This window comes from Cupressus sempervirens, chromosome 4, assembly GCF_028749045.1.
Source record: "Cupressus sempervirens isolate cs-2001-9-10 chromosome 4, ASM2874904v1, whole genome shotgun sequence".
Lineage (NCBI taxonomy): Eukaryota > Viridiplantae > Streptophyta > Pinopsida > Cupressales > Cupressaceae > Cupressus > Cupressus sempervirens.
In genome coordinates this window covers 786,650,738-786,722,826 of record NC_143121.1, presented here as the reverse complement: position 1 = coordinate 786,722,826, position 72,089 = coordinate 786,650,738, and positions in this window count along the sequence as shown.

Below are 72,089 nucleotides of genomic sequence, written 5' to 3'. Positions count from 1 at the left end.
TGACTGAGGTAATAATTATTGGTAAGTGTAAGTTGTAATCAGGTCAACTTGATCATTTGTAAGATATATATGAAAAGTCAAGTTGAGATTCTAAAGTATGAGGGAGAATGCAAGTATATTGATTGTTTGAAGAGGAAAGTGTGAGAAAATTTGAAGGATGGTCAGATATCCTTGAGGAGTAGCAAAGTTATACTTGATCAAGAAGGATCTATTCTAAAGCAGAATAGAGATCTGTAATTAGCAAATTCAGTTGCATCTCATTCAGTTCATTTCATTGTTATTTTCTTATCATTGTAGCAGTGATTCCAAAATCTCTTAATAGAGTTGGTTTAATAGCCAGTTGTAAATCCTCTAACAAGGTGACAATTTCATTGAATTGTTCTAAAGACCTCTTGCAAGGCCACTCCTAATAGTTTGATTAAATCCTCTAACAAGGTCACACCTAATAGTGTGTTTTGTAACCTTTAACCAGGTTGGCTCCTAACAAGGCTCACTTTAGAAGAGTGAAAATTAGTAGCTAGTTACTTGTTGTTTTTTCCCGTATTGGGTTTCTATGTTAAATCTAGTGTGTCATGTGTTCATGTTACTTCTTTTATGCTTGCATGTTAATCACAATGAATTTTTAAGATCTGTTAAAGTTAATATACATTGCATTTATCGAGTTACACTATTTTAAGTATGTTTATAGAGTGAAAATAGTAAATAGTTTTATCAGACATCTAAGGGATCTATGGATTTTATTTTGTAATAATTGATTCACCCCCTCTCTTAGTTACTCCATTTATATTTCCAACAATATTCATGACCTTTCTTCACAATTTTATAACCCAAATCAATTGCTACATACATCACACTACTAATTCTATTCAATTGAATAATTTTTTATGCCACCACATAAACTCCAAATTTTGTTTTCAAATCTTTTATTGGCACAATATTCAAACTATACCCATCCTACTGAGCTTTAGTGTTAGTTTTAATTTCATTATTTGAAGTTGTATGAATAGATTTCACCTTCTATGTAATTAGATAATATGTGACCATGTGAATTACATCTTTTGTTAGTTTAATAGTGTTGTCACTTAGATTGCACCTTTATGTTGAAGATTAAATTTCAGCAATATAGTGAAACATGGGATGATCCTTGGCCATGTTAATGATCAACCTTCGGTACAAAGGGCCAACTTCCCTTGAATCACCTCTCAAAACTTGAACTAAAATTGATTGGAAAAGAGATAGAGAGAATGCATTTAACATAACTTGAAATTAAACTAAGGTGATTCACCAATGTTATGAATGTAATGCAACTTTGAAGGGAAATGTCACAACTAAAATTAATATAACAACTAGACCACAAAAAGACCATACTAAAATTAAGTGCATGAAATGTAAAATGTGTAGAATTTAAAAGAAGGAAACTTGTTAACAAATTTTTAACCAAGATTACACACAAATTACACTTATTTTTTGAAAATTATCTCTCACATCCCTCATAAATACTAAACTTTTAAGCCAAGGATTTGTAAAAAATCACACTAACTTAAATCTAACAAGACTTAGAAGACAAAATGAAAAATTATATATAAGACCAAAGAGGATTATTGCTGCATATTTATTTAGAAGGAGCCAAAATTCTCAAAATTACATTACAAAAGGACTTGAGCTACCAAACACTATATCTCCCAGGAGGTAGAATGAATGATCTCACAAGGAGGTAGAATGTAAGAGCTCCCTGAAACAATGCTCAAGAATGGGGGATAAATAGATTTGAATCCCACAAATTCATCATCTCCTCAAAATGGAAAAATGTCCATGATTTCCCTCAAATCAGCTGGTAGGTGTAATTTGTCATCTCCATGGATCATGCTGAAATCTGAAGTTTGAAATCTCTCTCAAATTAGCTAGTAGGTGAATACAACAAAGAAAACTAACCACCAAGCTTCCATGACTTGTGCATAACAAAATAAAATTACTCCCTCAATATTTTCATTTCAAAAATATATTTAAATGGAATTATTTATAATAATATCATCCATTTAAATATTTACATTAAATGTAAATGCAAAAATAAAATGCCCAACCTCTACACGTGCATGTTTTATCTTGCCAACTTCCCTAATTTGCATTTGAAGATAACATTTAAATAAAATGATTTATAAAAAATCATTTTATTTAATTTTTTAAAATAATATTAAATCCATTAAAACTTCTTGAGATTTTGGCTTTTACAATTCAATTACCTAGGCATTTAAAAAAACATGCTTCAACATTCTTTTTAATAGGACAGATTTTAGAAAATGGATTATATGACCCCCTAAACATCAATACATTTTTTTCTAGAAAAAACAAAATTTATTCCTAACATCATTATCTAACTCTAGAGAAATTTATAGGGTCATATGAGTCCCATATGTGGCCATACGAAATTTTTAATTCTTGACTACAGGCTGAGAAAAAATTTCTAGGCAAAGGTATTGCCACTAAAAAGAGCATACCTCTTTCATTTCATCATGAAAATGCCTCAAAATTGATTTAAATGAAAGAAAAATTAGATACATTTCAATTGAACATGATTTTTCATTATCAAATATTCACATATAGCTATACCATTTGTGCAAAGTGCTACAACAATCAAAATCAACAACCAATAAAACTTGTACACTTCTTGTAGCAACTGATAAATTCATATTTCTTCATTCTTCAAGTTGCAGATTTCTCACAACATATATTTTTATTGATTATCCATTTTAATTTATATGATTCATTTATGTTTCACATTGAATATAACCTCCTATAGCATTCATCCTAATTGAGCTTGCAAGGTGAAAAATAGATAACATTTTGGCAACCTCTTATGGATGTCTACTTGCTAGACATGTGACTAGTTGCCTTAGATATCCATTGGGCATAGAGTCTCCTTCAAGTAATAGCAATAGAAACAAACCAAAACTAAAACTAAAATTGTGCTCTCAACACTTATGGAAAATGAAAATTGAAATACTCTACCCAATCCTAAGCTAATCAATCACAAAAATTCCTCAAATACATCCATTTACTGATTGATTGAAATAGCTCCATTTTCTCACAAACATAGGGTAGATTTCATGCCTCAATGTAATTGAAATGATATACCAAATGACTAAGAAAGTTAATTGCACTTGAAATATGACATAAAAATAATAGATTAGCTTACATATAGAGGTAGAATTTGTGCTTCAATGTTTGAAACTTCCTCCTTGATATCCATCCTCATCAAATGTCTGATTGGGAAGCCTCTTGTATGGAAGAATTTTGGCTTTTGAACTCTATCAATTGTCTTGTCAACCATCAAATTAAGCTGATGTGGAATATTAATTTCAAGAGAATTACTAGGTGTAGAGATTATTTCATGTCCCTTGGTTCACCTCACAATAGGTGTATCATAGTCATACTCTGATCCATGCTTAAGAATAATATATTCAATCTAAGGACTATTTTTCCCACTATGAAGTGCATTTAATCTTGTCAACCCAGAGATGTATATTTGAAATGGTTGGCACAATATGTGCACTAGGTCTCTTAATGAGTCACTATGCTTATGTTGTAGGAAAGTAAAATGCAATGAAAAGAACTTACACTATTGCTATAGGAAACTAACACAATTAACTCTATGAATACTAGAAATACAATGAAAGGATAACAAATATTCCAACTTAGTTCATCCACTATAACTATTCTCACAGATGCTATAGGAACATTCATGAAGTGTGATGCTATAGGAAGGAACTTACAACTTCTACTTATACTACAAAAAATGCTTAGAAATAAATTTATACTATCCTAATCTAATCCACCTTTCAAGTGGGTCCCCTTGGTTAGCTTCAACTAAACTACTAACATAGGATAGAAGCTGAAAACTATTTCATCACATTTCATAAATTCCTTACATGGAAACAACACATAGAACTATAAAAAACACAACTCATTGTAAAAAATTAATAGTTTGTCCTCATAAACCTTTTTCTTCTTCTAACTAAACTAACACACTTGGTCTAATCCCTATATATAAGAGATCGATGCTTATTCTGAAATAGAAAAGTAAACAACCTAGCTATCAATTTGTAGGAGAGAAAGAAAGAAAATAAAAACTCAAGGTGGGAAGAAGAGATAATGGCTCAAGGCGAGAATAATAAAGTCTAAAAAATCACTTGCCATAATAATAAATGCAGAGAATGCAATAAGTCTTCATAGCTCCTCCATACTCACTATCATGTCCTTTGGGACTGTTATGACTTTTCTCCACCATGGCTAAACTTCAACATTCTTTTCTCCTTGAATTCTATTGGCTATCTTCAATCATTCATCTTTGAATTCTTCCAATCATCTTTATATTCATTGCTAACATGTTAGTTATAATGCAGAGATAATTGAAAATAGGCATTTTTAGATTAAATTCAAATATAAGAACACACATTTTGATAATTATATGAAATGCTACATCATATATATGATATTACCAAAAGATGACATACTGTCTACTGATAGGTTAATCATTGGTTTAGGTAAACATAGGTTCAAAAATGTCTTGATGAAAATAAAATAGAGTATTAACGAAGTGTTTAAAAACTATCATGAAATAGAGGTGATATTTAGCCTCATCATCTACCCCTTGGTAAACTAATGCTTTTCCTCAAGCATGGCATTTTCTAGTTAGTGACCTAAATTCCCCCACTTCTACCCTTCCCTTCTTGCTACTCTTGAAGGTGTAATAGAATCCTTGTGTTCTTTCCCAAACCTCCCTTCTATTGTCCTCTCGTAGCTTGTCAAGTCTATCAACATTAATGTCATATAAAGGCCACATGAGCATTGGAGGTTGCATAGTGAGTAGGCACCATAATTTGGGTCTAGCCTATTTTCCTAGCTCTAAATACTTTGGAGTTTGGTGAAGGGAAGCTTCCAGGTTGATGTGACTTTGACCTTTTAAGTGACTCAATTAATTTGACCCATCTACTTCTAGCACCAATCATAACTCTCTAGAAAGCAAAGTAGGGCAAGTTCTAATAATTAGCATACACCTTGGCTCTAACAGTGAAGATTCTATCCCTTACTCCCTTTTTCTTATCCCCATAAGTCAACTTAAACCAATCCCTAAGAACTTCTTCTAGTTTACTACTTTCAAATCTTAATGGTAAGGGTTCTCTCCTTTCCTTGTCTTTGTAATTATTTAGTTGCTTGTCATATTTTTCTTCATTAGAGATCCAGAACATCAAAGCTCTTAAATGCATATCCCCTATATAGATTAAAGGGTTCCATTGGGTTTCTGAAGGGATAACAAAATTATGCACATATAATTCATAGAGAAAATTCTGCTATCAAGATAGCAGAGTATGATATAAACCATAAAATTCTTGGGCTGATTGAAATTCTGCATTTATATTCTTAAGGGTTAGCATGATTTGGAATAAGAGAAATTGTTCTTTTAAACATAGAGCATAAACTCATGGCAATAGTCTATAGGCATGTGCTTGATCAACCAATTTAAGGGCATGATCCATCCATTGTTTTTGATTCACCAATTGCTCTTTCAAAATATGTAATTTCTGCACTCAAAGACATTATATCTTTCTTCATTCTTTTCTTCTCCTCTTCCCATAAGGCCTTAGCAAACATATGTTGTCCAAACAACTAGAAAGGAGTTTTTGCAGGGTAATGGAACTCCTATCTTCCTCATGGTTTCTTTTCCTCTTTCTCTATTCCCTCCATAATTGTTCTACAATATCAATAAACCATGTTGATTTATAGGGAACTAAGGTAGTGTTTAGATAGACTTGTTTAGGAACTGTTTCATCCCTACAACTTGAAGTACCTAGTTGGCCTATTGGGGTATCATTTGGATTTTCATTAACCTCAACCCTACATTACTTGGTAGGTTTTTCATGAATGTTCTCAATTTTAGGGTGAGGAGGAGAGTGATCAAGAACAATCTATATAGGGGATTCTTTAGTAGATAGCTTGGATGAGGGGGATTCTTTGGAAATTTGTCCTCTCATTCTAGGACTTTTTCTTACAAGGGTTTCTTCTAGTATCATATCATTTTGCCTACCTCTTCCTTTTGGTGTCTCTACTATAGGAGCAACTGCTATAGGACCCTTCTTAGTTCTCTTTTGCCTCACAATTGTAGGATTTGGTTCTTTTTTTATTAGAACAAAAATTTCTTCTTGCAATTTGTTTTCTCTTTGTTCAGCTAGAGGTAGATTTCTGGATTTGTTGAATAGGTGAAGCCATGGTCTCTTGCACATTTTTGGCTTCAACCTCTTGAGTCCTTTATTCAATAGGTTCATTAGTGGGAACTATATTCTCCTCACTAGGTTTTTCATGAAGGGCAGCTTGGTGTTGTAAGGTTTTAGCTTGGACAAATTTCACCCATGATAGGGAAGAAACATCCCTAAGTGACCTTTCTATGAGTAATTTAATTAGGGCATGATGGGTGATGGAATTATCTTTTCCTTTTGCAGTTTCTTCCACACTAATATGAGCATATTATACAAGAAATTGGGAACATTAACTGGATGATTATGCCTTATATAACTGAGCAATTTAAAATGATGTGCGTGTAAATATGAAAATCTCCTTCACATGTTAGGTACTTGATAATGTGCAATCCATTGTATGGTGGCAGAAGAGACATTCTTTTACAACCTTTCTTGGTAATATCCATCTGAGGGTCGGTTGGTATGATAAACTAAGCTCTGGCTAATCTTGCATCATGAGTGTTGGGATAATGTTCTCCTATCACTAGTAACCCAGTAACTTCTGCTATATGTTCCTTTGTAGCAACCACTATCAAGCCCCATACATAAGCTTCCCCTTCATCAAACATCCTTGTGAATTCTATGGCTACTTCTTCATCATATGTAGTCAAACTTTAAAAGTACCCTAACAAGCCACATGCATTAAATCTCCTCACAACTTCTAGATATGAGAGAAAAGCTATATGCTCCACTAGTTCTCACCTCTATAATTATCCACCCATTCTGCTTAAACACTTTCACTATCTACACTTCTTGAACTATTTCCCTCTTACAAATTTAGGCTTCTTTTGTTGTTTTACAGATTGTTTTCACATTTCATTTAATAGGTAATTAAGGTCATAATGATTTTTTATGAGCAATAATATAGCTTTAATAGGGGTAAATCATGGAAGTGTGTGAAAATCATTCAAAAATGGGGTTCAGATCACTTAAAATTTAAACACAAGTCATATCATAGCTTAACAATAAAATCATTAAAAAATAAGGGGTACGACACATAGCCACTTGTGTACTTAAGGAAATATGAAGATTTGGAAAAAAATTTATGAATAGATGTAGTCATTGGGTTTTAGTGACCTTCCCTACCCCCCATAAAGTAAGGACAAGTTTCCAAACTTGTCAGACTTAGTATGGGGTGTGGAAACTGACATAATGCTGCCATAATATAAAGAATGCAATATTAAATATAATTAACAAAATTTTTAGAGTATAAATGAATTATAATTTGAAAACCTTATACCTATTAATTGATCGTCACACATACCAAAAGGTAGTAAAAGTTACATCAGTAGTGACATCATCTATCAACATCTTGCAGGGTTTATTGAAAACATTAGAAAATGATGACATGGAAAGTGGGTTGATGGAAGGTAAAGAAATGAGATGGAATGAGAAAGTGAATGGAGAAATTTGGAACTTTATGTGGTCATAAAGTTTTTATTATGAGCATGCATAAAGAAATTAATGTTGAAGAGTAGTAGGTAGAAGGTTGACACCTTTGGTTATAAGAAGAGTTACCTATTTTGTATTTGAATTTGGCCACTAGAACTCCTGTAGGAAGTCCTCTTTGGTTTGGGGTCATTTATATAACTTGATTCTGTGACCATTGAGTAATAATTTAAATGACACGAGATCAATGGTAGTTAATTGAAAACTTCCATTATCGAAGACATGACTACTTTCATATGAACCCAGCCATCTTGTTTTAGCTTGCTTGGCATCTATTTAAATTTGGAATCATATAGTAGTGCCTAGTCGCCAACTTGAAATTGTTTGCTGATAATATGAGAGTCATGCCATTGTTTTTTTTTTTTGGTATAATTTTAGTATGTTCTAAAATAGCTTTGTGCATTTCACCCAAAGAGTTAAGATGCTAAAGACATTCTCTTTGTGCTATAGGAAGTTCAATGTCTAACTCCTATGTAGTTCTCAAAGTTTTACGTTCAAATTTAATGGGGAACATTGCTACCTTCCCATATAGGAGCTCAAATGGTGTGAATCTTGTAGTAGTCTTCTAGGTTGTTCTATAGGCCTAAACAACTTCTTGTAATCTACTAGTCCAATCCCTATGGTGGAGATGAACCATTTTTGTTAGGATGTTCTCCAGCTCATGATTTGTGACCTCTTCTTACCCATTAGCTTGAGGGTCATAAGGACTAGATTTTTGGTGCCTTATGTTATACTATTTCATCAATTCTGAGATCAGATTATAGGTAAATTATGCACCTTGGTTAGTGACTGGCTCTTTGGGAACACCATAGCGAGTAAAAATTTCTTCATACAAAAATTCTACAACTTTTTCATCACAAGCATGCTTTATAGCTTTAACTTCAACCCATTTTGTCAAGTAATCAGTGCACACAAGAATATAAGATTTCATATTAGATGGAGGATCAATTGGACCAATGAGGTCCATGCGCCATTTTTCAAATGGTGTTAATTTCATTTTTGGGTTAAGAGACATTACATCTATTCTTGTAGGTTGTGCCATTACTAGAGGTGTTGGATTATGAGGTTGCTACTAAAAAGGGACATTGGGTACTAGATGATTAACAACTGGTGGATTCAAAGTAGCATTATCAAGAAAAAGGTCCAAAACTTTATTAAAAGGTTGAAGACCATTTGTATCTATTGGTTCTACTCTTGAAGATGATGTTGTAGGAAAAACAGGGCTTGCATCTTCAAAAGGAAACTCAACTTCTTCTTCAATTTCTTCATTCAAATTAAGAAACTCCCGTGGAAGAAATTTTCCATATTCATCTCATTGTCTCCCTCTTCAATGCATGAAATTGAAATCTTCACATTGGTGAAGGAAGCTTTCAAAACTAGAAATTTCTAAAAAAACTTTATCTAAGAACTATGACTCAAAAATGCTCCTAGCTTGACACCATCCCCAGAAATGGCACCAAAAATGGTCCTCCTCACAATAGGTGTATCATAGTCATGCTCTAAGCCATGCTTAGGAATAATGTATTCAATCTAAGGACTATTTTTCCCACTATAAGGTGCATTTAATCTTGTCAACCCAGGGACATATACTTGAAATGGTCAGCATAGTATGTGCATTAGGTCTCTTAATGAGTCACTGTTTTTGTGCTACAGGAAAATAAAATGAAAGTAAAAGAACTTACATTGTTGCTGTAGGAAACTAACACACTTAACTCTATGAATATTGGAAATACAATGAAAGGTTAATAGATATTCCAACTCAGTTCATCTACTATAACTATTTTCACAGATGCTATAGGAACATTCATGAAGTGTGATGCTACAAGAAGGAACTTACAACTTCTACTTGCAATGGAAATAAATATATACTATCCTAATCTAAGCCACTTCCCAAGTGGGCCCCCTTGGTTGACATCAACTAAACTACTAAGATAGGATAGAAGCCAAATACTATTTCATTACATGGAAACAACACATAGAATTGTAAAAACCACAACTCACTATAAAAGTTAACTATCTATTTTCATAAACTTTTTCCTTCTTCTACCTAAACTAACACACTTCATCTAATCCCTATATATAGGAGATTGATGCTTATTCTAAAACATAAAAGTAAACAACCTAGCTATAAATCTACAGGAAAGAAAGAAGGAAAATAACAACTCAAGGTAGGAAGAAAAGATAATGGCTCAAGGTGGGAATAATAAAGTCTAAACAATTGCTTGCCATAACAATAATGCAAAGAATGCAATAAGTCTTCATAGCTCCTCAATACTCACTGCTACATCCTTTGGGACCATTATGACTTTTCTCCATCATGGCTAAACTTCAACATTCTTTTCTCCTTTAATGCTATTGGTTGTCTTCAATCATTCATCTTTGAATTCTTCCAATCATCTTCAACTTCATTGCTAATAGGTTAGTTATAATGTAGACATAATTGCAAATAAGCATTTTTAGATTAAATTCAAATATAAGAACACACATTTTGATAATTATATGAAATATTGCATCATATATATGATATTGGCAAAAGATGACATACTATCTACCGATAGGTTAATCATTGGTTTAGGTAAACATAGGTTCACAAATATCTTGATGAAAATGAAATAGAGTATTAATAAAGTGTTTAAAAAGTATCATGAAATAGAGACAATATTTAGCCTCATCATCCCTTAGGTTTTTGATCAAAGCTTGAAAAATCTATTAGTCTACTCATACCCTCATCATTGTAAATAAAATAATTTTCAAGCATTAAATTCTCTTGAACTTGAAATTTCATAATACTCTCCTCATCAATAACTTCTTGAATTTGATTTATCCCTTTTTCTAATCTATGAGGGGTGCCTAATTCCATAATGAATGTTCCCAAATCATTGAAAAAAATATCTTCATCATTATCATTTTCAATCTTGATAGACATAGGAGTCTTACATACCTCTTGATAATTATCTTGAATAAGCAAAGCAACCAAATCAAGTCCTCAATTCAACATAAGAAAACCTTGGTGTTCCTCTTTTTAATCATGAACATTGTCTTCTTCCTCACTCACAAAACTAGGAACTTCATTAAAAAAAAATGATCTTTCAAAAATGTCACATTTTCCACTATGAGAGTCTTCTTGTAGAGATTAGACTCCTTAAATTCAGCTTGTTACTTAGCAAGGAAATCTTTGAAACATGGAAAATCATAATTACAAACCTCCTCATGCTACATTGGAATATCTAGAGATGACTGAACTTCTGGAATGAGCTTTGCATATGGAAGTATTTGCTGGAGTATAGGATCATTTTCTTCATGGATGAACATATGTCACTAGATTAGATTCTCATTTGGGATTGTACATTTCCCTTCTTCCTTTGTAGGATTATAACTCAGGAAACTAGGAATCATAGGTTTAGAAACCTCTTGCATTATAGGGTGATTTGGAATATCATTATCTACTTAACTTTCTTTTAGATTTTCATATGCAATAGCTAGTCTTCTAATAATCACTTTTTGATCTTCTAGCTCTTTGTCATAAAATTCTTCACAAGCCCTTGACTCCCTTCAAAAATCTTCTTCATACTTTCACTTTTTCATCTCATAATGTTGCTCTCTTTTAGCAAGAAGTACCTCTTTGTTACATTTTAGAAAGAAGCCCCTCATATTGTTCCCTTTGTGTTGCTAACTATTGCAAATAAATGTCATCTTGATAGGGAAGCTCATCCTACCACATATTATACTCATGCTCCCTATCTAGATCCCTCATTTGTTCTTGAAAATTTGTAAGGATTTTAGCTACACTTGGGACATGTTGGGAATTTTTTTTTACTTTTCTTAGGGCTATTGATAAGAATGGGAAGGATGATTTTGGAAATCATTATGATAACTAGGGATGAACTGGATGTCACAGGGTCATTGAAATTTTTTCCTTTTAATAACATCTAGTTGATTGACTAATGCTTGGAGACCTTTTTGAATGTATTGGTTTTCTTCCTTAATTTCCTTCAACTCTTGGCACTAATCTAAAAATGGGTCAGTTATGCTAAAGTTTAACTTTCAACAATCTAGTGAAACATGGGATGATCCTTGGCCTGTGGGTATGCCATATTAAGGATCAACCTTTGGTACAAACGGTCGGCTTAGCTTGAATCATCTCTTCAAATTGATTTCAACTTTGTATCAAAAAGGGTAGAGAGAGTGAACATAAAATAAACTTTAATTGAAAATGAAGATGATTCACCAAAATTGTAGAGTGATGCAACTTTGAATAAAACCCACAACTAGAAATGAATGTAATAGGTTGATCAAAGATAGATCCTAATAAGATTAAGTGCATGAAAATGTAATAAGTTGTAGCTATTTAGAAGAAGGAAACCATGTTCATAACTTCAAAATTTGATTACACACAGTTTACTCTAACTTCTCTCATAAAAAATACTTCTCATATGCCTCAAAAAAACTTAACATAAGCCAAGGATTAGTAAAATCACACTAACTTGAAGTTAAGAAAAAATTTCAAGAGCCAATGATAGCCTCACAATAGGGCCAAAGAGGATCACTGCTATATTATTTTTAGAAGGAGCAAGGGCTCAAAAATTGCCTCACAGTATGAGACATGAGCTACAAACAAGACTATCTTTGCAAGCAAAAATCAAGTCCTCTTGCAATGAGGTAGAATACCAGAACTAATTGGAATAATGCCCAAGAATGGGGTATAAATAGGTTCACAAACCACAACCTACATTATCCTCAAAATTGGAAATCAATAAATAATTTCCATCAAATTAACTAAAAACTGCAAACTATCATCACCATGAATCATGGTGCAAACTAAAATTGGAAAACTGTCATCCCCAAATAAATCTTCTAGTAGGTGTATGCAACTTTCCCTCTTATGAAAATCATCCTATCCTTAATTCAATTAAATCACTTCCTCCATTTTTTATTTTTTATTTTTTATTTTTTCATTTTAAAGTTATATTTAAATGGGATAATTTATAACATTACCCATTTAAATATTTACATTTAAATCAAATGCAAAAATAAAACCCTCGTTGGACACTTAATATTTTCAATACAATTTCCTATATAGCTATGGGGGTAAAAAAAAAGTCTCATCCTTAGGCATTTTGGAAATAAATATATTTCTATTATACAATAATATTTTCAAAGTAAAAAAACCCTTTTTCCCCTTAGGCATTTAAAATATTTCTCTTTCAATAAGAATAAACAAATGCCTTTAAATCAACTTAAAAAAATTTCATTTAAAATCCTTAAAAATGAAATGCCTAAACTCATGAAGTAAATCAAATCCAAAGAAATAAAGCATTTGAATAGATGCCTTGGCTTGAACTTGTGCATTGACTAGAAGAGAAGGGAAAGTTTCCATGGATGAACTAAGATGGATCTACTTTCTGTAGCATTCCTTTTGGAAACAAAAGGAGCTTGATTTCATAAGGGAGGAATTTGATTTTTATTAATACATTTGACTAATTTTCCATAAAACATATGCAAGGTTTTACTGTTTATTTCCTTGTATATGATTTCTGGGAAAGATTGTGTAATATTTTTTCCATCAACATTTTGGATCATACTACATGATCCATCATCAGGATGTTAGAGAGTCAAGGAGAACAAAAATCACGTAGTATGATTCGAAACGTTGATGGAAAAAATCTTACACAATCTTTTCCAGAAATCATATACAATATTTATGGATTGTGTAAATTAGATAGCTTTGTTTATTTCCTTTTTAGGCTTCACTGCATATATGTCTCTTTATTTCTTTCTTTTCCATTATCTCTTTTAGCTACCTCTATGGATTCTTAAATCTAAAAATATGTAGGGCTATAACTACATTTATAATGGTTTTTATTGTTCTTGTCATGTATGATTTTGCATTTGATTGGGGTTGTAACCTACAACTCAGCTCCACGTTTTCTTCATTGCTTTATGAGAATAACCTTGAAAACATTGCAATTGAATATTTATTTGATGTTGTAGCATGCTACATGAAATCTTAATTTTTTTATTTCTTGTTACCTCCCTACTAAAATAATGAATGAGCATTTGAATGCTAGAGCTCATGGCTGCATAATATGGGTAGGGCATCATCTTCAATATGGTGCTGCTATCTTCATTAATCCATGTTGTGTGTCTTGCTTTCATGGCTGCAACTTTATTTACTTTGGATTTGGTGTATACTGGATGAAGAAAGGCATGATTATTATTTTTATTACTATCATTTTCTCACATACATGATGAGGGTTTGAATGCAACCCATGGCTGCATGTATAGATTAGGGCATCATTTTCAATATGGTGTTGCTAATCTAATGTTGACTTTAGGCTATCCCTTGCATATCCCTTTCAAGGATATGAATAATGACATTATGTGCATGGATAAAAGTTTAGATTTTAATACATGTGTATTTCCTTTTCCTTTCAATATGCATCACCTTTTGTATGTATGTACCTGCTTCATTGCTGGAAATCCATATACAATTCTCTTCTCCTTTTTGTCTATTCATTTTTGTTGTTTTACTTACAAAGATGCATCCATATCTTATAGAACATATCCATGTAACCTTATTCTAGAAATGTAGCTCCTATTACCATGAAATTTCATGTAGCTCTTTCATATTCTACATTTTGCTTTCCTTACTATAGGAACAATCTTTTATGAAGCTTTTTAGAAAATGTATAAAACAACCCCTTAGATCTCCATAATTTTTTTTCTAGAAAGAATAAAATTTATTCATAACATAAATATCTTACTCCTTAATAGTTTTTGGGGTCATATGAGTTCACATATGGCCATACAATTTTTTTCAAGTGGCTAAAATAGTGAAACTACATACTTCTTGTATCATAATTATCTCTTGTAGATCTTTTACAATACTTATAAAATGTATGATGAATCATTTTGGCTTCTATAAAAATGATCCCCTAGGCCTACTTCTCCTCTTCTAGCAGAAAGGTCCCTTGGCTGTAATAGTTAAACCTCTGTAAGTGTTCTTTCCCAGAAAGTCATCAATCCCAAAAGGTGCCCAAATGACTCCTCTCTAGGAGTTTTTGATTTTTTGGGTGAGGGAAACTACTACATTTAAAAATCAATGATTAGTTTCTTCTACCTACACATGGAACAAGCATTGTTAGATAAAAAACATGGTATTTTTTCTCTTTTACATTGTTTCCTTGTTGATTCTACACTTTGACTTGGGCATGACCAGATGGATATTATAGGTTGTAGAGATACATATGTGTATACATGATTGTAGAATTAGATGTATGCTATTAGGCATTGCATAGATCTTTTCAAGATCTAACCCCCCCTTTTCTTCTCCAAAACCCATGCAGGTTATGTGACATTTGGATAATGGTGAGATTCTCCATGTTCTACATAGTCAGTGATAGGAAGAGAAGGGAAAGTTTCCATGGATTAAATGAAATGGATCTACTTTCTATAACATTCTTTTTGGAAAAAAAATGAGCTTGAGTGCATAAGGGAGGCATTTGATTTTCATTAATCCATTTGATTGATTTGTTTTTATTGATTTGTTTTAAAATATATGCAAGCTTTTACTATTTATTTCCTTTATAGGTTGCATTGCATATATGTCTCTTTATTTCTTTCTTTTCCATTATTGATTTCAGCTGCCTCTGTCACTTCTTAAATCTAAAAATATGGGAGCTATAGCTGCAATTTATAATGGTTTTTATTGTTCTTGTCATGTATGATTTTGCATTTGATTGGGGTTGCAACCTGTAACTTGGCTCCATGTTTTCTTCATTGCTTTATGAGAATAACCTTGAAAACATTGCAGCTATATATTTATTTGATTTTGTAGCATGCTGCAAGAAATCTAAATTAGTTTATTTCTTGTCACCTCCCTACTAAAATAATGAATGAGCATTTGAATGCTAGAGATCATGCCAACTTAATATGGGTAGGACATCATCTTCAATATGGTCCTTCTATCTTCATTAATGCATATTGTCCTTCTTCCCTTCATGGCTACAACTTTATTTACTTCAAATTTGGTGTATGTTGTAGGAAGTAAGGCATGATTATTATTTTTATTACCATCACTTTCCTCACATGCATGATGAGGGTTTGAATACAACCAAAGGCTACATGTACAGATTAGGGCATCATTTTCAATATGGTTTCTCTAATATAATCTTGACTATAGGCTACAAATTGCATATCCCTTTCAAGGAAAAAAAGAATGACATTATGTGCATGGATAAAAGTTCAAATTTTATTACATGTGTATTTCCTTTTCCTTTCAATATGCATCACCTTTTGTATGTATGTACCTTCTTCATTGCTGGAAATGCATATACAATTATCTTCACCTTTTTGTCTATTTATTTTCATTTTTGTTCATACAAAGATGCATTCATATCTTATAGAACATATCCATGTAACATTCATCTAGAAATGTAGCTCCTATTACCATGAAAGTTCATGTAGCTCTTTCATATTCTGCATTTTGCTTTCCTTGCTATAAGAACAATCTTTTATGCAACTTTTTAGAAAATTTTTGCTAGAAAGAGAATTTTTTTTTCATCACATAAATATCTAAGTCCTCACCAGGTTTTGGGGTCATATGATTTCATATATGGCCATACCATTTTCTCAAGTGGCTGAAATAGTGAAACTGCATACTTCATGTAGCATAATTGTCTATTGTAGCTCATTTGTAGTACTTATAAAATGTATGATGAATCATTTTGGCTTCTAAAATAGTGATCCCCTAGGCCTACTTCTCCTCTTCCAGAAAAAATTTCCCTTGTCTTCTATAGTGAAACCTCTATAAGTGTTGTTTCCCAAAAAGCAATAAATCCCAAAAGGTGCCCAAAGGACTCCTCTCTGGGATTTTTTGCTTTTTTGGGTGAGGGAATCTATTGCATTTAAAAATAAATAATCAACATCTTCTACCTAAACATGGAAAAAAAATTGTTAGATAAAAAACATTGTACCTTTTCTCCTTTGCATGGTTTCCTTGTTGATTTTACACTTTGACTTGGGCATAACTAGATGTATATTAGAGGTTGTACTGATACATATGTGTATGCATGTCTGTAGGATTAAATGTATGCTATTAGGCATTGCATAGATATTTTCAAGATCTAACCCCCTCTTTTCTCCTCTAAAACACATGTAGGTTATGTGACATTTGGATAGTGGTGAGATGAAGGGAGCAAAAACAAAGGGTAAACTTCTCCAAGATCTACACAGGTAATGTCTGGTACCCTATACTTCTCCCTTTTTTATGTATGCATGTATTTGTACCTACAATATACAATATGTGTTTGGCTAAGCTCATAGCTTGTGTGGTCTCATGCATTTTTTTTATGGGCTCTTCATGCAAATTACATTATGTAAAACTTGATACATCTAGAAATATATGCATAATGTTTAGTTGGACTTCTCAGTTTCCATTTCCCTTCAATAGATCTTGCTAATTTCAGATGTTCTTTTCAATTTATGCAAAAATGAACAACAGATATTAAACAAGAACATTTAATAATCACAAACTAGGGTATCATAGAGAAAAAATACACCTAGTAATTAGGCCTCTAATCATGCTAGAATGAATGAACACAAAAAATGGTAATATTTATGGTTACCTAATGAATGCTTGCCTACTAAGCATCATGACCAGTTGCCTTTTATTATCCATTGGATCATAGAGTCTTGATAGCTTAGAACTGAAAAAATAAATGGAAACCAATATTTCCCAATGTGCCCTACTGGTCTTCCTCTATAAAATATATGTTCACTAATGCAGAAATGGCTCACTAGACTAATAGAGAAGAGAAGGCCTCCAAACTGGCACTAACAAAAAAAAAAGTGAAGCCAAACCAAATGAAATTGCACTATGCTCTAACACTTAGGAAAAAGTAAACTGAATTAAATTGAAAGCTGAAAATTATGCTCCACACTTATTGAACACAACAACTAACTACTATGATACAAAAGTAGAAAAAACCTCAATAGCAAGGTTTGAGGTGGATCCCATTAAGTAGGATGGAGAGCTCTTCTCCCTCTAGATTAGAGAGTTGGAAACCATTTTGTTCTTTACATGCAGAAATAACAAATGGGCCACTCCATAATGCATCAAACTTAGTATTTTTTCCAGGCTTACTTCTCAACTCAACTATTTAAGTACTAAGTCTCCCATATTATAGGTCCTAGGAACTACTCTCTTATCAAATGTCCTTTTCATCTGTGCTTGGTGACTTTCCAAATTTTGTAATGCTTTATTCCTCATCTCTTAGATAACTCGACCAACTCTGCAAGTCTAACCTCCATAGGCACTTCTTCCATTAGTTCTAATTCCTTAATCAAACTTAAAGTAGGTAACTAAATTAAAATTGGTAGTCTTGATTCTCTACCATACACAAGAGTACAAGGTGAGTTACTTGTTGACCTTTTTGGTGCTATCTTGTTAGCCCAGAAAGCCAACTTTAGCTTGATATGCCAAACCCTCTGATTATCCTCAATTATTCTCCTTATAATCTGAATTAGATTTTTGTTTATGGATTCAACTTTACTATTACCTTATGGGTAATAGTTAGATAAGGTATTCAAATAGATGTTATTATTCAAAGCTCATTCTAAAAATTTTATACCTAGGCATTATCTAAAATGATGGAATCTAGGACACCAAACCTAGCCACAATATCCTGATAGAAATTTAGGACTAAAGTTTCATTAGAATCCTTAAGGGGTACAACTTTTGTCCACTTAGTAAAGTAATCAATGGCTATTAGGATCCATTTATGGTGAGAACTAGAAGGAGGGTTAATAGGACCAATAACATCTAATCCCCCCTTAAGAAATGGTTGTTCAACTTGAATAGGATGTATGGGAAGGGATGCTATCTTTTTCTTACCAGTAAATAAGGAACATTTCTTTGATTTCCTTACCCATTTGAGTGCATCCTTGCAGAGATAAAACCAATAATATCTAGCTCTCATGATCTTAAGAGCTGTGGTCCTAGGAGAACAGTGTCCACCAACAACTCCATCATGAAATTCCTCTGAAATCTTATCAATCTATTCTTCTTCTACACATCTTAATAACACTCCATGATAATCCTTCCTATATAAAATATTATCAATTACTAAAAATGGAATAGCTTGTAATTGATAATACCTCCTCTTTGCATTGTTTAGACCCTAAGGACATAGGCTTGTTAGCAGATAATGCTTCACTTTTGTTATCGAACTAGGGGTATTTGCTACTTCTTGATTCTATCCTACATCACTATTCATTAGGACAATATCTTCATCTTCTAATTCACCATCAATAAGTTGTCTAGCTAGTTGTTCACATAAGCCATTTCCTCTAACTAGCTTAGTAATCTTAATCTAGATATCATACTGCATGACCTTGGTAATCTAGCCAACCCTTTTATGGTTTAGATCCTTGTTTAGTAGAAAATATTTAATACTAGGATGTGCAACCATAAGATGAATAACATTATGTGAAACCAAATGTCTGAACATTTTTAGACTTCTAATGATAGCCAAAACATGCTTTGCTACAAAAGTGTACCTTTTTTCATACCCATCCAAACCTTGGCTATAAAAGGCTATGGGCTGCTCCAAATTATTATCATTCCTCTAAACCAACACTAAAAAAATAGAATCTATGCTTCCAAAAGCATTCAAAATAAAATCCTTAGAAAAATTAGGATCAATGAGAGTAGGTGTTATAGAAATAGCTTCCACTACCTCTTCAAAACAATTCTTAGCTTCTTTAGTCAATGTGAATGTTGCATTCTTGTTAAGAATTTGAGTCATAGGCTTTAACAATGTTGCAATATTAGGAATGAATCTTCTAACAAATTTTATCCTACCTAGGAAACTTTGAAGTCATTTCTTGTGTGCTGGCAAGGGTAAGGCTACGATAGCTTCAACTCTTTCATGATCAATGGTTGTTTATAAATGATATACCCAAGCAATTTTCCTTCATGGACAACAAATACACACTTCTTAGGATTCAAAGATACTCCATACTCCCCAAATCTCTCAAAGATCTACTTCAAGTGCACAATATTCTTATTAGTATCCTTAGAAAAAAGAGTAATATCATCTAAATAAACAAGTAAAAAAAATGATCAACCCATGAAAGGCCATCTCCATTGCCTTTTGGAAAGTTTCCCTAGAATTGGACAACCCAAAAGGCATTTTTCTGTATACCATAGTTCCCCACTTTGTGGTGAATGTAGTCTTATTTTGGTCCTCCTCCTTTACTAAGATCTAATTATATCCAAAAATCCATCTAGCAAAGAAAATCTATTGGATCTTGAAACTACTTGCAAAATCTATTCCATTGAGGAGATTGATGGTGATCCTTGAGAGAGGCCCTAATTAAGTCTCTAAAATCTACACAAAGTCTTATCTCACCATTTTTATTTCTAATTGGGAAAAAATTAGATACCCAAGAATTGTGCTTAAAGGGGAAAATAATGTTAACCTCAATCATCTTACTTAGTTTAGCCTTCATGAGTGCTTCTAGCTTAGGATTGATGGGTCTGTTTTTCTGTCACACTAGTTTTTCATTAGGAAAAAACTCTATAGTATGTTGCACTAATAGAGGGTCAAACCCTTTCAAATCATGATACTACAAAGAAAAGATATCACTAAATTCTTGGCATAAGGAAACAAAAGCTTATTGTTCATCTTTTGAGCATACCTTGCCAAGCTTCAAAAATTTATCTCAGAGTACCTCAACTGGTTGGTAATGTTCTTCTTTTACTATCATGTTTTCTTTATCCTTCCTAATCTGATAATCATCATTAAAATAGACTCAAGGATGAAAAAACCCTTTGGTAACTTGTTAGATTTCAATTGCAAAAGTTGATCACCATACTATTTCTCTAATTTTTTCTGATTTCCTCTAGAAAATTCAGCTTCTTCCAATAAGAAATTGAGAATTTGTTCATCACTTTCAAAGACTTGCAAACTAACTTGATTGCATGGAATTGAGGGCCTCAAAACAACCTTTACATACTATTGTTTCTCCACATTCTTGACCTCCTTGGGGATGTCAAACTTAGATCCCATGGTTGCTAGCTTATTTGTATGCTTATTATGATTTCTAGGCACTGAAATAAGATTAAAAGAATCAAAATATTCTATCAAGTCCCATACTCTATGCTTATACATCTTAAGTACATCATTTTTAGTGATATTTGTGTTCCAAACTTGATTAACAATTAGCTCACTATCTCCAAAGACTTGTAAAAATTGTATACCTTTCTTCCTATCCTATTCTAGGCCATGAATAAGTACCTCATACTCTACTATATTATTAGTACAGCTGAAAGTAAAATGAATAGCAAAGTAATATCTTTTTCCTTTAGGTGAAATCAGCATAGCACCTCCACCAAAACCTACCTTGCTTCTTGCTCCATCAAAAAACAATTTCCATAAATCACCATGCTAGTTTTCAGATTTGTGTGCCTCTCCTTTGACAAAATTAGGAATAAAAGCTTGTTGTGTATGCATGATATAAACACTTATTCCAGCCACTTCCATGTGCCTAAAGGGATCATCCTCTTGATTTTTATATGCCTATTCATCTAAAGCCATATTTTATATTATTTCAATAGGGGTAGTGGGATCTAGAACAACAAGGTCTTGCTCATGATATGCCAAGTTAGCATTGATTGGCTTAGGTGTGAAAGGTTCAAGATGGTCATTAGCAAGTTCTTCAAATTTTATTTGGACTCTAGCACCATACTTAGTTCTAAAATATAAATTAGATCAATCTTCAGAAAGATATGCACTAATCTTAGCAGTAAAATCCCAACTTAGGCATATAGCAAAGAGGGTAATGCATCAATAACACAAATATCTTATGGAATAGAAAATTTAGGATACTCATGTAAGGTAAGACTTGAATCTTTAACTATTCAAATTGTATTAATAGATGAACCATCCATCTCAATAACACCCTTTTCAAGAGGCTCATAAGTCAAACCTAGCTTATTAGGAATTTGTTTAGGCATGGTCAGGCTAGTAGAACCTGAGTCTACCATGAAATTATGAAACAAAAGCTTCCCAATGATTATTGTGACATAAAATGGTGGTGGTTTGACTTTAGGGGCTTGCTGGTCAATTTGTGGTTGAGGTGCATTAGCAACTAGGACCTTAGATTAATCTAGAGTAGGCTCACTCAATACTAAAATTTTAGACAAACCATCAATCATAACCTCCTTTTGTTCAGGTAAAGTTAAAGCATCCAACATAGAAATACTTATAGGGGTCTACTTCATTTGATTCACAATGTTGAATGAGCCCAAACTCAACCTTGGTTGTCCCTTACTGGTAGCAACACCTATTTGAGTTGGCAATGATACTGATGTTGTCTGTGTAGGATCCTTAACTAGAAAAGGTTGATCTTTAGACAACACTTGAACATCCTTAGCCTTTGACACCATAGAAGGGGCTTTCTAGATTGTAGAATTTGGTTTTTGCACTTCAATAGCTCTCTTCTTGGACCTAGTATTTGTTGAGATAGGGTTGTAATTTAGATTATTCATAGCTAGTGAGCTCATCACAATAAATTATTCCTATTGCCAATTTACAAAAGTTGTATCATGCATATTTTGTTCACTTGGACAAATGGATTGTTCTTGTTGCATTTGAGAATCTAAGGCTACATTATGTTGAGATGCAATACTATTCTATACCATTAGAGCTTGCTCTTGCAACCCTTTTAGACAAGAATTCTAATTTTGTTGCTGACCACATGGGTGAACCATATTATTGGTTATAGGTACTAACTCCTTAGAAGTGCTGGTTATGTTTGGATTGTAAGGTTGGCTAGCTCTAGCATTGTAGTTCCTTCCTTGACCTTGCTAGCCCACTAGGTAAGAAGATCTATTACGTAGGAAAGGGGGCTACTAAAAATGATGCTTTCTAAGGTTGGTCATCTCATTACTAAGGTTTTACAAAATTTTTTGAAATTTTTGACTCTACTCCTTAATCTCCCTTAACTCCTAAGATTGATTTGATGCTTGAGGGGCTATATTAGCAACTAGGGCTGGGAGTGCTGGGATAGGAGGAATAGTTGTCAAGGTTGGGATCACTTCAAGAACTAGCTATAATTCTGGAAAAAATGGCATAGGAGGCCTTGGGGCTATCTTCCTATCTTGAATGAGGCTATTTTAAGCTCTTATTGCAATATCAATAGCTCCAAGTAAGGTATTCCTACCTATAGACTGAATCATGACTAAAATATCACTATTGAGGACTTTGAAGTAGTATAAGAATGCATGCTAATTAGAAGGCCTTACTACTACTGGGATTCTGTTCCATGTTCTTTGGAATCTTAAATTAAAGTCCATCATATACTCACGAGGTTCCCTCTTAATGGTAGTTAGGTGCTCAACTAGAGAAAGGTGATCCAATTTATCTTCAAACTAGGTAGTCAAGGTGATTCCTAACTCATCCCATAAGGTTATAAAATTAACTAGCAACCCCCTATACCATTGAAGGGCCTTTCCCTTAAGTGATTCTACTAATAAACTCATAGGCACATTATCCTGGGTAACATGGTGAAGACCACAAAGGGATGCAATACCTCTTATATGATCAATAGGACTAGTTTGATCTTCCCCCATAAAAATAGGTAAACCCTTAAGGGATAAATCTGGGATATCATCATGTTGCTATAAATTCAGAGGGCTACCTTTATTAAAGGCCACAAAAGGATGGTTTCTAGCCATAGGAGGATTCAAGGGTCCTTGAACTACTTGAGGAGGTGGTAGTGGTGGGTTAGGAGATACTATAGGTGTTGGGGAATGGTTGGAAGTAGTAGCTGAAATATGATTAGGAGTAGAAAAATGTGATGCAATAGGCTGAGTATCCTTGGGTATCTTAGGCTTTCTTCTTGGAGGTGATAGCTCTCTAGGTACAAAAGGATCCTTACTCTACCTAGTTTGGTTCTTGCTCATATGCTGATAATTCTGATCTACACAAAACCACAAAGAGAGTCACCAAGTATGATATCCTTCACTATTAAAAACTATCTCTACTACTCATACTAAAAAACAAGACTATGTGCCATCCTTTACTTAGACTAATGGCTTAAGAGGTCCCACCAGGCATGCCAAAAACTATTGTCACCTAGATTGCACCCTTATGTTGAATTTTAACTTTCAACAATCTAATGAAACATGGGATGATCCTTTGCCCATGGGTATGCCATATTAAGGATCAACCTCTAGCATGAAGGTCCATCTTCCCTTGAATCACCTCTTGAAATTGACTTTAAATTTGTAGGAAAAGAGTAGAAAGAGTGATATTAAAATAAATGTTAACTGAAAATGAAGGTGGTTAACCAAAACTATGGAGTGATGCAACTTTGAATGAAACACACAACTAGAAATGAATGTAACAGGTTGATCATAGATAGACCCTAATAACATTAAGTGCATGAAAATGTAATAAGGTGTAGATATTTAGAAGAAGGAAACCATGTTCACAACTTCAAAATTTGATTACACACAAATTACTCTAACTTCTCTCATGAAAATACTTCCCATATGCCTTAAAAACACTTAAATTAAGCCAAGGATTAATAAAATCACACTAACAGCTCAAGAGACAATGACAAGCTCACAATAGGGCCAAAGAAGACCATTGTTATATTATTTTCAGAAGGTGCAAGGGCTAAAAAACTCCATCACAATATGAGATGTGAGCTACAAACAAGAGTATCTTTACAAGGAAAAATCAAGGCCTCTTGCAATGAGATAGAATGCTAGAACTAACTAGAATAATGCCCAAGAATGGGGTATAAAAAGTTTCACAACCCACAACATGCATTATCCCCAAAATTGGAAATCAATCAATAATTTTCATCAAATCAGTTGAAAACTACAAATTGTCATCCCCATGAAAAACTGTTATCCCAAAATAAATCCGCTAGTAGGTGTATGCAACTTTCCCTCTTATGAAAATCCTCCCATCCTTAATTAAATCAAATCACTTCCCCCATTTTTTATTTTTTATTTTTACATTTTAAAGTTATATTTAAATGGGATAATTTATAACATTAGCCATTTAAATAATTACATTTAAATCAAATGCAAAAATAAAACCCCCTTGGACACTTAATATTTTCAATACAATTGCCTATATAGCTATAGGGGTAAATAAAAAGTCCCATCCTTAGGCATTTTGGAAATAAACATATTTCCATGATACAATAATATTTTTAAAACAAAAAAAAAACCTTTTCCCCCTTCGGCATTTAAAATATTTCTCTTTCAATAAAAGGAAATAAATGTCTTTAAATCAACTTTAAAACATTTCATTTAAAAACCTTAAATATGAAATGCATAAAGTCATGAAGTAAATCAAATCCAAAGAAAGAAAGCATTTGAATCGATGCCCTAGCTTGAACTAGTGCATTGACTAGAAGAGAAGGGCAAGTTTCCATGGATGAACTGAAATGCATAGACTTTCTGTAGCATTCCTTTTGGAAACAAAAGGTGCTTGAGTGCATAAGGTAGGCATTTGATTTTCATTAATCCATTTGATTGCTTTGCCGTAAAATATATCCAAGCTTTTATTGTTTATTTCTTTTTTAGATTGCATTGCATATACGTCTCTTTATTTCTTTCTTTTCCATTATTGCTTTCAACTACCTTTGTCACTTCTTAAATCTGACAATATGGAGGGCTATAGCTACATTTATAATGGTTTTTATTATTCTTGTCATGTATGATTTTGTATTTGATTGGGGTTGCAACCTGCAACTCAACTCCATGTTTTCTTCACTGGTTTATGAGAAAAACCTTGAAAATAATGCAGCTATATATTTATTTGATGTTATAACATGCTACATGAAATCTGAATTAGTTTATTTCTTGTCACCTCCCTATTGAAATAATGAATGAGCATTTGAATGCTAGAGCTCTTGGCTGCATAATATGGGTAGGGCATCATCTTCAATTTGGTGCTGCTATCTTCATTAATGCATGTTGTCTTTCTTCCTTTCATGGCTGCAACTTTATTTACTTTGGATTTGATGTATGCTGCAGGAAGAAAGGCATGATTATTATTTTTATTGCTATCATTTTGTAGGTATGATAATATGGGTAGGGCATCATCTTCAATATGGTGCTGCTATCTTCATTAATGCATGTTGTCCCTCTTCCTTTCATGGCTGCAAATTTATTTTCTTTTGATTTGATGTATTCTGCAAGAAGAAAGGCATGATTATTATTTGTATTGCTGTCATTTTCCTCACATACATGATGAGGGTCTGAATGCAACCCATGGCTGCATAAATGGATTAGGGCATCATTTTCAATATGGTGTTGCTAATCCAATGTTGACTTTAGGCTACAACTTGCATATCCCTTTCAAGGAAATGAAGAATGAAATTATGTGCATGGATAAAAGTTTAGATTTTAATACATGTGTATTGCCTATTCTTTTCAATATGCATCACCTTTTGTATGTATGTACCCTCTTCATTGTTGGAAATGCATATAGAATTCTCTTCTCCTTTTTTTCTATTTATTTTCATTGTTTTACATACAAAGATGCATACATATCTTATATAACATATCCATGTAACCTTCATCTAGAAATATAGCTCCTATTACCATGAAAGTTCATGTAGCTATTTCATATTCTACATTTTCCTTTCCTTGCTATAGAAACAATCTTTTATGCAACTTTTTAGAAAATGTGTAAAATGCCCCCTTAGATCTTTGTAATAATTTTGCTAGAAAGAAAAAATTTTATTCATCACATAAATATTTAACTTCTCAATATTTTTTGGGGTTGTATGAGTTCATAAATGGCCATACCAATTTTTTCAAGTGGCTGAAATAGTGAAATTGCATACTTCCTATAGCATAATTATCTCCTCTAGCTCTTTTGCAGTACTTCTAAAATGTAAGATGAATGGTTTTGGCTTCTATAACAATGATCCCCTAGGCCTACTTCTCTTCTTCTAGTAGAAATGTCCCTTGGCTACAATAGTGAAACCTCTATAAGTGTTCTTTCCAAGAAAGTCATCAATCCCAAAAGGTGCCCAAAGGATTTCTCTCTGGGGATTTTTGATTTTTTGGGTGAGGGAATCTACTATATTTAAAAATAAATAATCACTATCTTCTACCTACGCATGGAACAAATATTTTTAGATAAAAAACATGGTACTTTTCTCTTTTGTATGGTTTCCTTGTCGATTTTGCAATTTGACTTGGGCATGGCCAGATGGATATTATAGGTGGTAGTGATATGTCTCTATGTGCGTAACTATAGGATTAAATGTATGCTATTAGGAAATGCATAGATCTTTTCAAGATCTAAACCCCCATTTTCTCCTCTAAAACACATGCAAGTTATGTGATATTTGGACAGTGGTGAGATGAAGGGAACAAAAACAAAGGGGAAACTTCTCCAAGATCTACATAGGCAATGTCTAGTACCCTATACTTCTCCCTTTTTTATGTATGCATGTATTTGTCCCTACAATATACAATATGTGTTTGGCTAAGTTCACGGCTTTTGTGAGCCCATGCATTTTCTTTTATGGTCTCTTCATACAAATTATATTATGTATAACTTGATACATCTAGAAATATATGCATAATGTTTAGTTGGACTTCTCACTTTCAATTTCCTTCAATAGATCTTGCTACTTTCAGATGTTCTTTTCACTCTATCCAAAAATGAACAATAAATCTTAAACAAGAACATTTAATAATCAAAAACTAGGGTATCATAGAGAAAAAATACACCCAGTAATTAGGCCTTTGATCACACTAGAATGAATGAACCCAAAAAATGGTAACAAATAGTTCATCTAGCCACATTTGCATGTTGTGGACTCTTATCAGTGCCCTATGAATCCAGTTTTCCTTAAATAATTTTGGAAAATGAAGGGAAAAAATGAGACATTTTGCCTCCAAATATTTGTGTTCATCTTTTAATTTCCTATCAACACACAATTTTACATAAACCTCATGCAATTCATGATCTCCAACTTCATCAATTTGACAATGTTAAAATAAAGATATATCATTTATCAATGAAACCCTACCTAGAATTAACAAGAGTGCATCCACCTTATCTATTTTCATAGACACTCAAGGATAAAGGTCGCATTCTTGCTCTTTAAAAACTTCATTTCAAATCAATTTTACAACATTCACCATAGTATTTCTCTTTGTTGATGTAGAATGTGACACCATTTTTTGTAGGTTAAGGTTTTGGTAAACAACCACTTGCACTTCACTTGATTTTCTTCAAATTTATTCTTCAAACAAATTCACACTCCCAAGCTCTCAAATTCAATCACACACATAGATAGATCAAAATTTCTCCATTTCTCTCGAGAGTAACTAAATAAACAAAAATTACCCTATTTAATATGAAAAAGTAGTTTCTAATACTCATTAGAGTATAAATGCTCTATACCTTATACTTAGTTACCATAGATAACTCAATTATGCTTCAATTCTATCACCTTCTTGGTTATCTCTCTAGTATCTTCTTTAAGCTTGATTAACTAATCAATTTTGTCAACAAATCCACTTTATTTGGTTAACATTATGCCTTTAGTTATCGACCATCTTAGTATGACTTATCAACTTTGCAAAAATTCCAAACTTCATGAGTTGTCCTTGTCCATCATTCATTTTGTAGATATGAACTACCTTACATAGTATATTAGGAACTCATGTAAGATATTATTGACATTCCAGTCATGTTTTTTATTAGTGACATACATTTATTTATATTTTAAGATTATACTGAGCATATTATACAGTTAACAAATGTTAATCAAGCATTTCAATTGTTACCAAGTTTTATAGTTGCTACCAAGTCCTTTGGATAGATTTTAGTTTGCACTGAGTAGTTACTACTAAGGTGATGATCACCAATGTAAATGAGGCATCTTAGTATATGTTGAGTTTACCAGTGCAAAGTGACTTTTGCAGTGCTTACCAAGTTTGTAGTTGATGTGATGCAAGTCTAGTGTTAACCGAGCTACTCAATGTTAACCAAATGACTTAGTTTATGTTGAGCTCAAGGTGATAGCATTGACCAAGCTATGCAATAAGAGTGAATGATTTAGTTTATATGCTGAGTTTAATAGTATTCACCTAGTCACTAGTGTAGATCGAGTTCAAGACTATTTGGAAGTGATCAGTATGGATTGAGCTTCTATGTCTACCGATTGCATGACAATGTTGAGCATTGATAGTGGATGTTGAGTGTCAGAACCTCACCAAGTTAGTCTTTAGAACCTCACTTTGTAATATTTGTGTAAACTTGTATGATGTCCAACATTGTAATTATGTAATTGGATTAGTATATATGTAATATATTATATCAACATCCAATATATAGAAGTGAAGTAATGTAATCATTAAAGAAGAGTAGAAGATTGAATTAAAAAGGTTGTAGTAGTATAAGGAGCAGAAAAGATTTATCTATCAAAGAGAGGTGATTTGTATACTTATAGGAATCTCATTCAATAAACCAAGTTGTAGATCAGAGATCAACTACTCCTTCATCCTAATAGGTGGATTAATCAAATCCTTTAACAAGGTAGACCTAACAGTCTTATGTAAATCTCTTAACCGAGTACATACTTCATTGTATGTTTGTAAATCCTTTTGCAAGGTGGACCTAGTAGTCCTTATTGCTCCTAATAGGGTAGATCGTCATAAGTGATCATTGTAAGCCTTAACAAGCCAACTTTATACTACAGTACTAAAGGTTGTGGGTATTATCCCCACCCCAATTTTACTTTCTATTTGAAAGGTTTCTGGGTTACCAAATTTTGTGTGTTAAGGTATTGTGTATGCTTTCATGTTTTCAATTTCTCATGCATGCAATTAGATTATAATATACATAAGGATTAATTGCTAATCAAGGATAAAGTTTTCTAAGTTTTTGATTCACCCCTCTCCTCTCAGTAACTTAGCTTGTCATAATATTTCCAACAATTGGTATTAGAGCATTATGGTTCTCATTGAAAAGTGTAATAATCTTAAGAAAATATTAAAGGAAATGGAGATATTTAGACTTGACAAAGCTATTGAAAATGAGAGGCTAGATTTGGAATTGGCTATTGGACAACTCAAGAAAGAAAAAGAAAAACTCTCTCAATCCCTAAAAAGAAGAAAAGACATTGCAATCCAAATGAATGATTCACTCTACATTTAAAAAAGAATTGATGACACTCATTCAAGAAATTCAAATCAAGCTAATGAAGCAATCAAAGAACTATTGGAAAAGAATAGTACTCTTCAAGAATAAGTAAGAAAACTAAGAAGAGTGCAAGAAATTCAGTCAGTAAGATTGTGTGAAGTCATGGAAGATAAAAAAAAGATAAGAGAAGAGATAGAAGGAAAAAACAATGAAATTTGGCACCTATCCCTTTAGAAAAAAAAATTCATTGATCAGCTCACCAATTCAAATGAAGAAATCATCAACCTAAGATCAAAGAATGAAAGACAAACCAATGAAAGAATGATGAAATCTCAAGAAGACATGAATCAGTTGAATGAGCAAAGTCATTACAGACAAAAAAGAAAAGCATGAATTGGATATATAGAAGAAGGTGAATCATCCAAGAAAGGAGCTCAAAGGAATCAAAAACCTACTTGCAGTCAGTGTGGTAAGATAGGTCATACTTCAAACAAATGTTGGAGCAATGGGAAAGCAAAATTCAATGGAAAATGCTATAATTTTAATCAACATGGTCATAGAGAAAATGAATGCAAAGATAAACCAAGATTTGAAGGCAAATGTCACAAATGTAAGAAGCATGGGCAAAAGTCATTAGAATGAAAAACTGAGATATTAAATCTAGTAGAATAGATTGTGAAATCTATATTTGGTTGGGACTATAACACTTGGTGCAGATGTCATTACTATGGAGAATTTGGACACATTGGAATGAATTGTGTAAAGCATCACATGAGGAAAAGAGATACTACCAAAAGATGTTTCATCTATATAAAACTTGGTCATCTTGCCAAGAACCCTATGAATACTAGAAGAATAGAAGATGAAAAGAAGGAAAAAGCTGATAACATTAGAAAATAAATGAGACAACAATGTGTTCTAATGTTTATCAAGAATGCAAGTTTGAGCAATGATGATCAAGTCACTCAAGAATTGGGTGAATCCACCATTTCCACTTGATTTCTTAAAGGAGAACTAGAACAAGGCTACTGAAGAAGACATCTAAATCAGTTCTAGTTGACTCAACAAAATGATACATATCAGTATTCAAGATGCAAAGGGATCACCAAGTAAAAGGTACCAATTACTACCAAGTTACCTTCCTTACTGAGTAAGGCTAGGTTACAAAATCCACCGAGCAAGGTCGGGAGTAACTAAACCTTATATGGTTACAAAAGACTCCACCAAGTATTCAATGCAAGTAAAGTGGATGACATTCTGTCAATTTGATCTAACATACATTCCACGCATTTATGGAAAATTTTGACAAAAGGAATGAAAACAAAGTCATTAGTTCACCACGAATTTTTGAGAGCTATTTGTATAGGGAAATATTCAAGAGGACTCAAGTGATTTGAGAAAATTATTACCAAAATTTTTCAAATTCTCTCAAAATCAAGTGAAGATGGTAGCTACTAGAAGCAAGGTAAAAAGAGTTATAGAAATGTTGGTTCAAGGTGTAGAATGGAAGGTGCCAAATTTCAAGCTTACTCCTACCATTATTGGATCCCTAGATCCGAGCAGAGTGCAATCTCAAATCCCACCAAAGGTACTTGTAATCAATGACATCCATTCTCATTTCAAATGTGCAATTCAGGATATTGGTACACTAGAGATGGATGAATGTTTGAAGGAAATATGTGTTGATGGCATGTCAAAACATGAACACCAACATATGAAAGCTAAAGGTTTAACACATATTCCACATATGCCATGAGATTTTCAAATTAAGTGGATAAGATACATCCTCAGTCATGTGCGTAATAGTTAGTTGTGGTTGGAGCAACCAATTTTGATCACAAAGAAGATGATCCATAGGATCACCAGTCTCCCTATGTTATCAAAAGCCAAAATGACCAAAACCCTAAGTTAGGTTGAATTGGAAAAGAAAACCCTAGCGGAGTGGGATGGAAGGAGAATGAAAATAAGTAGTGTGACCAACATAGAACCAAAGTTTAGCATTCACATCATCGCACATAAGATATACAACTCTAGCAGGTTGAATAGTGTGTCATGTAAAGCTGTGGACTTGGCTTACAAGGTAGTCGAGAATAATCATTCTCTTAACCTTGTTGAGTTACTATTGAATCAGTTCAACAAAAACATGGAGAGCATCAGGACTTCAAAGAAAAGTTCATGTAAGTTTGGCTCACTCTTGACATGTTTATATTTCTATGTTTAGAAATTCTTTCCATCAAAAGGTACTATTGTTTGGAGGAAAGATGTGCTAGTCCTTTATCAGATTAATGAATACAGGGTGATCCCACAATAATGGGTTCCACTTTTTGACCAATTTTGACACTGAAATCAATATTTTTGCAACAAACGTCACGTTCAAGTGACTATATCTCCAAAACTATAAATAATTTCAAGATGACATAAGCTAGTGATTTTGAGTACTTTGTTCCTACTTTGTAACCATATTTTTTAATCTAAAAAAAAAAATTATTTATGTCAATTTTTTTTTATCTCCTCCAAAAAGTGGTACATAATAAAATTCAATATTTTAAAAAGTGACAGTCCATTTGACACATATAACTTTTTTTCTAGAAATGATAATGAAGTAATTCTTTCAACGTTGGATTTGTAACATCAATATCCAGTGTCTGCATTTGGTTTGATTTATTTTTGTTGAATATTGTATAGTTTATGAAGTTTTGAAGTGACATGAACCATAATTCAGACATACATTCCGTTTGACATAGATAATTTGAATTCAATTTATCATAAACCATTTTTTTTTTGAATAGAAAGGTATCTCAATAAGCCGGTGACTCCATATTTTTCAAAAAAAATTTGACCTAATTTACTAATTTTCCCGAGGTGTCAAAGTCGGTTGATGTTCAATCGGTAATGAACCTATAATGAGTTAAACTCATATTTGAAAGTCTTAATGATTAAATTATGTAATAAAATTATAGTCGTTGGAAAGCTTGCTCCGAGCAGCACATTTTGACATTTTTAATTTTACAGTAGGAGACCATTCTCCTACAATTATGGCAATCAAAAGAGCAAAAAAAAAAAGAAAAAAGAAAAAAAGTTTAAAATTTTTGTGATTTTGCATGTTCGTGTCAACATGGCGTTCGCGCGAACATGTTTACCATGTTCGCGTGAATGTATGTTCGCTCGAACATGCAAATCACGTTTGCGTGAACATATATATCACATATGTTCACGCGAACATACAAAATATGTTCGCGCGAACATGATTAAAAAAAAAGTTCGCGCGAACATATGGTAAACTCAATTTCTCATTTTGCAATTTTTTTCATTTTTGTTCGTCCCACTAAAGTGGAACCCATTATTGTGGGTTCACCCTACATTACTAAAATGGGAGAGAATTATACAAGTATCATGGATAATTATTCAGGTGCATCTAAGGAGAAAATGAATAATAGATCCTAAATCCTCAAGAAACTAGTTGAGGATTATAAAGATGATGTTTATTTTATGGTAGATAGTGACAAGGTGTATATTAAAGTAGTAAGGCCAAGAATTGTATGGGTAAAACCTCTAGGATATGATGTGAATATTGATGAAAGAATAGACATAATTGAGGCATTGATAAATGATCCAGTGGATCCTAAGGTGCTTACTTTGTCACCTATGATGAGGTAAAGGCTAGGATAGAACTAGAGATCAAGCTTCCTTAGGAAGTTAACAAGGGAAAGAAGAGGATTGCGAAACTAAAAAATATTTCTACTCTTCTATTAACTAAAGGAAAAGGTGAGGATGAAGAAAAATTAGAGGAAGAGGAGCCACCGAAGAAAAAGGGTAAGGTAATCATCACCAAGCTTGCCAAGACATCCTCTATTGTGTTCACAAGGAGATCCTCTAGGAGGAAAGTAGATATAGAAGGAGGATATATCATTTATAGAGGTCACCACCCACATTTGAAGAAAGAATAAAAGAATTGGAATCATGTTCTAGAACTAAAAAGTTCATAGCACTAAAATATGAAACCAAGACTATTGATGAGTAGAAGCAAATAGAAGATATATTGATACCCAATATGGGTAAGTGGAAGTACTCACCTAATTAGCTTACTTAGTAGATTCCAGATGCATTGATGAACAAAATTAAGCCAAGATGAGAGTATGCAATGCAAACTACAAAAGATATATATGAGTAGACCTTATAGAAACTTATGCCAAATTTGAATGACAAGGAGGTAAAAGAATCATTGAAGAAAAATAAAGAAAAGTTAACCTTGAGATTCAATGCCTATCTTATTCTATTGAAAGATATTGAGCATGTTGTGAAGAATGCTATAAACACATTGAAGAATGTCTATCTTCTTCACAAACCGAGTGATTTTTTTGTAAGTGTAAGTGATATGGATGATGATGATCAGGAGGAGAAAGATGAAGAGAAAGATGATGAAGAGGTAACTCATTTTGATAATATAGATGATGAAGAGGAACAAGAGCAGGAGGCTATCGAGGAAGATACAAAAGATACTAAGGAGACCAACCCAATTAAGATTGATGTAGTAGTCATAGCCTCACTTCCTCATTATCCTAGCAAAACATTAATAACATCAAGCCTAGAGACAACATCTGGAAGATTAATTGTGACCAAAACTAAAAGCACAATTAGTCAATTAATCTATGTACTAGTCTAGCTTAGCACATCATTGACTGAAGTGCCAAGCACTTCATCTACCAAGCTGCAATTTCTACCCTCTACATCAATTTTGGCCACAACAGGTATTCCTACCACTAGTATTTCAATGAGTACAATATCCATTTTTGCAGCAAGTCCTACTATTTCAACAAATGTTTCCATTCCTAGTACGCAAGAAATAAGTGCAAGGATAGTTGAGAGCAAGCCTCAACTGAGCACAAAATTTTTGGTTAAAGGCAAAGAAAAGGAGGAGGATATAGATCTTGATGAGGAGATTGTCATTCCTAAATGGGACATCTCAAATCTAAATCCTGATCTGATGCAAACTTTAGTGAACTCCTTCAACAGAAAGCCAAGCAACAAAGGCTAAGAGAAGAAAGAAACAAAGAGTTTAAGATCATTGAAGATGCTAAGAACATTCTAGCAGAGGCTCTAGGTATAGAGGTTGATACTTCTCAACCAATTTTGTATTAGTTGGTAGAATTAGTCCAAAAATATAATGAAGATTTGGATGGACAAGATAAATTATTGCAAAAAGTTGAGAAAAAGTTTGAGAATAAAGTTTTAGAACTTATTGCTCAACAAATTGCCATTCATCAAGTAGAGCTATCTACTACTTTAGGCTCTCTAGAAAGCTCTTGCATTAACATATATTTACTTTTTGGTAAATTATGTGATACGTCAATTTTCACAAAAGAGAAAAGAGACAAATTGTCTAAAATTGATGAAGATCTGAAGGCAACTGCACAACAATTGCAACTTGGTTTGAGTTCTGGCTCTACTCACTTCAACAAAATTAGATTTCTAATAGATATGTAGGTAGAACTACTCAGAGAAGAAGCAAGAATCAGATCAACTTTGATAGATATTCAGATATGATTTTCCCTAACATGGATGCACTTTCAAAGAATATTGCACATTCAAAAATGCTCATCCATGACAATAATTTCTCTATTGCAGACCCCATGATTGAATTATTAGTAGAAGTGCAAATTGCATTTCACACATTCAAGGTTTTGCAAGAGAATTGGGACAAGACTTTAGCACTTATCCTAAAGGTATACTCAGATTTCTTGTCTCATTTTGGCATTACTATGTAAATACATATAGCATAAATCTTTGGCATTAGTGTCAAAAAGGGGGAGAAGATATAAGAAGATACAAAAGGGGAGAACATTGGATAAGATGTAAAAAGAGAAAAGGGAAGAAGGAAAAAAAGATTGGAGAAGATGTGTATTGTATATTGTATGTATAGGATACTATAAATTATGTATGGGGGAGCATTACCATGTACAGAAATATATCTCTTAAAAACCAATTTTGAAAACTCTCAAAAATGGTATACTCTATTGTGTTGGAGAGATAAGGTGAATGGATAAAAATATTTTTCAATTTAGTTTTGACTAATAAGTGTTTTTGTCACTAATGCCAAAGGGAAAGATTGTTGACATTCCAATCATGTTTGTTATTAGTGACATACACTTATTCAGATTGTAAGCTTATACTGAGCATATTATAAGTTAATAGTGTTAATCAAGCATTTCAATTGTTACTGAGTTCTACAGTTGCTACTGAGTCATTTGGACAGATTTCAATTTTTACCGAGTAGTTACTACTAAGGTGATGATCACCAGTGTAAACCAAGCATCTCAGTGTATGTCAAGTTTACTAGTGCAAGCCAAGTTGTGCAGTGCTTACTGAGTTCATAGTTGATGTGATGCAAGTATAGTGTTAATTGAGCTACTTAGTGTTAACCAAGTGACTTAGATTATACTAAGCTCAAGGTGATAGCATTGATTGAGCTATGCAGTAAGAATCAAGTGATTCTATTTGTATGCCAAGTTTCATAGTATTCGTTGAGTCACCAGTGCAGACTGAGTTCAAGACTACTTGGAAGTTATCAGTATGGATCGAGTTTCTACATCTACTGAGTGCATGAAAATACTAAGCATTGACAGTAGATGCTCAGTGTCAGAACCTCACCGAGTTAGTCTTCAAAACCCAAGTTTCTACACTTTGGCCAACTTTGTAATATTTGTGTAAACTTGTATTATGGATAACTTTGTAATTATGTAATTGGATTGGTATATATGTAATTTATTGTATCAACATCCAATACATAGAAGTGGAGTAATGTAAACATTAGAGAAGAGTAGAAGAGCGAATTACAAAGGCTACAATAGTATAAGGAGCAACAAAGATTTATCTATCATAGAAAGGTGATTTGTACACTTAGAGGAATCTCATTCAGAAAACCAAGTTACAGATTAGAGATCAGCTACTACTTCATCCTAATAGGTGTATTAGTCAAATCCTTTAACAAGGTAGACCTAACAGTCTTATGTAAATCTCTTTAAAGTGGTCATACTTCATTATATGTTTGTAAATCCTTTTGTAAGATGGACCTTGTAGTCCTTATTGCTCCTAATAGGGTAGATCATTAGAAGTGATCATTGCAAGCCTTAACAAGCCAAGTTTATATTGCAGTACTAAATCTTGTGGGTATCACCCCCACCCCAATTTTACTTTCTATTTGGAAGGTTTTTGGGTCACCAAATTTTGTGTGTTAAAATATTGTATATGCTTTCATTTTTTTAGTTTCTCATGCATGAAATTAGATTAGAATACACATAAGAATTAATTTCTAATTAAGGATAAATTTTTCTAAGTTACTAATTCACTCATCCCTCTTTGTAACTTGGCTCATTGTAATATTTCCAATAGATATATCAATTATAGTGTAGTTTCATACCTTCAGTATAAAGTTTAGTTGGAAGTAGAGGTTTCTCCTAACCCATTGGATGAGGTCTCACCATCAATTTCATTAGATGTCTCACTTTCTTCTATCTTCCTTATCCACTTCTTGTTCATTTGTCTATGAACTTCATCCTGAATCTTCCTTTGCTTTTTGGATCTTCTTGATTAGGTACTGACACTTAGTAGCTTCAATTCTTGCCTAAGTGTTTGACCTTGTGGCTATGATAACATATCATTCTATGATTCTTCTAGTTACTAGTTCTTCCTCCAAAGTGTAATGTAATAGAGTTAGCAACAATGTGACCATATTTTCCACATGCAATGTAAGAATACCATGTTTTATAAACCCAAATAATTGTATTACCTTTTTTTCTTGGTGACCAGTTTAAGTTCTTTTGTAATATATAGTCTTGAGACTTATGTCCAAATTTGTTGCAAGTATGATAGTAACCTTTAAATTCATACTTCTTAGGGAAGCTACTGAGCCAGAATCTACATTTAGATGCTTGGTTACCATAAATATTGCAATAATAATAATAATCATAAAACTTAGGAGCAACACTAGACTTACCAATTTTTGTCCTACAAATATTTTTTGTGTGTCCATGCTTTCCACAATGATAGCACACAGGCCTCTTTGGCTTGGGATTTGTAGAGGAATTCCTTTTTTATCTTTCTTAGATGATTCTCCTTGCTCGGTAGTAGAATTCTTAGTATATCCTAGTCTAGATGTATCTCTTAGTTTCATTTTTCCTCTGAGTTGTTCATCTAATATTCTTATGCTTTCCTTTGATCTCTTAAATCTTTCATTGGTTTTCTTCTATGATGTCGATTCACATTTCCTCTTTTAATTTTTGTTCTTAGTTCCACAATTTCTTCCATCTTCCTATCAATCACATGATTTTGATCAAGCAACTAATTTTCCATAACATAATGGTTCTAAGTCAACCTTGTGATTTTTTCATCCCTAGCATCCATTCTTTTAGTTATTTGTCTCTTATCTTCTTCCATCATTAGTTTCTCATCCTCATCTTTTATGTTTGGCTCCATTACTTCACACATCCTAGTAGATTATGACTCTTGTTCCCTTTTCAATGATTTTATCTACTTGATAAGGTCATGATTTCTCTCTAGAAGATCAACCATGGTATCATCAGATTCATCATAAATATTTTCATTAGACAACTCTTCAATCACCTCTTCTTGATATGTAGTTTCATTCATTTGTTGGGTAATTTCCTTCCTTCAATTTGGTGACTTCGTTACTTTTTCTTTCATCTCATTAATTTTATTCATCACCTTCCTTAACTCTAGCTTCTAATTTTTAATGATTTTATGTAGCCTTTTCCTCTTCATGATTAAGATCTTTTTTCTTAGGTGGTAAAACCCTCAATAAGAGAGTTGTACTTTGATACTAACTATTTGAATATTAGGAAAGGTAGGATACTGAGAGGGGGGTGAATCAATATCCTCTAAGAATAACTTTAAACAAATTTAGTGATACCCTTACCCTTTTCACAACTCGATAAGCTCTTATCACTTATCACAATACTTGTAAATCTAATTTGCATCAGCCATGTAAACATAAGCATACAATCATAACATATATTATTTGGTCACACAAAAACCCCTAGGTAGAGGGAAAATTATAGTGGGGATGGTCCCTACAAATCTATCACTACTATAATAAGAGGATTCCTTGTTAGGGCTACAATGTCTTTGTCACTTTTGGTGACTTACTCTATTAATAGTATACAATTAGATCTACTAGGATCTACCTTCTTCAAGGATTTTATAGCACTACACTAAGTGTGTATTCGGTTAAGTGATTTTACATAATACTATTAAGTATACCTTGTAAAAGGATTTTGTCTTCTACAATGATTAGAAAAAGTAGTAAACTGATTTGTAGAATGCAACTTACTTTTCCAACTAGATATCTCTTCTACTCCTTTTTATATCACCTTGTTGTGACAAATCTTCAAGACATTTCAAGTTTTCTTTAATCTTTGATTTCTAATACACTTTAACATTTTAATCTTGTGTCATAAAAATCTTCTCAATAGTAGTAGCAATTATAGTAGCCATCTTCCTCACTTCAACAACTTTGAAATGTCTCCTTATAGGTCATTTTATAGTTTACTTTTGTCTCTTAGATCTCTAAACTAATTAGGGTTTAGGAACTCTCTAGAATGTACCATTGATCAAAATAAATGATCTAGAATAATCTGTGTTCCTTACTTTTTATTTCTATATTTTCATTGGTCTTCTCTACCTTGAAATCATACAACAATCAATACACTCTTAACTATAAATCTTTTCAAATCTTTGCCTTGATATATGAGAATCGTGTTTGCCAGTCAGTAAGATCATTACACATTATTTTTAGTGCCAATTCAAAAATTTGGGGAGTCTTTGTTTCACTTGGTAAATACATTGTTCCTTCTTGGTAGAAATGTTGATGGTCAATGATAACTCTTCTTGGTTATAGCTACCTTGTTTGGCTAATGTTGAAACTAAAACATATATTTTAAAAAAAAACTCTTCATTTCCATATGTGTATTACTAAAAATATTGTAGATAATTTGAAGATGATGCAAACTACCAATTTGTAGAATTTTCTCTATAGTTTCTAACAATATTTATTTAAAAAAAATCCGAAGTGATTAAAGTCCATTTTTTTTTCTCCTTCAAAAAGCGGTATATATGAAAAATCAACATTTTTAAAGACTGATGGTTGTTATGATTAACATAACTTTTTTTAGAAATATGATAATGATAAAATTCTTTCAAGGCAAGAATGGCAACATAAATACCTAGCAACTTTAGTTGGTTTCATTCAATTTCATTAAAAAATATAGATTCTATTCAATGGTAAAGTGATGTTAACGATAAATTAGACACAGGTTGATTTTGATTAATATAATTTATTTTTTATATTTCAAAGTGGGATTTTTCTTGTTCTTATAGAAAGGTAACACACATACCTTTGTAGGACACATTTTTCAAAAATTATTTTCTCTCATTTTCTATTTTCCTAAAGCTTCAAACAAAGACTTGTGAAATGGCCAAACAATATATTTAATAAAATTACAAATAAAACATCACAATAAATTCAATTCATATGAAAAGCATATTCATTGGAAATATTATTCAAAGTAGAACAATGTAGTAAATTTAGTTTCATTTGAAGCCTCTTAAAAATGGAATCCACACTTTCCATCCGATTTCTTCGTGACACAAAGTCAAAACCATTATTGTGGCCTCACCAAGCTCATATAACTATAAACTTATTCATCTCCTCCTTCATTTCTCATGCATTATAATTACACTGGGTGATAGTTTTCATCAACATATCCACTTCTTCACACTTTTTTACACTGATTGCTAACATAAATATATATGGGAGTAACAAAACCTACCTTAATTGTTGCACCTAAGTCATGTGAAGGTGTCCCATCCAATGTTTTTAGCTTCTTCTAAGCCACATATGATAGACCAACATCAGTTATGACTTCCTCTTCATGATCTTTTCCTTGGTCAATCCCCATTTCCATATTTCAACTTTGTAGAGTAAGTGGATGCACCACCCAACCCATCCACACCAATAACCTGTAATAACTCCTAGTTGTAGTTTGAATATCCATGACTATTGCTTCTACCCAAAGTCCTACCCGAACTCCCCATTCAAACTTGAGCTCTTAAAGAAAAAAAATTTGTTTATGAGGTGTGTACATTTTTTTTCCATCTCAATTCATATATTAGTGATGTAGCATAGTGTTTCTTATATCTACATTGTAAATCTTGTCTTGTTTACATATTTTAGTTCCTCAATTGATATATAATAAGATATTTAAATAATTTTTGTAATTAATATCTAGAATCTAAGTTCACAACTTAATTCCTTAAGAGATATCTTTTCAAATATTTTTTGAAAAATATAAAAGCAATTGGCAATATTATATTAAGAAAATACAAGTTTTCACAGCCAAGTAAACTCCAAAATCATCACTAATTTTTATCCTAATTAAAAAAATTGCATGTACCATGATTGGTACAAGTATCATGGATGCATATTTTAAACAAGAAAAAAAAAATTCAATTGTACATTCTTATGAAAAAAATTATAAATTATATTATTGGTAGATCGAATACAAAAGGGAAAGCATAATGATAACCAAGGAGGTAGGATTATATAGCAATATGATTATAACGAATCATAAAATTCTTAAACAAAAAATATTTCAATGAAGTAAACAATACAAAAGGGAGTTTAGATGTAAAAATAGAATGAAAAAATAAATGAAGATCCTTTAAAAAGGGTTGAGCTAGGTAGAATTATATGAAATCAAAGAAGTATAAAGGAACTAATTTTTTCCTATAGGATAAACTATGTTAGTTGAATCAAATACATATAGATGAACACAAAAGATCAGAATAGGATGCTAAAAAATATGTGCACAACTAAACATTAACAAGCCTTAATAAGAACATACCATCCTAATTGTCTCTTCTACAAAATAATTCATTCCAATTGAAGAAAATTATAGTCTATCAATTTCTAGTATATAATTTGTAATTCTATTGAAAATAAATACATTTATATTTGTAATGCATCTAATATTTTGGAGGGATGTGATCATTGTTTTCCCAAAACTTCATAGTGATATGGTTTTCTATGTTTAAATGCATCCCTACATACTCTACTACTTCCTTTGTCTAATGAGTGGATTCTTTATTTTTTTCTTTCTTAATATAAGAAATTATTGTTGTTTTGAGATTTCTTAAAGATGCAAGACAAAGTGAACACAATATCTATAGTTGTTACTCCTTTCTAACATATCGGATAAGATAGTGTCACTAATTTCTTTTTCAATATTCTAGGATTTGAAGATTTTGATTGCATGTTTACGAATAAAATGAATATCTTTGAATACTAGTATTTAGTATTAACTATATTAAGCATCTACATGTTTGGCTCAAATTTGAAACACGAATGAGGTTGATTGGATAGCTTTGAATTTTGAATTTAAACAAGTGCCACATAGTGGCATGTTACTAAAGCTGAATATATAATAGTATTTGCATAGAAAAAGTACAATAAAATAAAAACCAAGGAAGAATATGTGTATGTGTATATACCTTTTGTTCTCATGCTTCTAAACATTAAGTGATACAAAAACACATGCATATTGAATAAAGATAACAATGAAATAATATTCACTTTTACAATAAGATAGAGAACTTACACATCATAAAAAGTATGTATAAGCTTTTGTTTCTATTTTTAATTAGCTAATAGGCTTATAAATTTTGAATTTTAGACTTTTATATTAATAATTCTAAACATTAAATGTTTTTAGTATTTCCAGATAGATTATTTATACGTGCAAAATAAAGATAAAACAAAATGCAGTTCACAATTATAATAATAATAATAATAGTTAATGGTCATTTAAAAAGTGATCGACTTTCGTTTATACATTTAATGAAGTTAATATTCTTGGATCCTTTAGATAGGTCTTGAATTATAGCCTCTACTTCTAATGCTTGCAGACATAAACTGTTCGTAATGTTTCCTTGGGGCCGTCTGTGCTCTATAATTGAAGCAATCTAAATGCTAGAAAAGATTGGTGAGAGTGAGATTAGCAAATTAGAAGCAAGAAATATAAGAAAGATAAGGTCAGACTCTTGATTCTCTCTTACTTTACGAACGCCCTTAAACAAAAGAAAAAAACAGTGTGATTGGACAGAGTTTTGTTTCAACCCAAAGATTCTATGTTGCTATCTGTTTCTCTCTTGGATGCAGTCAAGTGGGTTTCTTTACTGTTTGGTTGTCAGTGACTAGCTTGCTATGGTTTTCTGGAATCTTCGATAATAAAATGAAATGTCAAAATCTGGGATGATAATTGCAAGCACTTTGGGAATATTGACTTAAAATGCTTATGGTTAACTACAATAATTCCCCACATACCCGGAAATCAAGCCTTGTCTTCCTCCCAAAGATTCTTCTTTGTCCTTGACTCGTTGTAGGAATCCATATGAACACAACCCATCTTCATGAAACTTTCGAAACCCTAATTTGCTCAGGTCAAAAAGCAAATGGAAGCATAAATTATAGAAATTGCTTGATGGGCCATCTTTATCTTTAGTTTTTGTTTATGGATGTTGAAGGATAAGTTATTGATATGTTTTTCAACGAGCAGTAGTAAATCATTTGTGATCAATATTCGCTTAATGCTGTCTTTTTCTTATCCATAAAGTAACGGATAGCTTGAATGGGCATTGGGAATTTATGAATAAGTTATTGGAAAGTTGTGATGTTTCACATTTCCCAGCATCTAAAACGTTCAATAAATACAAGCAAAATCAGATGAACACCACCCATCTTCATCAAGAACACCACTCATCTTCATCAGCCTTTCGAAACCCTAATTTGATAAGGTCAAAAAGCAAAAGGGAAGTAAAACTTATAAAAATTGCCCAATGGGCCATCTTTATTCTTTAGTTTTTGCTTATAGATATTGAAAAATAAGTAATTAGTATGTTTTGTCAACGAACATTAGTAAATCATTTCTGATTTTCTATCCATATTCGCTTAATGCTGTCTTTTTCTTATCCCATGATAAAGTAATGCTTATCTTTAATGAGCATTAAGAATCCCTGAACAAGTTATATTAAATTGGTGGTGTTTCACATTTCCCAGCATATGAATCGTTCAATAAATACAAGCAGACTCAGTCATTCATTAGAGTTGTTTATGAATCATGTCCCTCCATTATCTTGGCCGGCGATAACTTTTACTTTAACAAGTAATTGTCATTATAGTATGCTGCAACAGCCTTTCATTGTCGTTACACAATCTAATATCTTATAGTATTGTTTACGAAATAAAAATGGAATGAGTGAAAAGAAGTAAAAGATCTGTATCGAGGATGATCACATATGTGACAGACCATGAATAATTCTTGTCTATGGAGATGGCCTACATAATAGCAAATTCCTTTTAATGATTGGGTCGAGAGTTTAAGTTTTGGTAGATTATAAAAGTTGATGGATGTCGAGACTTGGTTTCAAAATAATAAATTATTTATGAATTATAAACAATGTAGAAGAATTAAGATATATGAAAGATTTTTGATGAAGAGTCATTTTCTATTAATAAATAATATATTAAGTTTACAATTCACAAAAAAGGGTTAGGAGATACAAGATCACCTTACGAATAAGTTCACACCGCCACAGTCGGAATTAGACACTATTCATTAAAAAAAACATATAAAGCAACCTCAAACAGCCAAAGTGGTGTCTGTTGAGGGTGGTGGTTCATCATGATCATGAAAGCCCCAATCATCTTTGGGATTGGAGGGCGGGTGATATATTTTTAATGGATGGCATAACAAAAATTGAGAAGTGCTATGTACTCCACCTTCCATTTACTAAACTCTAATGTTATAGATTTTATTGACTTGTTTAATGATATTGATGTTTTTTTTTCATTGGAGATTGTTTTGTATATGGCATTAAAAGACTCTTAGTAAATAAGTAGTTGATATATAATTAATAAAAACAATTTACACAATTCCAATTGTAGACTAAAGTAGTTGCATTATGTGGTTGGACAATGTTATTATTCTTTGATACAATTCAGTTATGATTATTTATTAAGTAGGTTTGAAGCCATTGGGCCATTACAAATGATATTATGATCCTTCTGCTAGCACACTCTAAGTAGGTAAAAGGTTTGCTACCAATTGAATTTTAATAATGTGTAGGTTCATAGTAATTGGGGAATGAAATGTCTTACTATCTCACTATTTTAAGGATTTTTCTAAAGAGAGGACCATTCTCTTCTCATTGCAAATGATGAGAAAAGTGGGAATAATTGTGTTTACATGTAGCTAAAGGAGATGTGTGGCTAATTCCACTATGCACAACCCAACTTGTGGTCTAGGCTTGTTCTAGTAGTGCTCAAGTAGATCCTCTAAATGGTAAAACTTAAAATCTATTTACCTATTTTATTATTGGATCTCATAATGAATAGCATAAAGAACATTCATAAGTTGGTTATATAAAAATTTAAGTAATATATGTTTGAAATAGGTGGAAAGAAATTGGGTAGGTGAATCAGTTGCCACAAAAACACTTTAAATTTTAAACCCTTATTACTGATTTGCAAACTGTAAAGAATTAAAACAAAAATCATAAAATAATACACAACACAACTATTTTTTATCCTGGGAATTCAAACTAGAGTGAGAAATGTGTTGGGACTGAGGTATTAATAAGATGTATACCTTGTCAGAAGTATAAATAATTACAATATCAAGAATGTACATGTATTTAGGTACACAACCTAGAGTAAACACTAGTCAATGTTCCTTGGAAATCCACCCTAAGGAATTCAAACCTTATAATTAAAACTTATAAGTCTCACTAACCTATACACACTTCTTATACACCAATATGATAATTTGAGAACTATATAGTAGCATTTCACTATGCATGTTTTTAATACTTCTATAGAATCCCTTATAACAATTCTATTTACCTCATACAAGTAAGTAACACAATTGTTCATAGATCTATAAAAATCAATGCATATTTTAGTGGATAATATTCACAAATTGACTAATTTTAGAGTTTTTTGGCTAGTAATTTGGCTAATAACTTAAGATTTGATACAACCTAAATTGCCATAATTTTATATAATTTAGTTCTAGAATATTTAAAATCACTCAATAATAACTTATTTTATTGAAAAATTTAAATTTGAATATTTGCCACAATATTTGTTACATGATTAGATTTGAGTCACCTAAATATAATATTATTGGAGAAATTAAATTGAACTAACCAACAATTATCATAATTATTAGTTACTTTAGGGATATATCACTAATATTTAGTTTTCACTATTGATTTAAAGTATATGTAATGATCTTCATAATATTTCATGAGGTAAAAAAATGTTCAATTTTGATTTGTAATATTCAATGGTGATTAATGAACTTCATATATATATATATATATATGATTCAAAAATAATCACCAATAAATTTGAGAAATTCACTAATAGAAATAATTTTATTTTTTCAAAATAATGAAAGATTCACCAACATTTTATATCCTCTTTTGGAGCAACTTTCTTAAAGTTTACCCTGATAAAAATGCTTCACTATTATACATACATTTTTTTTCAATCTCAAAAACACTAGTGCATACTCCCAATACATCAAACATTTCCTAATCCAACATATTAATCAAAAACTATATCCAAAAATCCTAGTGTCTAATCACAAATCTCCCAAAAACCAAAAATAACCATCATAATCTCAACGTGATTTACAAATATCCCTTATATTGATTAATAACATCTCAAGGTCATGAACATAACCCTAAAATGTTTTACCAATCTTTCATTAACTATTTTATAATATTTTCTTATTGTGTTCGCTAAGATCATAACAAAATAACTCTAGATTCATTGAACCTAGTCACCTGGATCAATGCAAACTTCCAAATAATCAAGTGCATAATTAAAGACCATCGTAAAGAATCATTAAGATTTTTTATAAAAAAATTACACTACAATTTTTGATATGCTAGAATCTTATGATAAAATTTGAAGAACACAATCATCTCCAATAAAATACTTATACCTTCCTTGTAGATCATCAAAATCATAAACACTTCGAATGGTAGAAATTTTTTTTTTGTTATTAGTTACCAGTTATGTAACCAAAGTTATCATCTATAAAACTTGCACAAAAGGAATCTTAGCAACTTTGTAACTCTATAACATTGACGATGAGCAAAATAGGGTGGTGCACAAAGATGGGGTATAAGTTGCCACTTTTTTCCTCTTTTGAAATTAGACAAATTTGAACTTCAACAAGAAATTGAAGATAGTTGCACTTAATATTTTTTTGGACTAACTTCTAGCCTTCTGCTTCAAGATTCATGACATGGCTTAACTACCTCCTGCATTCTATAAGTTTGTATAAAGAATTAACAAGTCGATCTTTTGGTGCAATGACAACTCTAGCTTGTAACAAGTGGTATCAAAGCTTGATCATAGGTTCAAATCTCCTTGAGTAATGCCAAGGGGGGAATTGTTGGACAAATTGCTAGCCTTCCTCTTTAGGATTTGTGACATGGCTTAAACACCTCTTGTGTTCTATAAGACTAGTGATTGTATTGGGCATTAACAAGTCAGTCTTTTGGTGCAACAACAACTCTAGCTTGTAACATATTTGAAGATATGATAAAAAAGAATAAGTTGTGGCCCTCTAAATCTAGTTTCTAAGCTAATATTATTTTTGATAAATGGTGGAGTTTAAGTCCCTAGAAAAAGGGGAGTGTAGAAAGTAAACTAGTTTTTTGAGTAAATTTATAACACAGTGTCAGGAGTGCTCTCCCTAAAATGTTTTTTTTTTGAATTCTTTTAATCCATCTATTAAGAAGTTAGGTAACACTATGTAGTTTATACTAGACTTTTTTTGGTAATTTTTTAATTATATTTAATTCATTATGAATTTTTTAAGTTACACCATCTAAAAAATGTGAAATTTCTTTGTGATAGCGCTTCAAACCATAGAAGTTTGATCAAAAATCAAAATTTTGTTGTTTTTTTCAAAGTGTGTAGAATGGAGTCTACTTTCTTAAAAGTAACTTTTTGCAAGAAATGATGAAAGACAAAAAATCTATCCCCAAAATACTCTACTTTGGTTTTTGGCAAAAAAGGGACATACATTGAAAACAAATTAGTGATGAAAGACTTAGCATAATCTGAATTAATTTTTTTTTCTATGGTTAAATAGCTAACAAAGAGATGTAAAATCTCATATAATTTTATTATTTTGATATATAACCATGAGCAAACTAGATGAATGCCACACAAGAAAATATATGTTTTTTGGTGTATACTGTTGACAATTGGCTAACGAGGATATGTAATTTTTTTCATTTATGAAAAAACATGATGTATATGCTTACAAGAAACCTCAAAAAAAAAGATACTTAGCTTTTGGTACTTAGAAAATTGTCTAAGTATGAATTTGGTATACAATAGTGTATTGTTTTGTTTGTAATTTGTTGCTAATGTCATATTATGACTAGGGAAGTTCGATGAAGATAGTATACATGTTGATGATGATGTGTATAACCTTGGAAGTTAGTATAGACCATACATAAAATAGATATTCGTGTATTACCAATGTAAAAAGATAGCAAAGCTAAAAGAAAGGAATTATTTTGTTTACAAAATAATTACTTGTCCAATTAGGGCTGACATCCCAGATGTTTACTCTAAGTTGGAAAAGTGTATTGTGGTATTAGCCAACCTAGAAACAATATATGAAAAAGCATGGTGTTTATGCAAATGAAATCTTGTAAATTCAAGTGTGCTATCTTGGAGAAATTGTGTTGAGAAATTATATGTGAACTTTTGTGAACACGATATATGCGAAGTTTGTGAAGCTATTTTGTGATCCACGATCAAACTAAGAAAGAATCTATATTACAAAAATTTAATTACTTGTTTGGGAAATGATCTCTTCTTGTAAATAGAAATGCATGTTTGAGTAGTGGGCTCATCTTGCATCTACTATACTACAACTCCTAATAGGGTTTGAATCTCCTAACAAGGATTCAAAGTCTCCTAACAGGGACTTTCTATACTGAATTTTCTCATTGAATCCTAACAAGGTCCATCCTCTAATAAGAAACTTATATATTAGTATATTATCTAGTGGGTATCATCCCCACTAGGGTTTTCTATTGGCTAGTGTTTCCCTAGTTAACAAAATGTGGTGTTATGAGTTATCATTGTGCATGGTTACTGATAGTGTTCAACATTACTTTATTACTTTGTTATGTATGGTTTAAAGTGAAAAATAATATCTAGTTGGTGACTAAAGTTTGTAAATTACATATTAACTTCCATCCCCGCCCCCCTAGTAATTCCTATTTCTAACAATTGGTATTAGAGCACATTTACTTAGAAGAGACTTAACGGATTGAGTAAGATCCCCATGGATATGGAATAGTTGATGAAGAACCTTGAAGAGGCACTTGAAAAAATTGATCTCCTTACTAAAGAAAGAGATAAGCTGAAGGATAGCTAGGAAGACTCCAAAGTATACATTGGACAATTGAAGGAAAAGATTGAACATCTCAAATCCAAGCCTGAATCTATTGAATCTGAAACTAGTGATGATGATTATTCAAAACTAAAGACAAAGTACAAAATCTTGAAGCATGAATTAAAGATTATGAATCTGAAGTTATTTTTGAGGAGTTATTCTAGCAAAATTGAGACTAGTTGGAAGACTGAGAATGTAGATCTTAGAGAAGGTATAACATCTAAGCTTGAAACATTGAAAGAAAATCATGAAGAACTTCATAACTACAATACTATTGTGAAAGGTGAATTAACTTAGTGGAAGCAAGAATTTGAGAAGCATTATTCTAGCAAAGAAAAGCTTGATTATTCAATGTTAATACAAGGGTAAGTGCACCAAGCTGTGGTGCCTAAGGACGGGTATAAGTGGACACCTTTTTCCTAAAATCTGCAATTTTTGAACTTTATCAAGAATTTAAAGATAGTTACGCTCAAAATTTTAAGGTATGACAAAAAAAAAAGTTGTAGTCCTTTGAATCTAGTTTATAAACTACTATTTTTTTTTTCAAAATGGTTTAGTTTTAGGTCTTCAAAAAAGGGGGCCTCAAAAAGTGGTATTGTTTATTCCAAAAAAACATAACACAATACAAAGTGTGGTGCCCTTAAAATTTTAACTTTCTTTTTAAAATTCTTTAATCGCTTTGGTCAAAAGTTACTTAACACTATGTAGTTTATCCCAAATTTTTTGGGTAATTTTATAATGTGTATTTTTTTTTTAATGAATTTTTTAACTAGACACATCCCAAAAATGTGAAATATCTATTTGCTCCCCCTAGAAATAATTGAAAATTAATCTAAAATCAAAACATTTTTTCTTTCAAAGTGTGTAGAACGAAGTCTAGTTTCTAAAAACCTATGTTGTTGCAAAATTTGATTAATGAGCTAAAATCTATAGCCCAATTAGTACTTGGTGGATTTTGACAAAAAATGAACATACATTCAAAAGAAATTATAGATGAAAGGCTTGAAATAGTTCAAATTAAAAATAAATTATATGGTTAGATAGCTAACACAGAGACCTATAATACTATGTAACCTGATCTTATCGATACCCAACCATGAGGAACCTTGAAGGGGAGGACACAAGAAAAATCAATTATTTTTGGTATATTTTCTAGAAAACATGTCTCAGACCTGTTTATAAGCTCCAAACCTTTGGGTTGGATCTCCAAGGCAAAACCAAGCCTTAGGCTTGGTTTTAATACAAAGCTTTCAATAGTGTGTGCGCCCTGTAGTGTACACATGCTATTACAAGCATTTAAATTCTCAATAGCGTGTGTGTGCTATAGTGCGCACACACTATTGAGATCTAAATTGCAAACCAAGTATAAGAGAGCTAGGGGGGTGCAGGGGAATGGGTATGTGTGTGTGTGTGTGTGTGTGTGTGTGTGTGTGTGTGTGTGTGAGAGAGAGAGAGAGAGAGAGAGAGAGAGAGAGTAGGGGATGGGAGAGGGAAGAGAGTACATGATGGGAGAGAGGAAGTGAGAAAGAGTAGGGATGGAAGAGAGAGTACAAGATGCGAGAGAGAGGAAGTGTGAGAGAGAGATTGAAAGGAGGGGATGGGGGAGAGAGGAAGTGTGAGAGAGAGTATAGATTGGGAGAGAGAGGTTGAGAGTAGGGGATGGGGGAGAGAGAGAGTAGGCGGTGGGAGACAGAGTGGGAGAGGAAGAGAAAGAGAGAGGAGGATGGGAGTGCATGTGTGTGAAAGAGAGAGAGTAGGGAATGGGTGAGGGGGAAGAAAGAGTAGCTCAAGAGAGAGTGGGTGATGGGAGAGGGAGTGGGAGAGGGAGAGAGAGGGGGGATGGAAATGTGTGTAAGGGAGAGAGAGAGAGAGAGAGAGAGAGAGAGAGAGAGAGAGAGAGAGGTAGTGAGAGAGAGAGAGAGAGAGAGAGTAGGTAGTGGGAGAGGGAGAGAGAGTGAGAGACAAAGTAGGGGATGGGAGAGGAGAGAGGGGGGATGGGTGTGTGTGAAAGAGAGAGAGAGAAGGGAATGAGAGAGGGGAGAGAGAGATAGAGAGAGTAGGGGATGGGAGAGAAAGAGAGTAAGAAATGGTAGAGGGAGTGGGAGAGGGAGAGAGAGGGGGGGGGGATGGGAGTGTGTGTAAGAGAGAAAGTAGGGGATGAGAGAGAGTGTGAGAGAGAGTAGGGGTGGCAGAGAGAGAGAGAGTAGGGGATGGGAGAGAGAGGGAGAGAGTGAGAGAGAGAGAGAGAGAGATAGTAGGAAGTGGGAGAGGAAGTGGGAGGGAGAGAGAGGGGGAATGGAAGTGTGTAAGAGAGATAGAGTAGGGAATGGGAGAGAGCAGGCAGTGGGAGAGGGAGTGCGAGAGAGAGAGAGAGGGGGGGGGAATGCCAAGAATGTGTATAAGAGAGATAGAGTAGGGGATGGAAGAGAGTGTGAGAGTTTGAGAGAGAGTAGGGGGTGGCAGAGAGATCTTGTACGGAGAGAGAGAGAGAGAGAGAGAGAGAGTAGGGGATGGAAGAGAGAGAGTGAGAGTAGGGGATGGGAGAGAGAAAGTAGAGAGGAAGAGAGAGTATTTGAGAGAGAGAGAGAGAGATAGTAGGCAGTGCAAGAGGGAGTGGGAGAGGGAGAGAGGAGGGATGGAGTGTGTGTGACAAATCTAGAGAGTAGGGGATGGGAGAGGAGAGAGAGAGAGGGGGGATGGAAGTGTCTATGTCTATGAAAGAGAGTAGGGGATGGGGGAGAGAGAGTAGGCAGTGGGAGAGGGAGTGGGAGAGGGAGAGAGAGAGAGGGGGAATGGGAATGTGTGTAAGAGAGACAGAGTAGGGGATGGGAGAGAGTGTGAGAGTGAGAGAGAGAGAGTACAAGATGGCAGAGAGAGAGTGAGATTAGGGGATGGGAGAGTGTCAGATAGAGTAGGGGATGGGAGAGAGAGAGAGAGAGTAAGAGTAAGGGATAGAAGAGAGAGAACTTGAGAGAGAGAGATAGTAGGTGGTAGGAGAGGGAGTGGGAGAGGGAGAGGGAGAGGGATAGGGGATGGGAGTGTGTGTGATAGATCTAGGGAATAGGGGATGGGAGAGAAGGGAGTGGGGGGATAAGAGTGTGTGTGTATGAAAGAGAGAGGGTAGGGGATGGGAGACAAGAGAGAGAGAGAGAGTAGCTGATGAAGGATAAAGAGTAGGCAATGGGAGAGGGAGAGAGGGAGAGTAAATGATAGGAGAGTGTGTGAGAGAGAGTAGGGGATGGGAGAGAGTGTGAGAGAGAGTAGGGAAAGGGAGATAGAGAGAGGGGGATGGGAGTGTGTGTGACAAATCTAGAGAGTAAGGGATGGGAGAGAAGAGAGAGAGGGGGGGATGAGATTTTGTGTGTGTGTCTATGAAAGAGAGAGAGTGTGAAAGTGTGAGAGAGTGTAGGAGGTGGCAGAGAGAGAGAGAGAGAGTATGGGATGGGAGAGATAGAGTGAAAGGATGGGAGAGAGTGAGAGAGAGTAGGGGGTGGCAGAGAGAGAGAGTACATGATTTGAGAGACAAAGTGAAAGGATGGGAGAGAGAGTGAGAGAGAGAGTAGGGGATGGGAGAGAGTGTGAGAGAGAGTTGGGAATGGGAGAGAGAGAGTAAGAGTAGGGGATGGGAGAGAGAGAACTTGAGAGAGATAGATAGTAGGTGGTGGGAGAGGGAGTGGGAGAGGAGGAGAGAGAGGGATGGGATTGTGTGTGAGAGATCTAAAGAGTAAGGGATGGGAGAGGAGAGAGAGTAGCCCGAGAGAGAGAGAGAGAGAGAGAGAGAGAGAGAGAGAGAGAGAGAGAGTAGTAGATGCGAGAGAGAGACTAGGTGGTGGGAGAGGGAGAGAAAGGTGGATGGGAGTGTGTGTAGGAGAGAGTAGGGGATTGGAGAGAGTGTGGGAGAGAGTAGGAGGTGGAAAAAAGAGAGAACAGGATGGAAGACAGAGAGTGAGAGTAGGGGATGGGAGAGAGTGGGAGAGAGAGTACGGGATGGGAACGAGTGTGACAGAGAGTAGGGAGAGGGAGATAGAGAGAGGGGGATGGGATTGTGTGTAACAAATCTAGAGAGTAGGGGATGGGAGAGAAGAGAGATGGGGGATGGAAGTGTGTGTGTGTGTGTGTGTGTGTGTGTGTGTGTGTGTGTGTGCGTGTGTGTGTCTATGAAAGAGAGAGAGTGTGAGAGTGTGAGAGAGAGTAGGGGGTGCCAGAGAGAGAGTATGGAATGGGAGAGATAGAGTAAATAGATGGGAAAGAGTGTGAGAGAGTAGGAGGTGGCAGAGAGAGAGAGAGTATGGGCTGAGAGAGATAGAGTTAAAGGATGAGAGAGAGTGTGAGAGAGAGTAGGGGATGGGAGAGAGTGTGAGAGAGAGTTGGGGATTGGAGAGAGAGAGAGAAAGAGTATGGGATGGGGGAGAGAGAGAGAGTAGAGAGGGAGAGAGAGAACTTGAGAGGGAGATAGTAGGTGGTGGGAGAGGGAGTGAAAGAGGGTGAGAGAGAGGGGGGATGGGAGTGTGTATCTATAAAAGAGAGAGTTTAGGGGATGGGAGAGGGGAGAGAGAGAGAGTAGCAGACTTGAGAGAGAGTAGGGGATGGGATAGAGTAGGAGGATGGGGGAGAGAGAGAGAGAGAGAGATAGTAGGAAGTGGGAGAGGGAGGGTGGGAGTGTGTGAGAGAGATCTAAAGAGTAGGGGATGGGAGAGGAGAGAGGGTGAGAGAGGTAGAGAGAGAGAGAGAGAGAGAGAGAGAGAGAGAGTAGGGGATGGGAGAGGGGGAGAGAGAGTGTAGGGGATGAGAGAGAGAGTAGGCGATAGGAGAGAGGAGAGAGAGTAGGGAGAGAGAGAGAGAGTAGGGAGGATGGAGAGTGATGTGTTTTCACATAGTGTGTACACACTATAGTGCATACATGCTTTATAGTGTGTGCACACTATAGTGTGTATGCACTATCTAAAATCACCTAAAAATGGTCAAAAAGAAACTTTTGGGCCCATTTCATCCATTTGCTAATTTTGGTTTGTTGTGCACTCTATTATTCTGACAGAATTCACGAGTTTCAACATAGCAAACACCAAATTCAATCATTGGATACACAATTTGAAGACTTTTTGAATATTCCTTGTATAGAAAAGGTTAGTGCAATCCATTTTAAATATTTTTTGTCAATATATAGATAAAAATTTGATTATAATTTGACATGTTTAATATATATTGAATTCATTGAAAATTGTATGTTTGAATGAAATGTTATTTTGAAATGGTTAGAAATTTGACAAGTCATTCGATATATATTGTGTATCCATTCAAATAATTATAATTTTTATATGTATTTGAATAATTTGTAATTTAAACATTTTAATTAATTCATATGTTTGAATAATTTGACATGTAAAAATCATCATCATGCCAAGGAAGAAACCAAAAACTCAAACAAATGAAGATAGGGAGAGATATCTGGCAATTAAAAGAGATAAAATTAAATTACTATGTGAACAAAGAAAATTGCAAAGCAATAATGAAGAATTGACTTTTGAAGAGGATCAAAAACCACCAGTACAAAGAAACAAAGACGAAGAATTAGAAAGACAAAGAAAATGAATGAGACTATTATGCTCAAGAAGATAATTGAATTGTGAAGCTACAGGTCATCTTCCAATGTTGGAGTCATATCGTTTGCTACACCATCTTCCAATGTTGAAGTCATATCGTCCTCTCATGTTTAAGAGACACTGATTTGTAGATCCGACGATATACACACTCCATCATGTCATGTTGAAAGCACAACATCAACACATCAAGTAGGTGATATTCCATCTTTTACATCTTATTGCCAAGGCACATCATCTTTGGTTCAAGGTATGCAATACACTCAACCTTATATTGATGTTCAAAATATTGAGAGAATTGAAGAGATTAGATCACCTTCTAGAATTCATTTTAGAAGACCAAAATATTTAATTGATATTGATACTAACATTTTGAAATCAAGGCTTGACAAGATTGGCAAGTGTACTTGTCAAAGAAAAGTTAATCATATGTGGAGATTTTTTTTGAAGAATTAAATATTATAGGTCAATGCCAATTATTTGTTGAAATGATGAAGAATTTGAAATTTAGGCCTATCATGAAGATTCTTGGGCTAAGAACGATGGATAATTCAAATGAAAAAGCATTGTAAAGAATCTAATAATTGCTTATGACAAAGTGGGTTCTAAATAATGCACCAAAGATAGTAATATCACAAGACAAGTACTTACATCGACAATAGTAATTATCCAAATGAAGAAAACTCGACTCATGAGAAAGACAAGAAAAATATTAAAAATTGGTAGAGGTACTCTAAGGAGAGCCATGCTAAGGCGTGAGAGATTGGGAGATCCAGCAAAAAATGAGTTATGGACATTTAGTGGTAGATTACCATTAAAGGATAAAGAAATTAGTGAAGCCTTGAAATCATTGATCAAAGATTTTTGGAAAAATAACACACATGTTTCCCCTAATCAAAGAGATGTTGTAAGGAGGATTGGTAGCCAAAATCATGACCCACATGTGAAACATTTTTTGGACTCAACTTAGACACAATTTTTTGCAAAATTTATTGGTATGTATCCTCAAATTTGAATAAGTCAAATATTTTTTGAGATGGGTAAACCTTTTTATGTGAAGATAAATCAAACACACATAACTTGTTGTCGTAGGATACATATTGAATTTTTAAATCATTTTGATGTTTTTAGGGATATATGCATATTTTTGCATTCTCAGTTTGTTTTGCAGGATTGTGACATGAATGAGCCACCAAGATCTTCAAGGGAATTCATATCCAACATTTTATGTAAAATAGGGGATGACCAATAATTTTACAAGACATCATTCTTGGATGGTACGTGCTTATTTTGTGGTTCTTTGCAACTTTTATCAACTTGTCAACATATGGATAGTACACATTCAATTGGAAATGAAATAGTAGATTATGAAAAATTTAAGAAAGTGACATATGCTCTAAAAGATGGGAAACATGGTAAAAAATGTCATTTAGTCATTGAAAAGATTCTAGTGTATGAGTTCATGAAGATTTTTTGTGAAAAGATTATTTATGAGTATGCAAGGCATACCCATAGAGCTCGATGGCTAGATTTGCAATTCAAGTTGTGCAAGGATATGTTTCCACTGGATACTATTTTTTTAGTTGTAGATTTCACAAAGAAATACACACTACAAACACAAAATGAGGTACAAGAAAAGTATTATACTTCTCAATAGGTTTCCATATTTGTTCACATAACATTCATGCATTCACCTACAAGTACAAAGGATGATAGGAATATTTTGAGGGAGTACCATTTTTACATTAGTGATGATCGATCACATTCTACAGAGTTTGTACATGGTTGTTTTCAACTATTTTATGGAAATTTGGCTAACAGGGGCATAACATATCATCAACACATTATTTGGTAAGACAATTGTGCATCTCAATTCAAGAATGCATAGATATTCTATTGGTTGAGTAGGATGCATAGGTTGTGTAGAATTTCATAGAGTCTGGTCATGGTAAGGGAGAGCATGATGGTGTTGGCACATGCATTAAAAGAGCCTTGGCTCGTGAAGAACTAAAGTACAAAGATGGAGCAATATTGATTGATGCAAAATCCATCATCCAATGGTGTAACGCTACAATGGGTCTAGGTAAGGAAGGTGACTCTACAGTTCATAGATTTTTTTGGTTGATAGATAATAATAACATTGCAGCATATTAGGATTGTTGCACACTACCAAGATCTAGTGAGTTACACTCTTTTAGAAGCTCTGATGCAGGTTCATGGAGTATCCATACATGAAAAATGGCATGCTATTGTCCATCATATCCAGAGGAAAATTGGGATGACTCTGAGTCAACTGAATGGGTGGACAAATGGGATATATGGGTTTTGGACCCAATTGACACCTATTGTCCCCCACAAGCACTAGAAATGGTAGAGATGGATTCATCTATTGACTTTGACTGCTTGTCAGATCTAGTGCAACATAGTAATATATATATTTATATATCTTTGTAATTTTAATATGTAACTTTATAACTTTTACCTTAGGATTTTTTGAATTAATGACCGCATTTTGTACATTTGTCACTGCAAGCCATGTTTTTGTTGTTATTGCACCTAAAGAAAATGAAGAAGGGGCAGATTATTATTTGTGTCGTTGTGTTGAAGTCAAACAAAAATTGGATCACTTGATTGTAGATGGTGAAGGTTTAGAGTACCATGTTGGTGCAGTGGTTGTAACCAGCACATGGCTTAGATGATATTCTATGAAGAACCCTAACTTGTGGTTATTCAAGGATTGGCAAACAAAGAGGAAGATTCCTCATTATTCAAACCTTGTTGTCGCATCAAATGTCCACTTGATTAAATATGGTGGAAAACCACATAATAAGATTCTTTGGAAAGTTCATGAGTCAGACCATGAGGGAATACTTGAGAATTTAAATGTCGAGCAGATCCAGTTGGCTCATTAGATTGAATAGGGAGAGAGGGAGAGAGCGAAAGAGTGATCAATTGGATCCAAATACAATGTTGCAACCTCTTCCCCAAGATTTACCACATGACTAAGGTGGATTGTATTGTTATGATGTGCAAGTGATGAGATTTAGTTTAAATTATAGATTTTATATTTTGATTTGTTTAGAATCTAGATAAATTATTTGAATTTATATTAGATTCTTTAATAGGACCCATTTTTAGATTAGTCGTTTGAATAAGTGAAAGTTTACAATTTTTTGTTTAGATCAAAATGTAATGAAAGAACATGAAAATTGTTACAATGTGAATGCTTTGTGATGTAAAGTCATGATTGTGTGCATGTAACCAGAAACTTCAAACTAGCGAAAGCAAGGATACAATGGGAGAAATTTTCAATACTCATCAAGAAAGGGTTATCATACAACTTGGAAAGCAAGGATTTGTACAAAATGGATAATTCATAATCACAAGCCAAATTCAATTTTTGTCATTCTCTAATTTTAGTAGATTAATCTTATCTTAGACTTTTTACTATGCTAATTCTTCATTTGCAGGTCACCAAAGAAGAGGGCTAATAAAGTTGGAGCACTAGTGATAAAGGGTGAGACACCAAAATCATCTGCGAAATGGTATTATCAATTCACATCCTCAATACTTATTAGTTCTTTTTGTTTAAGTACCATTTTGTGTCAATCATCTTATGCCTAGAATTGCAGAGGATCACAATCATCAAAAAGTAATAAGGAAAATGGGTCTCGATCTGATGATAGGTTTGTAACATTTTAAGATTTAATTTTATGGATTTTTCCCTCATGTTGTACATGATAGGTTTGTTCAAGTGACATATGATGAGGTTGTTTATATAACATAATGATTGAGTTGAAGTGATTTATGAAGTAAAGGGCTATTTAAGGTAGCTATTTAAATCATGCATATATGATGGCCATTTCTAATGCAGGGGCATCTAGGAGGGAAACTAAACAAAGGAGGACTCTGAGGACTAAGGAGGATAAAATACAATCAAAAGAAGTTAAGTGGAATGTCTTCAATCCTATAATGGCCTTATGTAATGATGAATACAAAAATTTATGTAAAGGTCCTCATAAAGGTCTAAGAACAAAAATACAATATAATATGTAATAAATGCAATGTAATGGGTGGGGTAGTTTTCATAGTTAAATTCATTTAATAAATCCATTTGACCCTTCATAGGTCGATGGAATAGGCTAGGACATTAGAACATTCATAAAATGCATAGTTTAAAATTCAAATTTTGAATTGAAACGGTTATATGGGCATTTTGGAGGGAATTAGCTTTTAGATTTTTTTTAGGCTTAGCTAAGCCTCCAACTATTTAAAGTTGGTTGGGATAGGTAGAGAGAGTCTATTAAATGACCAAGACATCCTAGGTACAAGGGTTTTGAGAGATTGGTAAAACCCTAGGTCCAAGGGTTTTGAGAGGGAAAATTAGGGCTTTTGGGGTTAAGGAACTCTTAGGTTGAAATTGAGTGTGGAATCTTCTAATTAGAGGCATTTTAAGAGGCTATGCAAAATTTGGAAACTAGATCTTAAGTCCTCCTATCATTTGCTTTGTAAACGCATCATTCTTACATTGTTGAAAACAAGGGGACTATGAAGGGTAAGTGATATTGTCCAAAGGAAGAATATCTCAGTTTTGCATATGTTTTGTGAAAGGATAAAGGGTATCTAAAACATCCATTTGTTTAAGGATTCCTTTGGAAAAAACAAAAGTTATCTAGCTATTTGTCTTGCTACAGTCACAGAATTGTAAATTTACATTGACAACATTTTGGTATGTTGTGCATTTTGGCTTGAAAGGTATTGAAACTCAAGGGAATTGATTGGAACATGATAGATATGTCAAAAAAAACTCATTGAAGCCATTAAACCTCCTGGAGTTGACCATCAGGACCTAGAAGGGTCACCTAGTACATTGTTACAAATTTGCTCATTTTGGGTTGTTTAAGGGTTCATCATCCTTTCCTCTACATCAATTTCCCTCTATTTTGTAGTCCTTTTTCACAACACTATTTCTAATATGGTGTTAGTTGTTCAAGTTCATGAATGATCACAATATCCGTGACAAGTTTTTAGTTGTGAATTGACAATTTTTTATATTCCTTGCTACATGACTATCCCATTACATTAATATGGTAACTTGAAACCTTATTAAACAAAACTCATATCTACCCTTTGAATCCCTTACATGATTCCATTAAGCCTATTTTGGTTTACAAAATATTGCACTTTTAGTGCCTTCTACATCTTTTAGAGGCTTTGATAGCCTTATTACATTATTCAAGACCTTTATAGGTCTTTTCTATCGACATCTAACCTAGGATCAATCCAAATCCATTCCTAGTGACCCCTAAGTACCTTGTCGGCTCAATAATGCCATTAAGGCTTACATTAAAGCTTTCATTAAAATATGATCAATCTATGATCAAAACAAGATCACATGTCCATGATTAAAATCATTACAAGTTTTAATGACCTTAGAAGGCCATTTTTCTTCCAACCCACCTAAGGATCCATCAATATCCCAACTGCTCATCTTGCCTCTTACTTGTGACCTTGGTGCTCCTACACCAGTGTTGGCCAACAATTGAAAAGTTTGTGTTATCGATTGAGCTACTAGATCTTGTCATTTTCATTTTTTGTCTTCAACAAATTCTAACACTTAGAATAGCTACTATCTTTCAAAAGTTCTTCCTTATCCTTATAAATATTGGATTTGAGTGTAGTTTCAATATTTGGTAGCTTATTACCAATAGTATTCATCTCATAGAAAAAAAGTCTTCTAGCCTAAGCTTCTCTTGACACTTGTTTTATATTTCTTAATTACAAAATAGATATGACTTTTTCATTGTAACATGTAGGCACAGATCTCATAATTTTACTCATGTTCATCATCATCGCTTAATGGTGTAGGGGCACCAAGGTCATTCTATGAAGATAAATTCATTTAAGACACCAAGGACTAAGGATCCAATGGACTTATAATATAGGGAAACTCTACCCTGCAAGTGGACTCCACTTTACAAGCCCAACCCTCAAACTTAGGGCACTCAAACAACTTGGATCAACACCTAGGAACTCCCTACCACAAATGGGCCTACAAAGGAAAATAATTCTGAAATGGTTTCGACACTTGAATTTTTAGATGGAAATGGTTATTATAGACTCAAATACACAAGAAAAATCCTAAACTTGAGGTTTCTTAACACTCAACAATCAAATTTCAAAATTATTACCAACACTTCCTACTAGGACAATTTCTAGTTTTAATGGTCAAACTCCCAAACTATACAAAGGAACCCCCACTATTTTTTCATTTTTAAACACTCTTCAACATACCCTAAGAGATTCCAAAATATTAACCACGAACTCAGCTCCAGTATCAAGTTATGCCCACTTTGTGTCACAGTCCTAAATGGCCAATTTAGGCTGGGTTACAAGGAAAACATAAAAAAATTAGTTCACAGACTTGGTTCAACCCCTTGGATCTCTTCTATACATAAAAATTGTCCTTCTACACCCTTCACCTAGGTCAGATTAATCAGTTTGGGAGCCTAATCCTTCTTTTTCCTTCAAATCTAGACTAGACATAAGATTATGTTCAATCTAGGGCTTGCTAGTAAAAATAGATGCCATGATCATATAGCCCCAAATCTATACCATCTCAAAGAACCCTCTCCTAACTTTCATTCCAAAAAGTGGCATTGAAATCACACAATGGGTTTGCAAGTTATGATTACATCTTGTTGAAACTCTCAAATTTGGTGTAAATTTGACCTACCTGCACTAAAACTGATATAACTTTTGTTCTATACAAGATCAAGAACTCAAACCAATTGAAATGGAATCCTAACTCAACCCTCTATCCAACCATATAAGACTTGTACCACTAGTAATCCATATAGGCTATATAGAATTGAAAAAATAGTAAAAAAGACATTAAATCTGAGTTTTTAATTCACCAATGTTATCCACCATCCGTACAATGACCTTTCCCACATGTATGGATCTTAAGTACATACCTTCCAATAGTTATAACTTCAATTTGGATGGTTAGAACACCATACAACTTTATTTTCAGTTGGACAACTATTATTTGCATGCCCAATTAGAACGTCCCTAAGGGTCACTAAATGCCATAGGGTTGCGAACTTTGACAGGGCATATCTCGGAGCTCGTGTGATGTATGGATGTGATTGTAGTTCCTACATGACCATGTTGTAGAGACCTACAATAACATATCTCTTTTTTTGGATATCACACTCCATTTTCATTTTACGATGCCATCTTGGATGCTAAAACTTGCAGTGTTGGCTATTACAAAGTTGTCAACTGCCAAATCTCTCTCACCTTTCATCGTGGGATCAAAATATCTACTCCATTAGCTCTGAGTGGCTAGGTAAACCCTATCTCCAACCTCATCCTATCCCCCTTAGGGATCAAACATTCTTGGGCATGCTGAACTAGAATGTTCCTAAGGGTCACTAAATGCCATAGGGTTGTAATGTTTGACGGGGCATATCTTGAAGCTCTTGTGAGGTATGAATGTGATTCTACTTCCTACAAGACCATGTTTTGGAGGCCTACAATAACCTCTCTCACTTTTTGGATATCACACACTATTTTCATTTTACAATGCCATCTCAGGTGATGTTGAAACTTGCAGTGTTGGCTAGTACAAAGTTGCCAACTGCCAAATCTCTCTCACCTTTCATCGTGTGATTGAACTATCTACTTTGTTAGCTTTGAGTAGCTATGTAAACCCTATCCCCAACCTCATCTTTTCCCCTTCAACACTCGAGCGTTCTTGGGCACTCTGAACAAAAATGTTCCTAAGGGTCACTAAATGCCATAGGGTTGCGATCTTTGACAAGGTATATCTTCGAGCTTGTGTGAGGTATGGATGTGATTCTAGTTATTTTAGGACCATGTTTCAAAGATATACAATAACCTCTCTTTCTTTTTGGAGATCACACTCCATTTTCATTTTACGATGCCATCTTGGGTGATGCTGAAACTTGCAGTGTTGGCTAGTACAAAGTTGCCAACTACCAAATCTATCTCACCTTTTGTCATGGGATTAAACTATCTGCTCTATTAGCTCTGAGTGTCCAAGTAAACCATATCCCCAACCTTGTCCTATCCCCTTTAGTGCTCAAACATTCTCAGGCACACTATATCGAAGTGTCACTAAGGGTCACTAAATGCCATAGGGCTACAACCTTTGACAGGGCATATCTCAGAGCTTGTGTGAGGTATGGATGTGATTCTAGTTCCTAAAAGAATGTGTTATGGAGGCCTACAATAACCTCTCTCACTTTTTAGACATCATACTTTGTTTTCATTTTACAATGCCATCTCGGGTGATGCTGAAACTTGCACTGTTGGCCAGTACAAAGTTGCCAACTGCCAAATCTCTCTCAGCTTTCATCATGGGATTGATCTATTTGCTCCATTAGCTCTGAGTGGCTAGGTATACCCTATCTCCAACCTCATCCTATCCCCTTCAGTGATCAAACATTCTTGAGCATACTGAACCAGAATGTTCCTAAGGGTCACTAAATGCCATATAGCTACGATCTTTGATGGGGCATATCTCAAAGCTTGTGTGAGGTATGGATGCGATTCTAGCTCCTATAGGACCATTTTTCAGAGACCTACAATAATATCTCTCTTTTTTTTGAGATCACACTCCATTTTCATTTTACAATGCCATCTCGGGTGATGCTAAAACTTGCAGTGTTGGCTAATACAAAGTTGCCAACTACCAAATCTCTCTCACCTTTCATTATGGGATCAAACTGTATACTCTGTTAGCTCTGGGTGGCAAGGTAAATCCTATCCCCAACCTCATCCTATCCTTTTTAGTGCTCAAACATTCTCAGGCACGCTGAACCAGAATGTCTCAAGGGGTCACTAAATGCCATAGGGATGTGATTTTTGATGCGGCATATCTCAGAGCTCGTGTGAGTTATAAATGCAATTCTAGTTCTTGTAGGACCGTATTGTGGAATCCTACAATAATCTCTCTCACTTTTTCGAGATCACACTCTATTTTCATTTTACGATGCCATCTTAGGTGATGCTGAAACTTGTAGTGTTGACCAGTATAAAGTTGCCAACTACCAAATCTCTCTCAGCTTTCATCATGGGATCGAACTTTCTACTTTGTTAGCTTCTAGTGGTTGGGTAAACCCTATCCCCAACCTCATCCTATCCCCTTCAGTTCTCAAACATTCTTGGGCAAGCCAAACCAGAATGTTCCTAAGGGTCACTAAATGCCATAGGGCATCAATCTTTGATGGGGCATATCTCAGAGCTTATGTGAGGTATGGATGTGATTCAAGTTCCTATAGGACTATACTATGGAGACCTATAATAACCTCTCTCACTTTTTGGAGATCACACTTTGTTTTCATTTTATGATGCCATCTTGGGTGATGTTGAAACTTATAGTGTTGGCTAGTACAAAGTTGCCAACTATGAAATCTCTCTCACCTTTCGTCATGGGATTGACCTATCTACTCCACTAGCTTTGAGTGGCCAAGTAAACCCTATCCCCAACTTCATCCTATCCCCTTTAGTGCTTGAATGTTCTCAGGCATGTCAAAACAGAATGTTCCTAAGGGTCACTAAATGCCATAGGGCTACGATCTTTGATGAGGCATATCTAAAAGCTTGTGTGAGGTATGGATACAATTCTAGTTCCTATAGGACCATGTTGTAGAGAGCTACAATAACCTCTCTCACTTTTTGGAGATCACACTCCATTTTTATTTTACAATGCCATCTTGGGTGATGTTGAAACTTACAGTGTTGGCTAGTACAAAGTTGCCAACTGCCAAATATCTCTCACCTTTCATCATGGGATCAAACTATCTACTCAATTAGCTTTGAGTGGTTGGGTAAACCCTATCCCCAACCTCATCCTATCCCCTTCAACACTCAAACATTCTCGAGCATGCCGAACTAGAATGTCCCTAAGGGTCGCTAAATGCCACATGGCTGTGATCTTTGATGGGGCATATCTCATAGCTCATTTGAGGTATGAATGTAATTCTAGTTCCTACATGACTATGTTGTGGAGGCCTATAATAACCTCTCTCACTTTTTGGAGATCACACTCTATTGTTATTTTACGATGCCATCTTGAGTGATGGTGAAACTTGCAATGTTGACCAGTACAAAGTTTCCAACTGCCAAATCTCTCTCACCTTTTATCATGGGATCAAACTATCTACTTTGTTAGCTCTAGGTGGCTAGGTAAACCCTATCCCCAACCTTATCTTTTCCCCTTTAGTGCTCAAACATTCTCAAGCACACCGAACCAGAATGTCCCTAAGGGTCACTAAATGCCATAGGGTTGCGATCTTTGATGGGGCATATCTTGGAGCTCGTGTGAGGTATGGATGTGATTCTAATTCCTATAGGATCATGTTTTGAAGCCCTACAATAACCTCTCTCACCTTTTGGAGATCACACTCGATTTTAATTTTATGATGCCATCTTGGGTGATGCTAAAACTTGCAGTGTTAGCCAGTACAAAGTTGCCAACTACCAAATCTCTCTCACCTTTCATCGTGGGATCAAACTGTCTACTCCATTCACTCTGGGTGGTCAGGTAAACCCTATCCCTAGCCTCATCCTATCCCCTTCTGATGTAGAGGAAAGAATGAGGAGCCCTTTAAACAACCCAAAATGAGCAAAAGTGTAGAAGTGTTCCAAGAGACCCTTCTAGGTCTTGATGGGAAAAATCTACAAATAGTCAACTCTAGGAGGTTTCAAGGCATCAATAGGTTTTTTTTGGCATATCTAACATGTTCCAATCAATACCTTTTAGTTTCAATACCTTCTAAGCCAAAATGCTCAATGTAACCAAATGTTGTCAATGCAAGTTTTTCCAATTTTGTGACAACAACAAGACAAATTGATCAATAACCATTGTTTTTCCCAAAAGACTCCTTGAACAAATGGATGTTTTTTTCCAAAAGACTCCTTGAACAAGGTTAGTAAGCATGGTACATGTTAGAGAAGTGTCTTAGGGAGTATGGTTGTAGTTGTGCAAATGTATCTATGGTGATTCTTACAAACTAAGTTGATTTTTTGAAGATCCTTTGTGTTATTGTGATATTTTAAATTGGTTTGAGATAGTTTAATTTTGATTTAAAGTGTTTAAGGAAAGTTTTCTAGAAACAATCTACGAAAAGGCTTGTTAAGAGTTCATTCCACAAATGAAGCCCTAACTTGTATTTGAACTAGTGGGACTCTCTAAGATTCTAGAAAATTCAAGTAAGGAGGGTATAATTATAGATTCCTAGAGCTTAGGAAGTGTCTCGATGGAAAAACCATGTTTGTATTAGTCCCTAAGTTGAATAGCTTAGTGTATTTGGGTAGGATTGAGACCAAAAAGATTTAAAAATGTTGAATTGAATTGATGGGTAGTTTAGTGGTGGATTTGAGTTATTTTTGGTTAGTAGAGGAGGTCTGAGGCCATGCACCAATTATCTAGTAATTAATTTGAAAACCAAACCTAGTGTGACCTTATTAGGTCTATGTACTTTACATGGGTTAGGTGCTATAGGAATGGAATTGGGAATCTAGGCTTTGGAGTCTTAAATAAATTCCAAAGGGTGTCTAAATCTACCCATAGAATAGTTAAATTTCAACCTAAGAGGAATTTAAGTCCAGAAAATTAGAGTAGGAGACCTACAAGGAATTCTATGATAGTCAATATTTTGTATTGTATGACAATTGGAGGGTTAATCCAAGAGTTTATTCTCAATCAGTTCAAAATAAGGAAGGTGTCCCAATAGAAACTTGGGGTTGGTGAAACCATTGGTGAAGAGTTACAATTATTGGCTTGGAATAGGGCTAGTGTCCCTAAAAGAAAAAGGTGCAAGATCTCGATTGGAGAAGTACTCACCTTGGAGGAGTTCACAAATGAAGGCCACAAGTTTAGTTTTGTAGATTAGGAAGAAGAAAGTGTTGAAACCTCACTTCTTGCTCAAGATCTCTACATTAGTGAGAGGGAGATAAAGAGGATAGATGACTACATAGATATGGAAAAAAAAATAGATATGGAAAAAATAGAAATATAAAGGGGGGGGGGAATAAGAGAGAGTGAGATACAAGGATAACATGAGCCAAAACTACCAAATTTCAGTGCTTGAACCCTTCATTAGAAAATCGACACCCAAATTTGAATACAAGTCTACAAAACAACATGTTCCTTCCACTTGTCATACTCTTTTATTTCCTTTTAAAGATGCTCTATGATTTTCCATAACATGCATTGTAAATTCATTAAAAATATAGCTCCCTCTTACAAGTATCTTATGTGTCATCTTAGATTCATCCCCCTCTCATGTGAGATATCTCTCTTTCCTATACATCACAACTATTTGTTAAACTTTTATTTTTACCTTAATATACTTACTATAGAATAATAACAACACATTCCAATCAACTGGTGATTATGTTACAATCATTAATGTATGAAAACACATAAAACTATCAGTGATTATGTTACATTTATGATTTTTAAAATGACTATTTCTGCAAATAATCCATCTCTTCTCTACTATCACTGACATTTTTTAATTGATGATAAAGAATGGTGGTTATGTATTGAAGCTCAATAAGCTAATTATGTTTTTTTCTTCTTCTCTATATTCTTTTTGTAACAATGATTTTTTCTTCTACACAAACCTTTTGACCACTTGTGATCAAATTTTTATCTTATTTTTAACATAAATGTTTAGAGAACTTCTGATCTAATTTTGTAGGATAGAGTAATTTCAAACAAAGATAATTTTCAATAGGCCATTGGTCTATTGATGAAATTGAAATCTCTTTAAGTGTCCAACAAATATCAATTTTACTAAATGTACGACAAAATTTTAAATGAAAAATCTTCCATCAAAAATTTATTTTCATAAAAGACTAAAACTCTATTATAACTAAATTATTTATTATTTATAAAGATTATAAAAATAAGTACTAGAGAAGAGCCACAAGTGACCATGAATATTCATATTGTAAAAATGGTATAACTAAGCTTATAATGAAAAAATATTTAGAGCAAAGTTGTATCCATTAAAATCTTTAATAATAAATTAAATCAAAATCAATACAATTTATTACTTAAAGATATTCATAGTTCCATCTAACCACCTCCCAAATAAAAACATCATGGAGCCAAGATTACAATCAAGGGACACAAACATACTTTTTCAAAATAGCATCTACATATGGATTGTCATATAGCATAAGACTGCAATGAGCTCTACCTTGGACAACCTTCATACAAATGTTCTAATCATTAGGATCATCATAATAAAATGCCCACTTATCAACCATTGAATCATCTTCAGCTTCCAAATTACAATATGCCTGTATTTTCACCTTCTCACCTCTCTTTGCAACATAAGCATGTTTCTTAACACTATCCCTATAACTCCAACACTTGCTAAACATGGAGAAGATGCATAGAGATAGAAGGAAACAAAAGAAGGTTTAGGTAGACATGAAGATTAAAGGAAATAAAAACATAGTGATAAATGAATAGAGATATAAGAAGAGGATGATTGTGAGATAAAATAGAGAGATTTAGGGAGATGCAGAGAGACATCTAGATGGTGATATAGATTCATAGAGATCATCATATTAATACTTAGTTTTCTCTAATTCAAAAAATACTGAAGATATCATGCTAGAACTTTCTTATTGATTTTGTATCGAATTCATACTTAATTTTTCTTCTTTAGGTCATCCTTTTTAGGTTTAAATGTATGTGCATACATTAGTGATTACTAGCAATTGTAAAACTTGATCTTCTTCTTATGTAACTATATTTCTATGCTTAGATGAATACACTATTTATTTGAGATTATATCTATAAAATTGGTCTGTACAATGAAGGCCAACCATCTACAATCCAAGGTTTTAATTCAGCTAACAAATGGAGGGCTTGTCAAGCTACTGATTTATTTCATGGAGTTCCTAATAAATCTCAAGGTTCTCATTTAGGTGACCAATTGTCAAGAGGTCCACAAATATTGCCTAATAAAGTTTATTGCCAGGAGGTCCTAAATCCAAAATTCAAACTAATTAGGTATTGAATTAAACTTGATAAACAAATGATAGAGAAGGAAAACTTTAAACATGAATAAGATCATAAATCATATGACAATGACATATTACAAATGATTAACTTATGCTTAAATAGTGATAAAATTTATTGTTAATCAATATTCTATCAAAGTTTCAAACATATTAGGTATTGAATTTAATATCATACATAAACATATCTAATTTAATGTCGTACATGCACATATCTAATTTAATGTCATACACGAACATATCTAATTTAGTGTCATACATGAACAAACATATAATATAAAATGATAACCAATAATGTCATGTAAATTAACACACACATAATCTATTATGATATCCAATAGTGTCATATATGAACAAACATATCATATATTAACCAATAATGTCATAAGTTGAATAATGTCATACATCAAATAAATGTCATTCATCAAATATAAAATGTCATATACATCACATGTGTATCGAATATGTCCACTGGTGGCTATATATATACATGTCTAGATCAACTATATCTTTTCTTTCCAACAAAAGGAAGGAAACAAATCTCTCGATGTCTTCTGTCATCATGTGGAGGGAGGTGGTGGAGATGATGGGGTTCTCCTGACATGCTCACTCGTCCTCTTTTTGAGGCTCTTCTCTAACTTGACCTTATACAAACAAAGTATATATGAATCAATATTTATTATACATTGAAATCAAATATATGTACACAAAAAAATAATTATTTTCTTACCACCATCAGATAGTCACTCTGTAAGTCCACCTTGAAGGCTCGTGGACAATCAAGTGTGATGAGACCCTACAACAATTCAATAAATATAATCACTTATAAATAAAATTAGAAATTTTGATACTAACTATTATAAACAACAACTAAAACCAAGAAAATTCTTTTATACCTTAGTCAATGGCTATGACTAGCCATAGCTGCAACCACTCCACGATCGACAGACTCTTAGAAATGAGGAGTGCCTAACGTCATGAGCTACATGTCATACAATACATGTTACATGTAAGATGAAACATGAAACAAATATAATCAATTGAATTAAATTAACATGAAAAAAATGTACCTATACATAGCTTGTATGATGTCTATGCTCTAAGTCCGTAGTAAAGGTTGACAGTCCAGTAGAGAATTGAAGCACATGCATAATTTTTTTTGTCAGTCCTTAATATGATTACTTAATAAATAGATGTATTAATTTAAATGATTAAATTGATACATACCTCTAGACTCATGGAGGGGACAAAAAATGGGGCTAGAGGATTGCTACTAGGCTCGACAACACTTTGACCCTAAATTTTGAACAATGTCAATAGATGCTAATTAATTAATTATTCACTATACATATGAAATGTGATCAAATTAGTAAATTATAATTGTAATTTACCTGTGTGTCAATGACAAATGTGTCATTTAGGAACTAATCAATGATGAGCCCATAATCCACACCATCTCCAACATGAGTGCCAAATGTGCATAGGGATCTGCATGAAGTGCACATGTGATAGGCTCCCCCTCAACTAATGGGTTCATGGAATGGATGAGGGTCTGCATCAAAGCATTAATGGTCCCTAGAGCATTGGCCTCTACATGTTCCTTCACAACTGAAGGAATAGTCACATGCTCTCACTGTGGCTTGACCATAGGTGCCCTAACTACATTAGGGTCATGACGTGCTCCTAACCTCTCAAATGATGATCCCCCACCTCTACCTTGGGAGTCTAATATATCAAAATAATTGGGGATCTCCCCAAGGACAAACTCACAATATAATTCTTCAAAAAATACATGGGGACCTCGTGATTGTTGCAAGGAGTGGCATCAAAAACCATCCACCATCTATCCCAAAAATGATTTCTAATAGCATCATGTATGCACCAATGGATGGGGAACCATTTAGTACCCTCTCTAATAGTATTTTGCTCACCGAGTTTTCTAAATAATGCACATATTCTACCTTTTGGTATTTCTTTTTTTTTAACATCTTCACATGACAATTTATTTGCATAAAATATTTTGTGTTCATCCCTCTTAACCCACCAAATATCTAACTAAGGCTATCTAGGTCTTAATGGATTCAAGGGATGATGCCAATTGAGCCCTCATTGGATTGGTTTGTTTAGATTCTTTCAACTGAGTAATGAGTCCTTCTAATTCAGTTTTGCCTCTCTCTATTTCATTTATTATATTTTCTTGTGTCCCTGGTGGAGGTCTTGCAATTGTTTTAGGTTCTGGAATTTGTTGTTCTTCTTGGGGAGGGTTTTGGTTTTGAGGTTCTTGAGGGTTTTGAGGTTCTTGTGGATTTGCTTATTGAATATGGACGTTTCCTAATAAAAAATCAATTGAAATCCAAATAAATAAACAAATCTAAATAAAAAATGTAAAAACCCTACAAAACAATATAAAAAACCTACAAAACAATATGAAAAACATATCAAACAATAAAAAATGAAGTTTAGATCACATACAACGTCGACATCGATGTGTTTTTGATCTCAAATTTTGCCGACGAGGAGGCATATTGGCTAGGGAGATGGTGAAAACCTTTATTTCTTCAACTTGTGTACGCATTGCTAGTGTAGGAATGCAAAAAAACTTGGATGAAAATGATGGGTTGTAGGTAGCAGCCCATCTATAAAAAATCACTTTTTCAAAAGTGCGTACATGCTACTATTCAAAATAGGAAGAAAAAAAAGAGTTTTCACCTTTTTGGCACGACAACTCAGTGCGTATACCCATAAAGGCCTATTTATGATAAAATTGGTCTTGGTTATCTATTTAACATGTCTATAAAGAAACCTAAGATTAGATCAGATCCAAAAGAAAAAGATAAATCTAATGACAAGATTGAATCTAATCAATCTTCTAACAAACCTAAAGAAGTTGGATAGGACAAGGAAGTTGAA